General features: G+C 41.5%; 3 long non-coding RNA genes across 3 annotated transcripts in view; 2 read left to right on the forward strand and 1 right to left on the reverse strand.

Moving 5' to 3' along the window:
* Nucleotides 1-2,092: 2,092 nt before the first annotated feature.
* Nucleotides 2,093-4,969, reverse strand: LOC144365236 (uncharacterized). The gene is made up of 2 exons (XR_013423556.1): nt 4,538-4,969; nt 2,093-2,684 (listed from the first exon to the last, which is right to left on the reverse strand). It is a non-coding gene; the product is annotated as an uncharacterized LOC144365236 (long non-coding RNA).
* Nucleotides 4,970-17,054: 12,085 nt separating this feature from the next.
* LOC144365240 (uncharacterized) lies at nt 17,055-54,747 on the forward strand. The gene is made up of 3 exons (XR_013423563.1): nt 17,055-17,657; nt 24,038-27,603; nt 53,236-54,747. It is a non-coding gene; the product is annotated as an uncharacterized LOC144365240 (long non-coding RNA).
* A 16,344-nt stretch (nt 54,748-71,091) lies between these two features.
* Nucleotides 71,092-72,089, forward strand: part of LOC144365238 (uncharacterized) — an 18,152-nt gene continuing 17,154 nt past the window's right edge. Inside the window, exon 1 of the long non-coding RNA XR_013423561.1 lies at nt 71,092-71,207. This is a non-coding gene — a long non-coding RNA (uncharacterized LOC144365238). The remainder of the gene's footprint in view (nt 71,208-72,089) is intronic.

The raw sequence follows: 72,089 nt of genomic DNA on the forward strand, positions 1-72,089 counted from the left end.
TTCTATAATGACAGGATGGCAGGGCTTTGGGTATCTGTATGCAGAGCTAGAGTCTTGGATTACATGTTGGCAGGAATCACAGGGCTTCTGGAATCTATATAAAGAAGGAGAGACCTTTGTTTCTATGATGTCAGGTCATGAATGACTGCTAAGCTGTACATGGAGAGGTGTAAAATGATGCTTATAATTGAAAGGGTAAAGTTTCTAAGCTGCAAAGCCTGAGTTAAAATGTAAAGGACTAGGTATTGTAAAGTTTCTGAACTGCACACAGAACCTGAAATTCCTGAGGCAGTTAAGACAATGCCCGGTACCGCCCACTTAGTTGTTTAACAACCTGGACCCAGTGCAGTTTGGCACGTAGGCATTCAGGGCCCAAACCAATCAGTTTGAATGTATCCCCTCCTTAGGACTGACCTATCACTCCCGCCTGACCTGTTCCCGCCAATGAATGTACTAATCATGTTTGAGAGTTGTTTGATTTTCCCCGCGGTGTGTGGTGATTTGTTAAAGGAGACTGTGATGTGTGTAAAGTCCCTGCCCTCCCTAAAAAAGTGTACTTAAGCACTGCTCAACCCCTGCTCGGGGCTCTGGGCTGCTCTCCCTTTTTGAGTGAGCATGGAGCCCCAGCATGCTGGATCTGCAATAAACCCCTTTTGCTGTTGCATGAGTTGGTCTCTTGGTGGTCTCTTCCTCCGACCCTTACATAATGACAAGATACATAGGTCTGCTGAAGTCTACATTGAGAGTATAGAATTTTTGTTTCTAGACTCAGATTTTATTCACTGCAATACTTGCAGGCCTCTGAGAATTCACCTGGAGAGCCAGGAAACTGGTATTCCTTGATGACAGGACTTGTAGTGATGTTTGTCTCTATCTGTAGAGCCAAGGAACTGGGTTTTTATCATGACAAAACTCCCCAGGCTAAAGCACAGTACTTTAAGAGGCAGGGGCTTTGGGTTATATGATGGCAGGACTCTTAGGCCTGCTGAGGTCTATGTGGAGAGCCAGGGAAATTGGGTTCTGTGATGGCAGGGATGCTGGGTTCCATGCAGAGACAAAAGTGACTTTTATAATGACAGTATATACAGTGCTTCTGGGTGGGGTTTTCTTCAAAATCTAGGTGTAGTGGAGCACATCTGTAATCCCAGTGGCTCAGGAGGCAGAAGGATTACGAGTTCAAAATCAGCCTCAGCAACAGTGAGGCACCAGGCAACTCAGTGAGACTCTGTCTCTAAATAAAATACAAAAAAAAAAGGGGCTGGGGATGTGGCTCAGTGTTCAAGTGCCCCTGAATTCAACCCACATCACCAAAACAACAACAACAGACACAACAACAAAAACCCCACAGGAAACTGCAATTCTAGGATGGTAGGACTATCTGTCCTGCTAATATTTATGTGGAAAGCATTGAAGCTGAGGTTCTATTTATGGAAGAATTCCCGGTCTCCTGGAGTCTACAAGAGAGACAGGTAAGTGGGTTTCTCTGGCAGCAGTGAAGCCAGATTTGGACAGGCAGTCAGTGTAGATAGGTAATTTGAGTCAGATCAGATCTAGGAGGCCAATTTGAGTGAATATGGGCATTTGGATATTGTCCCCTGAGGGATCTTATCAAGAACCTGCCCCTGCTCCAAAGTAACCTGTCCCAGGAATTTCCCCTCCCTATAGGGAGATATAAGGTTGTTAATGTGTCCTTGGATACTGTGCCCTGCCCTTCCCCCTTCAGCCCACCAATTTCCCATCTTTTGGCCCTCCCACTGGGCATTCCTGGGCCTAGTCACTAGGCAGGAAGGAGAAAGATAAGGGGGAAAAGGCAGGAGAACAAAGGAATCCTAGGACATACAAAAAAGACAGAACACCTGGCTTCTTGGGATACCAGGATACCAGCTATGGCCCCCTTCTCCCTTGCTGGAGGAGTCTATGTTACCCCTTTTAAAATAAATCCTGGTTCCCATGCTTGCCTCAGTGTGCTTCTTTAATGTTCAAACTTCAACATGTGGGGAAGCAGGACTCTCACTGATAACCGGCTGTGTTACTGCTATTTATTTCTCTGATCATTGAAGTATAACACCGGAGAAGCATGCCGAGGAAAGTGTAGAGTGGAAAGTGGAAGGCTTTATTAAAGGATAGCAGAAAACACTTCCTCCTGGAGGAAGAAGGGAACCCAAAAGGTGGAATCCATGGAGGGGAGGGGTCTTCCATTTTTTATAGGTAAGGTCTTCTTTTATTCCCCCCCCCCATTTCTGTCCTTTGTTTCCCTTTATCCTGCCATGATAGAATGTAGGTGGGAAGGCCAAAAGGTTGGAGACAGATGACTGAAGGAGTAATCTGGGCAGGAAGGGCCTGGGGTGGTTTGATTAGCACCTCCTTGTTTGCTGGGAGCTGTTTCATTAACAGTTTCTTAGAATGGGTTCCAGTATTGGGGACATTAACATTTCAATTTACCCAAGTGCTGTTCTGGTTTTCTGAACTGCATTCTCGATAATGGTCTCCATTTTTTTTTTTTTATCTTACCACCTATGGTGGCCACTGAGTCACCAAATGTCTGTAAGTTATACTGACATCAATAGAGGCTTTATGGGGGCTGGGGATGTGGCTCAAGTGGTAGCGTGCTCGCCTGGCATGCGTGCGGCCCGGGTTCGATCCTCAGCACCACATACCAACAAAGATGTTGTGTCCGCCAAGAACTAAAAAATAAATAAAAAAAAAAAATAGAGGCTTTATGAATTGGAAAATGTGTCACTATGTTGTTTTTTATTTTCATTTTTTAGTTGTAGATGGACACAATATCATTATTTATTTACTTATTTTTATGTGCTGCTGAGATTCAAACTCAGTTCCTCATGCATGAAAAGCAAGTGATCTACTACTGAGCTACAACCCCATTCCACTATGTTGTTTTTATATTATTATTTTTGCAGTACTGGGGATTGAAACTAGGGGCTCTTGCATGTTTGGCAAGTGCTCTGCCACTAGTCAAGATCTCTATCTCGGGCTGGGGATGTGGCTCAAGCAGTAGCGCGCTCGCCTGGCATGCGTGCGGCCCAGGTTCGATCCTCAGCACCACATACCAACAAAGATGTTGTGTCTGCCGAGAGCTAAAAAATAAATATTAAAAATTCTCTCTCCCTCTCTCTCTCTCCTCTCTCACTCTCTCTTTAAAAAAAAAAAAGATCTCTATCTCTCCTTGCCCTTTATTTTATTGTTATTTTGAGACACAAGGGTTGGCTAGGTTGCCCAGGTTGGCCTTGAACTTTCCAGGACTCCTCCTGCCTCAGCTTTCCAAGTAGCTGGGATTATATGTATGCCCTACAGCACTGGCTCACCACATGTTTTTATTTATTTATTTATTTTTTACATTTTATTATTATTATTTTTTCAGTTTTAGGTTGACACAACATCTTTACATTTTTTAGGTGGTGCTGAGGATCGAATCCAGTGCCTCATGCATGCTAGGCAAGCACTCTACCATTGAGCCACAACCCCAGCCCTTCATCACATGTTTTTAAATGGAGAAAGATATGATTTAAATTTTCAAGTTACTTTAGTAGAATGCTGGAAACATTTTGTGGCAAAAAAGAAAAAACATATAATTTTCACATGGAGGGTGAGAGTAAAAAATTTGTCATAATGAGGAATTAAGAAAGTAATATAGTTCAGGGTTGAGCTCTTGAAGCTGAAGAGGTTGCTAAAGATGTTCAGGTGGAAGGTGTGGCTGTGACTGCACAGGGCTATAGGACCAGGTAAATGCTCTTTGGCGTGGAGAGGTTCAAGGATGAGTGTTAGAAAATTAACCACACTCGCATCACTCTGCAAGACAGGGGGCCTGCTTAAATTACCAAACAAAACAGGAGGCTGCTCCGGAGGCCTTTAGGGGATGATATGTGAAACCAAGTATCATATCATTACTAACACAGAACACAGACCTCCATAATTATCTCACTTCTAAATAATTTTCAAACTCATTTCTCTGTTTTAACAACGAGAATAGTAGCACAGTCAACTTCTATAAAATACCAGATGGTAATAAGTTACTAGGGAGGACTTGTACTTGGCAAACACAGGTTATTAAGTTCCTGTGACACTGAGATGCGATACTGTTACACTGGAGCCTTAACTCATGCTCAACAGTCAATGGGTTGGACTTTGCTTAAGCTCAGTGAGTGGTTTCTAGTGTGTCTCTGCTTGGGTTCACAGGAGGGCACCATCTGCAGCAAGCAGCACCACCCAAAGGAGCTGACTCCATGGTCTACCGACCCACTCAAGTCGATTCCTTTCTATGGAACCTCCCGCTGCAAGGACACCGGGCAGCCTTGGCTTTAGCTTTCCTGGGAGTCCACTTGGGTGAGAAACAGAGGCCTGGGGTCGCTCACCCGGGAACCCCAGCTCCAGCTGTGCGACTGCGCAGATCGCGACCTGGAAAGAGACCCCACCCTAGAGGCTCAGGGGGCTAGACGGAGCCCAAGCGCAATGGCAGGCAGTCGCCTGCACTGCTTCCTTCTCTCTTCCGCTGGTCCTCCCGTGCATACCATTAGCTCACCTGGACGCTACTGTGGGTCTGCTGTCCTCTGTGATTGCTTCCGCCCAGGTGAGCCCAGGCTCCCGACTTGCGGTGGCCTCGGGAGGGCGGGCGCGGCAGGCGGAATGGGGGCGTGCTGGGGGACCGCTGGGCAGTGGGGCGCGGAGGCTCCTGCCTGCTATATGGCTGCGGAGATAGCGGCGCAGGGGAGAGGAGCGCCCTGGAACGCTCGGTTCACAGCTGCCTTCGGAACTCTGACTAGGCGCCAAGGTCCTAAGGTGAAGGTCAGGTGGAGAGCGACAGCTCCCTCTGACCCCGCGGGCAATGGTCGCATCCTTAACGCAGAGGGGTCTGCAGAGCCTGCTAATTAGCTGGAGGGACTCTTGGTGGCAGAGAGCACCTCAGAGCTCGTCCTAAACTACAAAGCCAGAGTTGTCCTTGATGGGACTTAAACTCCTGGAACTTTATTGAGGAAGGACAGAAGTCACGTCCTTGGGCACATTTCTGAGATTAGCCTAGGGACCTGCATCTCCAGGCACTGGGACAGTGAGCCTGACACTCAGGGAAGCTAGGCACCCAATCTTCTTTTTCTTTTTTTTTTTCTTTGTTTCTTGTTAAAATTTTGAGTAACTATAAAAGTAACTTTAAAATTGAAAATAAGAAACCTATTTCCATGGCTTATGATTTTCAGAAAATTGTTTTAGCAGTATATTGTATTGAGGATATATAATCATATCACCCAAGTTTGCTGGGTTCCATGTGGTGATCCAGGAAACTAGGTTTCTATAGTGACAGTGCTTCTGGGCCCCTCTGAAATTCAGTGTCCGTTCTTTCAATAATGGAAGAACTTCCAGGGTTACTTGACTCTATCTGCAGTGCCAGGATTTCTATCTGGGTTTCTATAGTATGATATATGCAGTGCTGCTGAGCTCTGTGCAAACATCAGGTAGCTAGAGCCTATTGTGACACTGTGCTAGTAGACACTTGTAAAACAACAGAGAATGAAATTCTATATTAGTAGGACTCATAGGGATGCTGACTTTTATATGGAGAGAGGGACATAGGTGTCAATGATGGAGGAACTCCCAGTGCTGCTGGGCTCTCCCTGGAGTGTCAGGAAAGTGGCAGTACTCATAGTATTGTTGACCTCTGTGTGATCATCAGGGAGCTGGACTGTATGCTTACCAGATACACTGGGTTGCTGGGCTCTGCATTGATAGCCAGAGAATGGGGTTCTAGGATGGCAAGTTTTGCAATCCTGAGGATCTTTGTGTGGAGAGAGAAGAAACTGGATGTCTATGATTTCAGGATTCTCAAGTTGCTGGGATTCACATGGAAGACCCAAGGAACTGGTGTTCCATGAATTCAGGACTCTCAGATTTTCTCTGCTCCTGGAGAAGAGAAAGGGATTCTAAGATAACTGGATAGGCAGTACTTCTTGGTTCTAGGAAGAGGACCAGGGAACAGTATTTCTTTGGATGGCAGAATTCCCAGGGCAGATGAACTCTACTTAGAGAGCCATGGAAGACAGGTTCTTTAGATTTCAGGATTCATGGAGATGCTGACTGTATGAAAGGTGGGATGTTAATGGTATTTTAAGATGGCAGAATATGGGAAGCCAGGGAACTAACTTGTCTTCTGTAATTGAAAGATTACAAGGGCTAGTGTAATCTACATGTAGAATTGGGAAAATGGGATTCTATGATTGCAGAACACTTTAGGGATCCTGATCTGTATGTGCAGTGACAGGGAGCTATGTTTTTCACTAAGGGCTGGTGATCTCTGCATTCCAAGCTGGAAATGGAGTTCTATGATGGCAAGTCTCACGGTATTCTGTGTTCCTGATGGAGAGGTGGACAATGTTGATTGTAGTGATGGCAGAATGTGCAAGGATGTTCAGTTCTATGTGGAGTTCCATGAAACTAATGTTGTATGCTTGTAGGATTCATAGGGCTGCTTGGCTCTACATGGTGAACCTGGAAGTTCATTATGGCTTGATGTTCAGGACTGCAGCCTCTTCACAGATTGCCAGAGAACTGGGGATCTATTAAATCAGAACACCCAAGGCTGCTGGAGTCTGTTCGGAGATCTAAGGAACCCTAGTTCTATGATAGCAGTACACTGAAAGCTGCTGGACTGTGTATGAAGAATAAGGGAACTGGCTTTATAAGGTTGTAGAACTTGTAGAAATGCTGAGCATTTTGTGGAGAGCCAGAGAACATGGTATCTAAATTGGAAGGAAAAACAAGATTGGACTCTGTGAAAAAACAGGATATTGTTTTTCTACTGAGCTCTTTTTGGAGTTCTAGAAAGTCAGCAGTTGTAAAGCTGCAGGGCACTTTGTGAGGAGCCAGGATGTCCCGACCGGCAGGACACATCAACGTGGGCAGCGAACCTAGATGGGGAGGAATGAAGGGACAAGAGACATGAAGGGTGACAGCAAGACAGGAGTTCTGATCAAGCTGCAAACTTTTATTGTTCACACAGGGGTATTTATGTGCTGGGGATGGGGGAAGCTCTCTTATTGGCAGTTGCTGGATGTCTTCACAAGGTGAAATAACGCAGGATGTTTCAGGAAGACAGATGGCCGCAGGATGTCTCAGGGAGATAGATGGCTGCAGGGTGTCTCCCAGGCAGGATGTCTCCCAGGGGGCTGTTTCCTGTAACTGTCAGGCTATTCTTTGAAGGAGAACTCCCTTCTAGTCCCTGGCACTGTCAGGCTATTATTTGAAGGAGAACTCCCTTCTAGTCCCTGGCACCAGGAAACCAGGTACCTATTAGGGCATGATTCTGAGGTCTGCTGAGTGCTAGGTGGATACCAAGGAAAATGGAGTACTATTATGGTAGGAATCACAGAACATTTAGACAACATATGGAGAGATGGGAAACAGGGCGTCTATGATGGCACACATTGTGGTACTGCTGGTAATGGGGTTCTATGATGGCAGGGCTTGAAAGGCTAATGGACTTGATGGAGAGCCAGGGATATGTGGTTCTATTGATGGCATGATTTGTAGTTCTACTGGTCTCTATGTGTTGGAATAGTATAAAGGATTTATATGGATGACAAGCCTCATAAGCTGCAGAATTATACATGGAGTACCAGAGAAGTGGCACTTATGATGACATGATTTCCAGTGTTGCTGAGCACTGTTTGGATAGCCCAGGACTGGGATTCTAATGATGAAAGAATTATGAATTTTATGTGGAGAGTCAGGGAAGTAGATTTCAGTATTCACAGAATTGCTGGGTTCTATGTGGAGAGTGAAGAATGTGGGGTTCTATGATGGGAAACTATTCAGGACTGCTGGAATCTATGTGGTGAGACATTGAGCTATAATTCTATTGATGTCTAAGTACCAAAGGGCTGTACACAGACAGAGAGCCAGTAACTGGAATTGTATGATGTCAGGACTCATGGTTCACTAGACTCTGCTTAGCCCAAACAGTTGTGTTATTTGATGACAAGACTCACAGGGCTGGTAGACTCTATTTGAGCACAAGGGAACTGGATTTTTACAATAGCAGGATTATAAGAATGCTGGTCTCTTTGTTCAAAGCCAGGAAACAGATTCTATGATGGAAGGAATATAGGGAATTCTGACTTATTGTGGAAATACTGGAAATTGGGATTTTCTTGATGACATGACTCATTGGAACTGTTGGGCTCTTGATACTGAGACAAGAAACTTGTGTTACATTGATGGCATTATGTTTATATCTTCTGAGTTCTATGAGGTAATTCAGGGAACTGGAGCCCTATGATGGTGTGTATCATAAGGCTACTTGACTCTCCATGGTGAGTCAGGAAAATCTGGGTCGGTTATGGAAAGACTGTAGGGCTGTTGTGCTATATGTGATGAACCAGGGAAGTGAGATTCTATGATGGTGGTCACTCATGGCTTGTTGTCTCTACATGGGGTTCCAGGGAGCAGGAGTTCTCTGATGGCCGGTCAACCAGCACTGCTGTGCTCTATGTAGAGACCTAGGGACCTGATGTGCTATGATGGTGAAAAACCAGCCTCTACCTCAGAGCAAAGCCTGTCCAAGGAAGGGACTTGACCTTTGCCCTTGGAAAGACCACAGAGCACTCCTAGGCACATTCCCACCCTGCTAAGTTGTTTATCTACAAATAACAGGAGAGATCTGCTGTGCCAGATGTTCCTGACTCAGTCAGGATAGGTGGGGATCCATAGCAACCCCCTAGCAGCCAACAATCATCATGAGACAGGGAAATACCTGGGATGCCATATGACTCTCCCAGTAGTTTATGGTGGTTGATAACATGTTGGGAAACCATGTAGTTCAGCACCAACAACCCTCTTGGCTTAAACCAATCAGTTCAAACGAATCCCTCCTCTTGTAGTAACCAATCACCCCTACCCAACTTGTTCCCGCCAGTGGATGTGCTAATCATGTTTTAGAGTTGTTGTTTGATTTTCCCGTGGTGTGTGATGATTTGCTAAGAGATGCTATGATGTATGTGGGGGTCCCTGCCTTTTCCAAAGAATGTATAAAACTGCTGCAAACCCTGGGCTCAGGGCCTCTCAGCATCACCAGTTGCTGTGTGTGTGTGCGTAGGATTGAGCTAGCTCGCAATAAACACCTCTTTGCTGTTTACATTGATCTTGGACTCTGGTGGTCTTTTGGGGGTCCCGAATTTGAGCATAACAATGGTAGGACAGCCCAAACTGTTGGGTTTCATGAGGAGAGTCAAGAAACTGGCATTTTATAGTGGAAGGAGTCTCAGCATTGCTAGGTATATGTGTAGAGCCAGGAAACTGGGGTTTTAGGGGAATAAAAATTGCCAGGCTCTGTGCTCTATTTGGAGAACCAGGGAATTAAGATACTATGAAGGAAGAACACACAATGCTGATATTATGTATGTAGAGAGCAAGATTACAAAGTTTCTGTGATGGCCAGAGTCTTTATTATACTGGGGTCTACGTTGAATAGCACAGAACTGGAGTCTTTGATGACAGAACTTCCAGGTCTGTAGGGATCTTTGTGTAGTGCCTCAGAACTGATTTTTTATGAGAAGTGCATACTTGACTGCTGAACTCATTGTGTAGCAAAGGGATCTGCAGTCTGTGATGGCAGGATGTTCAGAATTGATGGCTTTGAGTGGTAAGCAATGGAATAGTGAGTCAATGATGTCTGGACTCCCAGAGCTGCTGCTTTTTTATATGGCAAACAAGGAAGCTGATGTTCTGTTGATAAGACTTGAAGTGCTCCAAGATTTATGAGAAACTTTAGGGAAGTGTGGTTCTGTGATGGTAGGACTCACAGTACTGCTGGACTCTGGTAGTAAGGGAACTGGGATTCTATTGATGACTGGACAACTAGGACTACTGTCTTCTAGATAGAAAGACATGGAACTGTTGTCTATGACAGCAGTACACACAGGGCTGCTGCAATCATCATGGAGACAGAGAAAGTTGTGTTTCCATGATATCAGAAATCCACGGGCTGTTGGTGTCCACATGGAGAGGCAGGTAACTGGCGTTGTAAGATGTCAGAATTCACTGGGTTACTGGGCTGTATGATGGCAGGATTGACAGAGCTGCTGAACTCCATGTGTAAGCAAGGGGAATTTATGGTATGCCTCACAGTACTGCTGGGATCTGCTTGGAGAGCAAGTTAACTTGGTTGTATGATGGCAGGAATTGCCAGGCTGCTGGTTTTAATATGGAGAGCAGAGAAAATGGGTTTCTCTGACAGGATTTCTGTGGCTGCTGGTGTGTATGTTCAAGGGGGAGACAATTGGGTTTCTATGATGGCAGAAATTGCAGGGCTTCTTGAATTTACATGGAAGTCACAGAAAATTGGGGTTCTGTGATGTTAGGACTTACAAACTTGCTCTGCTCTTTGTGGACAGCTAGGGAAATGGGTTCTTATGATGGCAGGATGTGAAGGACTGATGGACTACTGTAGAAAAGCCAGGCAACTTGGTTTCCATGATGGGTGGACACACAGTACTGATGGGCTGTACATCAGGAACAGGAGAATAGCATTCTATATGGTCAGGAAATCATACTGTCCAGAATGTCCATTGCTAGTATAATGCTCATGGTCTCAGAATTACCATGGCTGCTGGAATCTATTTGGAGACCCACAATGCCAGGGCTGCTTCTGTTCATGTTCAAAGCCAGGCAACTGGGATAATGATAGCAGGAAACTCAGGGCTTCTGGGCACCAATTGTATAGACAGGTGACTGGGGTTCTATTGATGGATAGATGTGCAATACTGTTGAATTCTATATCCAGAAAACTGGAGTTTTCTGATGGAAGGATTCTTAAGGCTGATCATGTCTACTGGTAGATCCAAGAAACTTGATATCTAAAATGTGAACAGTGCAGAGTTGCACATGTCCACATGGAGAGACAGGAACATACAGGATTGCTGTGTTGTATATGGAGACCCACCTAACTGGTGTTCTATGAGAGCAAAAATCATAGGGCTGCTGTGTTCCGTGAAAAGAGCTGACAGTTTCTTTCTTTCTTTCTTTTTTAATGGGGGATAAAACACCATAGCTATTATAATTTTTTACTCAGATCCACATTTTTCTTCCTGGAACTCTTTCTGAGCCTGTCCCTCATTTTAATGACTGAAACAGATGCAAAGAACACATACACATTTTGCTTTGAATATCTTCTTCCAGTTTTTTGGTGTAAAAACCTAGGAAAAGACTTGAGTATTATCATAATTCTAATAATTCTAATTTTAACTTTTTGATGAAACTGCAATTATTTCACACACAGGTTACACATTTGTCTTCACTCTTACCAATGCTTGTTATTTTAAATTATTTTGAAAATGGTTATATTAACAGGAGTGAGGAAATTTCACTGTGACTTTAACTTACATTACCATAATTAACGAGATGTTAAGCATCTTTTCATATTTGCTAGAGCAGTGTGTATTCAAGTTCTTTTTCAAGTTGAAAAGCATGTATATATATATATATATATATATATATATATACATATGTATACCCCTATTTATTTCTTTATGTGTGTTGGTGAGTCATAACAAGAAATATGGACAAGGCACAGTGTTGGATGCCAGTTAGTCTAGTGCCTTGGGGAGGGTGAGTCAGGGGGAATACAAATTCAAAGCCATCCTGAACAACTTATTGATACCCTAAAGCAACTTAGAAAGACCTTATCTAAAAATAAAATAGTTAAATAAATAAATAAATAAAGGTACGGGGATGGAGCTCAATAGTTAAGTGTTCCTGGGTTCAATCTCTGGTACCAAAAAAAAGGTCTTTGACCCAGTTTCCTGGCACTAACCTTCTGATCCTTGAATTTATGAAGCAGTGTGTCTATTTGCAGCCAGGGAGGTGAATCATGATCTATGAATTCTGGGTGGCTCTGGATGGCTGGGAGCAGTGTAACCAACTCTGTGATTAGCTCATTGGAACTTGTGCCCTCCCACAAGTTTAGGGAGGATTGAGGGTCTGAAGTTTCAGGTGATCACCATGAGAAATTATTTAATAAATCATTAAATTAAAAGCAAAAGGACAGGGACTAAGGACCTTCCATGTTGCTGAAGGTGCTGGGAGGTGGGACCTGGAGAGGGCATGAAGGGACATGCTCTTTATGACTTCTTTTCCCTGATTTTTGTCACCTGCCTGTTCAAGTTTATTATGTAAGATATGTTTGAAAGATAGGCTTTGTGGTGAATTGGCAGTACTAAGTATGCTGCTTTCTGACTCCTGTGAGCCACATCAGACAAAAAAAAAAAAAAGGTGGCCTTGAAAGCTCACATTTGTGTCCATAAACATGGGAGGTATTTACATCTTCTTGAGTCATCTTCAATTTCTTTATTCTATGTTCTATAGATTTCATTGTAGAGATCTTTCATCTCCTCAGTTAGATTTATTCCCAGGTATTTTATTTTCTTTGAGGCTATTGAGAATGGAATAATTTTCTTGTTAACTTTCTCTGTAGATTAATTATTGATGTATAGGAAAGCTACTGATTTTTTATGTTGATTCTGTAACTTGCTACTTTGACAAACTTGCTTATTAGCCCTGATAGGCTTTTGGTGGAGTTTTTTTGATATTATAAGTATAGGACCAAATCATCTGCCAACAGTGATAATTTGACTTCTTTCTTTCCTATTTTTATTTTTTTATTTTATTTTATCCCTTTATTTCCTTCTCTTGTCTAATTGTTCTTCCTAGAATTATATTAAACAGGAGTGGTGAGAGTAGATATCTTTGTCTTGTTATTGATTTTAAAGGAAATGCTTTCATGTTTCTTCTGTTTACTGTGGGGTTGGCTTTGGGTGTTTTCATATATACCCTTTAGGGTATTGAGGTAGGTTCCTTCTATCCCTAGTTTCTTCATTGCTTTTATTTTGACAATTTTGTGCTGAATTTTATCAAAGGCTTTCTCTGTGCCTATCAAGATGACTAAATGATTTTTGCCCTTAATTCTACTTATGTGATGAATTACATTTATTGATCTGTGTATATTAAACCATCCTTGCATCTCTGGTATAAAACCAAGTTGATCATGATGTATAATCTTCTTAGTATGTTGTTGAACATGATTTGCTAATATTTTATTAGGTATATTTTTAAAAAATCTAAGTTCATCAATGATAGTGGTCTGTAGTGTTCTTTACTTTATGTGTCCTTATCTGGTTTTGATATGAGAGTGACACTAGCTTCATAGAATGAATTTGGAAGTGCTCCATTCTTTTGTATTTCATGGATTAATTTGAGGAGTATTGGCTTTAGTTCTTCTTTAAAGGTCTAATAGAATTCAGCTGAGAATCCATCTGGTCCCAGGGTTTTATTTTTTGGAAGGCATTTTTTATGGTTTCTATATATCATTCCTAGTTATTGGTCTGTTTAGGTTTTCTGTGTCCTCTTGATTCAGTTTTAGCAGGTTGTATGTGTCTATTTCTTCTAGGTTTTCCAATTTATTGGAATATAAGTTTTCAATATAGTCCCTAATGTTCTGCTGAATTTCTGTAATGTCTGTGATTTCCCCTTTTTCATCTCTAATTTTATTTATGTAAGTCTTCTCTCTTTTCATTTTGGTTAGTTTGGCTAAATTCTTATCAATCTTGTTTATCTCAGAGTTAGCCACTTTATTGCACAAAGTGTGTCCACTGAAAGCCTATTTCACTGAAAGCCCATTTCTGTGCAAGGGCAAACCTGCATTTTCTTTCCCTTGGCCAGCCTTTCACATCCCCCTTTTGCAGCTGCCTGCTCTTTGCAATAGCATCCATTGGGCTTAGACACTGAACTTCTGCTGAAATCCAGAAGGCCTTGGTGGAAAACTCTTGTGTCCAAGATGAGGACAACCTGGTGTGTGTAGGACAGGGAACCTCCTGGCAGTAAGGAAGCAGGGCTTATTGACCCATGTGGAAGTGCCACAGGTCAGAGCAGTGCCCAGAGCCCAGCCAAGTGTAAGATCCCTTCTGCAGTCTTCCTTTCTGCCTTTCTCTTCTGAATTGCTTTCATGTATGCTATGTAGAAGTAACTCCCATTCCACCTGTTAATTGGTATAATTCAGACTCAAGATCAGAAAGGCAGGGCCTGGGTGTTTACTCAGTAGTTCTCAAAACTCCTTACATAGGCTCAGTCACTATTCCTAGACATAACTTTGTCCCAGCCTCAATATCATGTGTAAACACCACATCATGCCTATCAGCTTCTGGCCCCACCATAATGCAGGGCCCAGTCTTAGATGAAGGAAAAACCAAACCCACTTGCATCGGACACTGAGAAATCTCAGATCCAAAGCTTGAAAGAAAGGTTTAAGTCTTGAAAGGGGGGAATAGCAAATGAGGGCATTTAGTTTTAATTTTTAATTTTTATTTTCTTTTTATGTGGTGCTGAGGATTGAACCCAGGGCCTCACATATATGAAGCAAGCGTTCAGTCACTGAGCCACAGCGCAGCCCTGCAAGTGAGGGCATTTACTGCATGGTTCTCCAAACAATGTGGGGTACATTGAAGTATGAGCAAGTACCTATGTGGAATTACGTTATGGATGCAGAGACTTGAAGCGTGAGTACAAGCTGAATACAGAGCTATGGAGAGGGGTGGCGGTGCTAGAGCCCCAGAGTGCTTTCCAACCCTGAAAGCACCAGCTCCTCGCTGCCCATCTGGTGGGAACCAGGACAGCACTGCCACCGCCTGGTGCAGGTGGGAAACTACAGCTCAGAGTTGTTAAGTCACATAGCCAAACCATGCAGGCTTGGGCCAGGGTGCAGCGGAATTAGAACTCAAAAATCACGACCTGGAATGCAGGCCTTTCTCCCACTCCAGCGCCCTGGATTGACTTTATGGAGCCTGGAGGGCACTAGCCCTTCCCAGGTGTGGCTTCAGGGGTTCCTGGTCTCCACGCTCTGCTGCCAAAAAGATCCTCTGTTTGTGTCACCCATAGGAGGTACCTGCGGACAGAAGCCAGGTTGTAGGTTTCTGAAAGGTGCTTGGTTTATCCTGCAGTGGAAACTGTGGGCCTGGCATCAGCGCACCATGGCTCTGCCCTTTCTCTTCCAGGCTCCCCAGCCCGAGGAGGTGCTCACCTGTTCTGCTTCATTCCCACAGAGCTTCCACTAGTCCCCGGGAGGCAGGGACACTCTGCTCACCCAGAGAAGACCTGCAGGATTCCGGTGGGTTGGAGCTACAGTTGCTAACCTCAGGGCCACTATGGCTCAATGAAAATGAAGGGAAAAGTTAATTGGAACAACAGATAACACCTCTGCAGCCTCTGGACACAGAGAAAGTTGCTCAGATGGCAGAGTGTGCAAACCCCAACAACTGCTAAACCATCCTTTTAGATCAAAACATGGGATGATGGGCTCCATTTTAGCTAAAATATGCAAATGTATATTGAATAACCAGAACAGTGAATTTCAGAGGTTGTGCATCAGGACTAGGTAGTGGAATAGCTCTCTTCGCAACATTAAACAAGCTAATCAATCAACAGAGATGAAATTAAAAAGAGATGAAATTAAAAGTTGGGATGGAGGTATGAAGCTGTAGCATAATGTCCTCTAAGCTAATCAGAGGTGAGACATAGGGGCCCTAATGACAGCCACCTTCAGGTTCTCCCCTAGATGTGGTTCTGTGGGGATCCTGGAGTTTCCTCCATGTTTTTCTGTTGTTCCCCAGGAAGCACCTATCAACAAAGATGCAAGCCTGGGTTGTTGTGCTTGCATTTTTCTGAGTTTACCACCCACATCCAGAACTTTTTAATGTCTTTCCATAGGCAGCAACTGCATACTGAGCCTGAGTTTATCAGATGCATATACAGGTGTTTCTATTCAGAATTCACTTTTCCTCTGTGAGGTATGCAAAGGTAAAGGCAGTCCAGAGTAGAGACCTGGGGGAGCTCAGAGACACCAGGGCCTCCATGTCATGGATTCATAGCAGTTATGCTATTTGTTCACCCATTGAAGCACATCCTGATTGCTTAAGGTATTGGGGCATTGTGAATAGAAGTACTATATGTAACGGTGTGCTGTTATTTTGGTATACATTTTTGAGGCAGTTTTCTATATTTTTAGGACCATATGGTGACACCATGTCTAACTTTGGGGAAAATGCCCAGTTTCTTGATAGTGTTGAACTGTTTTGTGCTCTTCCATTAATGCACAAGAGTGCCTGTGGCTGTTCATCATCCTCATGGTTGATACTACACTTTCTAAATACCTTAGCAGCTCGGTAGGTGTGCAGTGCACTTGGGGTCTTAGTTTGTGCTTTCCTCATGACAGGTGATACTAAGAATCATTTCAATGCTTCTTTACCATCTCGTATCTTTCCTGTGAGTTGTCTGTTCATATCTTTACCCATTATGTGTCTTATTATTGAGTCTTACTATATTTTGTACACAAGTTTGTTTTAGACATATACTTTCCAAAGATTCCCCCAGTCTTTGATTTGTCTTTTTATTTCCTTAATATGATTTTTTTTACAGAGGAATTTAATACAGTCCACATTATCAGGTTTTTCTTTCATGTATTTCTTGTTGTTATTGTTTGTTTGTTTGTTAGCAGGGATTGAACCCAGGGTGCTTAACCACTGAGCCACATCCATAGCTTTCATGGATTTGGGGGGTGGGTTGTATTTAGAACCTCATCGTGAAACATGTGATCATGCACATCTTCTAGAGTTTTACAGTTTCCCATTTTAAATGCAAATCTATAGAGTATTTTGATAGGTTCTGGCATCCATATGTGTGGCTTCTTGAAGTGTGTGTCCTTTTGAAGTCAGTGATGTCTAGTCTAAGTTTAAAAAGAGTGTGTTGGGAATTTCTGGAATGCACTGAATCTTCAGATCAGGTTTGAGGTAGTTTCATCTTAATTATATTGAGACCTGAACAAAGACTATCTCTGTATTTATTTATATTTCATTTGATTTCTTTATAAACATTTCAAGATTTTCTGAAATATGATTGTACTTTAATACTTACATGTAAGTACTTCAAATTTGGGGTCTCTATTTTAAATATTAATTCTTTAAAATATTTCCTATTCCAGTTTATAAATTTCACTGTTTCCCCTACATGATGGCTGAAATATAGGAAATCAATGAAATTTTGTTTATGGGCCATGTACTTTGCTGTTTGCTATCTCCATCCATTCTGATCAAGACATAGGAGGTAGGCTCTATTTCTTTTCGATTTCCAAAATCATGACCTGGAATAGTCAGAACTATGAATTTAAGAGCTTCATTGTGCCTAGCACAAGGGGGTACATCTCTGAACAGTGAACACCCAGCATTCTTCACTGCCCACAGTGGCCAGGAGGGGCCACTCAGAACAACTTTCTCTGATCAACTGCTTTTGGGGGCTGTGTTCTGTGCCCTAATCAAACTTCCTTCTCCTGGGGACTCACCTGAGATATGCTACATAAGGGACTCCTAGAGGCTCTATCAAAGGTGTAGACCAGAGGTTTTTTTCTTCTTCTTCTTTTTTTTAATCCTGGGGAGACACCTGGAAAGATACCATGGACTGGGGAAGCCTGGTGGATATGTCTACGGTGAGGACCAGAGCTTCCTTCTCCTTGGCACCTACCCATGGAGGCTCCACTGTGGATTCAGGATGACTGAGGTACATGTGAGGAAAATATGAGGAAGAAGCTTCCTGAGCATTGCCTGGTTGGCTGAGAAGTAAGTTCTGCCATGTTCTTTACTTTCTCAGGTAATATTTTAGGAGAACTTATTTTACAACAGTATTTCTTACTGAGGCTTTCTTACATGCTCCTTATCATGGTATGTCAATGTATTTTGTGTTGCTTGAGTGTCTGAGGACACAAATGCCCCCTCAAGATGGTGCAGGGAGGGCCCAGTGACTGGAGTCTCATTGGGGCCTGAGGGTAAGGGCTCATGAAAATGCAGCAAGAAGCTCTCAGGAGCCTCTAGGGTGAGATATGCAAAAATTATGATGGATCACACTACCCAGATTCCTGGGTAACTGTAGAATCCTCATTGCAATTACCAGAGCCTTCTGCAGGGAGGGCAGCATGGTCAAATGACAGACTGTGCTACCCGTAATTCTTGGGGATCTGCAACTTGCAGAGACCTCTGCAGAGAGGGCTGTACTGACAAAAAATCAAACTATGCTGCCAATTACTTTTGGGTGCCTTCTCTGCCCAGGAGCCTCTGGGGGTGAGAATTATAAGGGCAGAATATCAGACTTCAATGCTCAGAATCTCTGGGGATGCCTACATACCCTGTAAGCCTGTAAGTCCCAGAGGATTTTGTGGTGATGGTTTTGTTGGTAGAGCTCACTTCCTAGAATCTCCAGGGTCCCAGGGAAAGCATGGGGTCTTCAGCTCCTGTGATCCTCAGCAGGACTGTGCAGGGCAAACACTAGACTGCATTATCCAGAACCCTCAGGGACTGCAGCTTCCAGAATCCTCTGCGGTGAGTGGGCAAACCACTGGACTGCATTACCCACAATCCTAAGGGGGAACTTTAGTTTCAGAATTTTCTGCAGTGAGTAGGAAAAACACAGGACTAAATTACCCACAAATCTCGGTGTCAGTAGCTCTCAGGATCCTCTGTTGTGAGGACTGTTGGACTGAGAGCTTAACTACAGTATCCAGAATCCTTGGTGGGGTGTGTTGCCCGATAGTATGCAGCCTGCAACTCCCCGAGGCCTCCCAAGTGAGAGCTGTGCATTATGCAGGTCAGACTACACTACCTACAATTCCTGGGGACACACTGTTGAATGTGCTGCCTATAATTCCAGGAGGCTTCCACAGTGAGGTCTTCAGTACCAAGAGAAGCATGTGGCCTTCAGTTCTCATGACCCTTGCAGTAGGGGCATGTAGGCAAAACACTGGACTACCTTTTCCAGAATCCTCAGCGGGATCACAGTTCCCAGGATCTGCAATAGTGAGGACTGCAGGGTAGGGAGTTGAACTACACTACCTAGAATTCTTGGAGGTGCCCTGTGTCCATGTGGCCTGGAACTCTCAGAGGCTTCCACAGTGAGGGCTATGGAGGTAGAGGGAAAGACTATACTACCCAGAATCCCTGGGGGCCTGCAACTCCCAGACACCTTCCTTTTGAGTACCACAGGGGCAAACTTTGTATTGCACTACACAGACTCCTCAGGGGTGTCTAGGTAGGCTTGTGCTACACAGATCCCAGAGCCATGATGGGGTTGAAGTCCACTTAGGTAGGATGGATTGCACTACTCAGAATAATCATGGCCCACAGCTCTCAGTGACCTCTGCGGTCAGAGCTAACTGAGTAGAACTGACTACAATACTCAGAATTCCTGGAGGCTCTGAGCTCTAAGTAGTCACTGTACAGTTGAACATAACACCAGGCTATAATACCCATGATCCTTGGGGGCTTGCAGCTCCCAGAATCCACTGTAGTGATGCTGCATGGGCAGAACACCAGAATACACTGTATAGAATCCCTAGGGATGCCTGAGTGACTGTGTAGCCTGCAATTTCTAGAGACCTCTGCAATTGGGGCTGCATTGTAGAAGACTGGATTACACTACCCAGAATCCTGGGTGGGGGTATGAGGTTGAATGTGCTACTTGAAGCCCCCATAAACCTCTGAAGTGAGGGCTGAGTGGGCAGAATGCCAGGCTACACTGTTCAGAATCACCAGGGGTGCCTGAGTAGCCTGCACCTCACAGAGACCTCTGCAGCTGGCTGCAATGTGGAATACAAGACTGCACTACCCAGAATCCTGATGGTATGAGGGTGAATGTTGCAACCCCTAGGCTTCTGGGGTGAGGGCTGCATTGGTAGAACACCAGAGTCCACTGCCAGGGTTCTCCAGGGTGTCTGGGCCAGCACATGGCACACAGCTTCCATGGTCCTGAAGGGCAAAGACTGTGTGAGCAGAACACCAGACTACACTGCCCAGAAACCCCGAGAACCCTGAATCTGTGTAGCCTGCAGCTCCCAGAGGCATCCATGGTGCGAGCTGGACAGGCAAGACAGACAGAATAATCTAGAATGCTCATAGGCTACTGGGAATTTGGTCTGAGCTCAGGTTCTTCTAACCTCCTACAGTGGTCACCCTGGGCTGGGAATTAACAGATTTTCTTAAAACCCCTGATTCTGAATTGGAGCAGTCCCTGGCTAAGTCACTCTGTCTCAAAGACTACATGTCCCAGAAGCCTCTGAGGTGGTCTGTTTCTGGCCTCTGCCCTTGGGCTGAGGGTCTAGACTCCCTGTAGCTGCCTCCCTTTGTGCCTCTGCCTGCCTGTCTCAGGCTGCTGTAACACTTGGCCTGGTGGAGTGCAGCCAGGGTGTCTCCTGGACTCCATTTCTCCTTTTCTGAGATTCCACTCCTCAGGTGCCACAGCCAGACCTAATTAGAACAGTGGGAACATATTTTATTCATTAACTGCTGAGGGTGGAAGAAGGTGCTTACATTCACCAGGGAGCCAGGAGAGGCCCCGCCTCTGAGCTGGGAGGAGCTCCTGCACAGCGCATGGCCAAAGGGGCGTGGTCAGTAAGGGGCAGGGCCTTGCCACCATCTTTAATGCTCCCTCCTTGAGAGTGAGGAGCTGACTTCTCCCTCAGGACCAACCCGAGAGAGCCCTAGTCCTCAGAGTGTTGGGTCACTCCATGGGGAGTGGAAGAGCTTCCTTCTAAGGGCAGATTGAGAGAGACACCCAGGTTGCGGACTTTCGTGGGTCATGCCTCCAGGGGCTCACGGAGCTCCCTTCTCCTCAGAGCAGCCTCAGTGTTGATTCTTGGCTTAGGGACTTTCATGAGTCACGTCTCTAGGGATGCCTGGGGTTTCCTTCTCCTCAGCAGCCTGAGAGAGACACTTGGTGTGGGGACCCTTGTGGGTCATATCTCTAGGGGTGCCTGGGGTTCCCTTTAACTCAGAGTGGCCTGAGGGAGATGCCTGGTGCGGGCACCCTCTTGGGTCATGTCTCTATGGATGCCCCGGGTTCTGTTCTCCTCAGAGCAGCCTGACGTAGGGGCACTGGGGGGCTCCCTCATCCTTACAGCAGCCCGAGGGAGATGCCAGGCCTGGGGAGCCTCGTGGGTCATGTCTCTAATTAGACTGGGGGTTCCCTTCTCCTCAGAGCTGCCTGGGACAAACGCCAGGGTAGCTGTGCATGGCGGAAGGGGGCGTGGCCAACCAGGGGCGGGGCCTCAACCCCATCTTTAAGGCCGCCTCCTTGAGAGTGAGGGACTGGCTTCCCCCTCAGGACCAATCCAGGAGAGCCCCAGTCCTTGGAGTGTTGGGTCTCTCCACAGGGAGGGCCAGAGCTCCCTTGTCGGAGCAGATTGAGTTCCCAGGTTGGGGACTCTCATGGGTCATTCCTCCAGGGACTCACGGAACTCCCTTCTCTTCAGAGCAGTCTCAGTGGACTCTTGGCTTAGGTACTTTTGTGAGTCATGTCTCTAGGGATGCCTGGGGTTCCATTCTCCTCAGAGCAGCCTGAAGGAGACACTTGTTTTGGGGACCCTCGTGGGTCACATTCTAGGGACACTGCGGGACAACCTCATCCTTACTACAGCCTGAGGGATATGCCAGGCCTGGGGAGCCTCCTGGGTCACGTCTCTAAGTAGCCCTGGGTTCCCTTCTCCTCAGAGCTGCCTGGGGCGGTTGCCAGGGTTGCTGTGCTTGGCCAAAGGAGGCAAAGTCAATCAGGGGTGGGGCCTCGCCGCCATCTTTAATGCCGCCTTTTTGAAAGTGAGGAGCCTGCTTCCCCCTCGGGACCAACCCTGGAGAGCCCCATTCCTGGGAGTGTTGTGTCACTCCACATGGAGGGGCAGAGCTCCCTTCTCAGAGCAGATTGAGAGAGACCCAGGTTGGGGACTCTCGTGGGTCATGCCTCCAGGGGCTCACAGAGCTCCCTTCTCCTCAGAGCAGCCTCAGCATGGACTCTTGGCTTAGGGACTTTTGTGAGTCATGTCTTAGGGATGCCTGGGGCTTCCTTCTCCTCACATTGGCCTGAGGGAGATGCCAGATGTGGGGAGCCTTGGGGGTCGCAACTCTATGTAGGCCCTGGGTTTTCTTCTCAGAGTGGCCTGAGGGAGATGCCTGGTGTGTGGACTCTCTGGTTTGTGTCTCTTTGGATGCCTGGGGTTCCCTTCTCCTCTGAGTAGCCTGGGGGAGATGCCTGGCTTGGGGACCCTCATGGGTCATGTCTCTAGGGACACCTGTGATTCCCTTTTCCTCAGAGCAGCCTCAGAGAGATGGCTCAGAAGCTTCTGGCAGCTCTGGCAGCCGGTGAGGAGATGGTGGGAAACATGAGGAGCAAACCCTGTCCTGGACCTGAGAGCTGAGGGCAGCCTTGGCTGTCAGCCCCACTCTTTCCTTCACAGTTTTATCCTGGCTCCCTGTGCAGCAGTTACCCTTCCTTAGGCTGTGACCCTCATCATCTTAACATAGTGACTTAGGGTGGTTTCTAGGGAACCTGTCAGGGAGGAAGGAGGAATGTGTAGGGAGAGAGGAATGTACAGCCTAAGTGAAGGGGACCCCAGTCCACTTCGTTGTTTTCCTTAGTGTTTAAGTGGTTTGCTTTTTCTTGCAATGTTAACATAGTAGAAAAAAATATTGAAAAGTACATATGTTAACAGCCCACTATGTTATTTTTTTTTAAAAATTAATTTTTATTTTTGAGTACTGAGGATTGAACTCAGAACTTATCTTTTTTTTTTTTTTGTTGTTGTTGCATGTGACCACTGAGCCATATCTCCAGCCCTATTTTGTATTATAGAGACAGGGTTTTACTGAGGTGCTTCATGCCTTGCTTTTGCTGAGGCTGGTTTTGAAGTTGAGATCCTTCTGCCTCAGCCTTTTGAGCTGCTTAAGTTTATTTTTTTTTAAAGAGAGAGTGAGAGAGAGAGAGAGAGAGAGAGAGAGAGAGAGAGAGAGAGAGAGAGAGAGAGAGAGAATTTTTAATGTTTTTTATTGTTTAGTTCTCGGCGGACACAACATCTTTGTTGGTATGTGGTGCTGAGGATCGAACCCGGGCCGCACGCATGTCAGGCGAGCGCGCTACTGCTTGAGCCACATCCCCAGCCTCCTGCTTAAGTTTAAATATATTACTTTTAACAAAGCCAGAATTTATTAAAAATACATCTCATGTTTTTTTGTGGAATCAAACTCATGAACCACATTTTTCTTTTTTTTAAATCTCTGCTTAGTTTTTTTTTTTCAAGTTTTTTTAGTTGTAGAAGGGCACAATATATTTATTTTATTTATTTCTTTTTATGTGGTGGTGAGGATCAAAACCAGTGCCTCACACATGCTAGGCCAGCGCTCTACTGCTGAGCTACCACAGCACACGTTTTTCTTTTGGTGGAGAGTTTAATTAGCAAGAAGCCACCCCTCCAGGACCCTTTTGCTAAGGCCTTCCCCTCCAGACCCTGCCTCTCCTCTAGGCTCCACCTATATTTTATGACCCTGCTTGTCCTCCTGATTCACCCTTTCCCCTACTTCCTACCCTGCCTCTCCTCTAGGTCCTACTCATGTTCCAGGGCCTGTCCCTTCCTCAGGTCCCACACCTCTGTGAAGCCCTGCCCCCTTGTGACTCATTCTCCCCCTCCTTCAGACCCTGTCTCTCCTCCAGATCTTTCCCTTCTTCCTGTCCTGCCCCTCCTCCAGACCTCACCCCTCCTCTTTCAAATTTTTTGTTTGTTGCACGTGGACACAATGCCTTTATTTTGTTTATTTATTTGTATGTGGTGCTTAGGTTTGAACCCAGTGCCTCACACATGCTAGGCAAGTGCTCTACCACTGAGCCATAACCCCAGCCCAACACTCCTCTTTAAACCTGCTTTTTCTCCAGACCTCACTTATCTTAAAGCCCCCCTCTCCTGACCTTCCATCCCCCTCCTCCAGACTCTGCCCCTGCTAGTCTAGGATGAGCAGCTCCCTGCCTGCTGTGCTAATTGGCATTATATTTGTAATGGTGCACAAATAACATCTTTTGTATAAACACTGACATCCTGCATTGGATGAATTATCTTGACTAGTATCAAAATTTGACATACCATGAAATAAATTTAGAAAAGTCACCTTTCTCTCTCTTTTATTCTCTATAGATCATGAACATTTGAAATAAAATCAGAATTTGTTAAAGGGCAGATGACAGCCAGCCTTGAGCCCTGATGATCCCAGGATCCCATCCAGTGGGAGAACTCTAAGTATCAGTCCAAGCTTTTCTATGCTAATTGATTCATTTATTTTTCTTATTTTAGAGTTATTTTGCTATGTAATTCCCCATGGCCTTTGGTTCTGTGTAATAGGTTTTTGCTGTTCAATTTTTAATTAATATTCTTTCAATTTTCTACAGAATTTTAAAAATTTTTTTTAGTTGTCAGTGGATCTTTTTATTTTATTTATTTATTTTGTTTATTTATTTGTGGTGCTGAGGATTGAACCCAGGGCCTAATACATGCCAGGCAAATGTTCTGCCTTTTTGCCACAACTCTAGTCCTGTATAGGATTTTTAATTCTGTGAACTTCTATTTTTTAATTCATTTTCTATTTGATTACACCAATAAGGAATATTTTAAAAATTTAGTTTACTTTGTTTTTGATTGAGACAATTGTTTTGTTTGAGAGAATTGTCTTGTTTGGAAATGCTCATAATCAAATGATTTTAATTAATTTCGATTTATTAAGACATGTTTGAGACTGGATGTGCAGCTCAGTGGCAGAGCACTAGCCTGGCATGTGAGAGGCCATGGAGTCCATCCCAGCACCACACACACACAGAATATGTCTTTGAGAGGACTCAAGCATGAGAGGTATAGTTTCAAAAGATCACTATTGGGGCTGGGGTTGTAACTCAGCAGTAGAGCACTCGACTAGCACGTGCGAGGCCATGGGTTTGATCCTTGGCACCACATAAAAATAAGTAAATAAAACAAAGGTATTGTGTTGAACTACAACTAAAAGTAAAGAAAAAATTCTAAAAAAGATCATGTATTTACACATGTACACATATTCCAAAGTGCCTCTTCCAAATTCATATGAAATTATTCTCAGAAAATTTCAAATCAGTTTTAAAAGAGAAGAGGGATGATGATATTTTTAATGTTAACTATTGATATTTCATGATATTTAAAACCACTATAGATGAAATCTCCTGAGATTTTTTGTAATTCAGATACATTTACTCAAAATAAGCTTTTAAAAAACATATTTTTTTTTCTTTTCAAATTTAGAAAGCATTTTCATATGTCCTATTAAAGTTCTATATTCATCAGAAAGTTCTCTTATTCCTTGCATACAAAGGGATGGGCCTTCTAATGAGCATGATACTTTATGTTGTCAGGAATTCTTGTGGGAGAACTCTTTAAGTGTTTTGCCTCTGTCCAAAATATCATTTAAAATGTATCAATTTGCTTTTGATTTCAGAAATTTATCTTTCTTTTGAAATTATGTATTTATTAGTATTTAGGGTTATCCATGTAGGAAATGCCATGATTACATTTTATCCTAATGTTGGTGCCCCTATGTGCTTATAAGGTGGCTTTCAGAATGCAGGTGAGTATCTCTCTCATATTTGTTGGATTCATTAGAAAAGTACATGCACTTTTGATCATATTTAAATGGTTACATTTGAATTATTAGAAGCAGAAATCAGACATGTTAGTATTGTGAGCTGAACAAAGTGCAGGTTTACTTTAATCATTTTGAGGAGGCTGACATAATGGCTTCTGCCTTGTTCTATACCTGCCATAGTTGTCAGATGTCTCGCTTGGAGAATTTTTTTTTTTTGACACTGGGGATTAAACCCAGGTCCTTGCTTGTGCTATGCAAGCCCTGAACTACATATGTCCCCAGTCTTTGTTATAATTTCATTTTGAGACAGGGTCTAGCTGAATTGCTAATGTCAGCCTCAAATTTCTGATTCTTCTGCTTTATCCTCCCAAATAGCTGAGATGACAGGCATGAGTCAAAGTGCCTGGCTTGTCCTGGAGGATTTTGATGTCAGTATCATATGTTTCCAATGTGTTAATAATTTCCTAAGCTAGATTATGTTCATATCATATGTTTCTTATCAATATTCAATAAAGCCTTTTTGTTGTCTTTTGATGGTATGCTTAATGTGAACATAGTTTATGATGTGACACCATTGTTTATGGTGATCTAGCTATGCAATACACTGTAAGGAGAGTATTTTGATTCTGAGAGTCTCAAGTGTTTTAGGTCCAACATGTTTCCTTAAGAGGAGTGATTATTCATTTTCTATTTGATTACAAAAATAAGACAAATTTATTTTTTGTGTGGTTCTGGAGGTTGGTCCTAGGGACTCCTGCATGCTAGGAAATCTTTCTACATCCCCAGGTCCATAGATCCTTTAGTTGTCATTAGCTTCATGATGAGCTAGTGACAATAAAATTACTTAGAAGTTCAAATAGAGTTAGACTCATACAAGAGTGTGGGCATCCATAGCTCCTTGTGATTTCTAAAAGGTAAAGTGTTTTCTCACAACACAGCAGCATCTAATATAATTTCTGGACCAAGCTGACACCTCTGCTTCTCTTGGCTCACCACTTCCTGCAGAGTTCTTGGAGGAGATGAATATTTCTTTGACTATTTGTCTCAGTCACAAATATTTGATTATATTGCTGCTAAAAAGGTATGCATAGAAATAAAATAGAGACAAGGATTCTTTGGGATAAATGATTCAGACACAGTGAGTCAATTTGCATTAGGACTTTTTTATATAAAGTCATTGTTTCAGGAAAGTTAAACCAGGAGTTGAAATCGAATCTCTAAAATGTCATTTTTTTTCTCCTCTATTGATCAAGTTTTAAGAAGGCAAACCTAGAACCTGGTGATAGCATAAAAATATAAGGAGTTTACTTACGTTATTACTTCAACATGAAATATGTAAAAGAAGCACATACTTTGAATTTTATATTAGTTTGAACTATTTGATTTTTGTGTTATGAAGGTTTATAATAAAATACAGAACTAGCTAAGAGTGTCAGTTACCAGTAATTAACTGTATGAATAATTAAACAAGTAAGTGTTTGAGAAAATATAACCATGTCCTAAGGTTTACTTTAGAGTAGTTTAATGTTTTTTTTGTTTTTGTTTTTGTTTTTTTTTTGGTGGGGAGGTACTGGGGATTGAATCCAGGGACACTTAATCATTGAGCCACATCCCCAGCCCTTTTTTATATTTTATTTAGAGGAAGGTTCTCACAGAGTTACTTAAGGCCTCACTAAGTTTCTGAGGCTGGCTTTGAACTCGAAATCCTCCTGCCTCAGCCTCCCAAGATGCTGAGATTACAGGCATGTGCCACCATGCCAGGCTTAGTTTTATCTTTATACAGAGATTGAAAATAAAGTTCAGAGATTTCCCAGGTAGCCTCAATCTGGTTTCTTCCCTTGTTATGACTTAGGTGAGCTGTCTCTAAAGTGTTAACATCTTAGACCATTTGTCATGAAGAAAAAATAATGGTATGTTAACATTAACTGAAGTCACATATTCTTTGGATTCTCAGTTCTGTGTCTTCCTGTTCTAGGATCCCAACTAGGAGCCAACATGACATCCAGTCATCATGTCTCCATAGACTTCTCTTGGGGTGACAGTTTCTATGAACTTTCTTGTTCTGATGACCTTGAGAGCATTGAGGACGACTTGTCAGGTATTTTTATAATTTTTTTTGAATTTTCCTTTTTTCATATTTAAACTGGGGCTGTGGGTCTGGGGGAGGCAGGTCACAGAGGTGAAGAGCTGCTCTGTCATCTCTTGTCCTTATTGTCATATTAGTATTGACTGTGCTCACCTGGCTGAGGCAGTGCCTTTCAGGTTTCCTTGTGTTTCTCATATTTAGCCTGGGGCTATTGGATTGGGGGAAGCTGGACACTGAGATGAAAAGCAGCTCTATCATCTCATGCCCTCAAGGTGAAATGTTATTATTGATTGTGCTCACCTGCTTGAGGAAGGGCCTTTCAGGTTTCTTAGTATGAAGTTACTCTTTTTTTGCATGTCCACATTGTCTGTTCTTCTGGAGGAAGTTGTAATGCAGAGCCCATGCTCAGGGATCAGAGAGTTAGCTCTACCTCCTTGATGACTGTGTCTCTCTCAATTATATGGAATTCTTCTGGACAAGAGGTTTCTACTCAACCTCATTTGTTTGTGTATTCAGTCATTTATATGTATCAGTCATCTGGATAGTTTGATTAAGCTGTTTTTTGTTCTTCCCCCCTTTTTAAATACTACTTTGCAGCTCAATTTATCCCTACTTTAACCATTAGGAATTCTTTCCATTGGAGATCTTTCCGTTATTTCCTGTTGTCCTTTAACATATTTTCTGTTTTTGTCCCAAAGTTTTTTCTTTCTGATATTTAAATTACCCTGACTTATATATTTACTGTGTTACTCTTAGTATCATTTCTTCAAAGAGTCATGGCTCCTTTGATTGGAGAGTGATATTAAAATCTTTCATCTGGCAGGGGCTGGGGTTGTGGCTCAGTGGCAGTGTACTCATCTGGCATGTGTGAGGCACTGGATTCAATCCTTAGCACCACATAAAAATAAACAAATAAAACATAGGTCTTTAAACAAGTGTATAAAAAATATTTCATCTTGCATCTTGATCCACACAACTGACAATGCAAAGAAGTTTATGTGTATTCTAATTTTTTCATACCCCCTAGTTATAACTATGTTTATGTGGAACCATCTGTGAATGTATTAAGCAAAATGTGAGTTTATACTGATCTGCAGTCAATGGATTCTGACCCATTATGACATAGATCCCTCTGCCTTCACCCCTTGTTTATCATAACTTCTCACCCCATCAGTGGGAAATCTAGCTCCCAGTTTCTGCCATATAATTAATTCATTGTTCCATTATGAGCAATGAATTCATCATTGCTCCAGATTATGGGCTGTGACATAATAAGAAATACACATTCAGCCTCTGCACCCAGTTCCTGGTGAAGCACTCCTAAAATCTTTATATTTGCTGAGTGACAGAGGTGTTAGGAGCATTTTTTTGTCCTAATATTGATTCTTTTACCTTGGTTATTTGCACAGAGCTCCTAAATCCTGCAGAATCTCCTGGGGGCCTAGGAGGGGCTTGTACTTTAATAAGGACTTTTGGTGGGCTCTAGGGAAGCTTCAGGAAGGAGGATGGTCATGAGAAAAACCACAGGAAGGGTGGTGCACCACAATTGCATGTAGATGGAGAGTCCTGTGCTGGGAGGCACCTGGGCCTCATCCTGCACAACTCTTCCTCTATAATTTTGTCTTTTCTAGAATGTCATAAAAGGTAAACCATACAGCATGTAGCCTCTTCAGCCTGGCTTATTTCACTTAGTGTACCAGGTAGAATTTATCTATTTCTCTGTGTAGGGTGGTAGTTCATTCCTTTATATTCTGTGTTGGTTATGCATTCAGGTATGGGAGGACATTTTTTTTAATTTTAATAATTATTTTTTAGTTTTTGGTGGACACAACATCTTTGTATGTGGTGCTGAGGATCGAACCCGGGCCGCATATATGCCAGGTGAGCATGCTACCGCTTGAGCCACATCCCCAGCCCTGGGAGGACATTCTTATTTATGATCTGATCAGCATCATAGAGCTTCCATGCATAATTACATGCTAGTTTTGTTTTGAAATACCTTTTCAAAGAATTTCTCTAGATGAGGATAATTTATAGGGACACTGTTGGGTCATAGATTGGACTTTTTTGCTTTGGGAAGAACTGGCACATCATCTTCCAAAGTGGCCATGCCACATGTTCTCCTAGTAATGCCTGAGACTGCTGGTATCTCACATCCTGCAGCTGTTGGTGCACTGCTGTTTCTTAGAGTTCAGCAGTTCTAATAGCTGTGCCATACTACCTCACTATAGTTTTAATTTATGATTCCCTGATGATATGGGATGCTGAACATAATTTTGTATAACTATTTGCCATGTTTTATAGAGTAGGAAAAAATTGTGTGTGTGTGTGTGTGTGTGTGTGTGTGTGTGTGTGTGTGTGTAGTGCTGGGGATTGAACCTCAGGCCTCACATAAACTAGGCAAGTGCTCTACCACTGAGATATAGCTCATCCTTTAAAAAATTTCCTAGGCTGGGCTATGTTTGCAATCTTCCTGCCCCAGCCTTTTGAGTAATTGGGATTGTTGGCCTGCAACAGTGCACTTCATAAAAATTTATTTTTTAGTTTTCAGTGGGCACAACATCTTTATTTATTTATTTATTTATTTTTATTTATTTTTATGTGGTGCTGAGGATCAAACCCAGCACCCCAGTGCATGCCAGGTGAGTGTGCTAAGGCTTGAGCCACATCCCCAGCCCCAAAACAACAACAATATTTCTTACTGAGGCTTTGGCTGCTCATTATCATGGTATGTCAATGTATTTTGTGTGGCTTGAGTGTTCAAGGACACAAATGCCCACTCAAAGTGGTGCAGGGAGGGACCAGTGCCTGGAGTCTCACTGGGGCCTAAGAATAAGGGCTCATGAAAATGCAGTAAGTAGCTCTCAAGAGCCTCTAGGGTAAGAGATGTAAAGATTATGATGGATTGCACTACCCTGAATCCTGGGTAACTACAGAATCCTTATTGCAGTTACCAGAGCCTTTTGAAGTGAGGGCAGCATGGGTCAAATGACAAACTGTACTACCCATAATTCTTGGGGACCTGCAGCTTGCTGAGACCTCTGCAGAGAGGGCTGTACTGACAAAAAATCAAACTATGCTGCCAATTACTTTTGGGTGCCTGCTCTGCCCAGGTGCCTCTGGGGGTGAGAATTGTAAGGGCAGAATACCAGACTTCAATGCTCAGAATCTCTGGGGATGCCTACATACCCTGTAACCCTGTAAGTCCCAGATGATTTGGTGGTGATGGTTTTGTTGGTAGTGCTCCCTTCCTAGAATCTCCAGGGTCCCAGGGAAAGCATGGGGTCTTCAGCTCCTATGATCCTTAGCAGGAATGTGCAGGGATTAGAGACTGCAGCTTCCAGAAGAATCCTCTGTTTTGAGTGGGCAAACCACTGAACTGCATTACCCTCAATCCTAAGGGGGAACTTTAGTTTCAGAATTTTCTGCAGTGAGTAGGAAAAACACAGGACTAAATTACCCACAAATTTCGGTGCCAGCAGCTCTCAGGATCCTCTGTTGTGAGGACTGTTGGACTGAGAACTAACTACAGTATCCAGAATCCTTGGTGGGGTGTGTTGCCAAGGTGAGTATGCAGCCTGCAACTTCCAGAGGCCTCCCAAGTTAGAGTTCTGCATTATGCAGGTCAGACTACACTACTTACAATTCCTGGGGACACACTGGTGAGTGTGCTGCCTGCAATTCCAGGAGGCTTCCACAGTGAGATCTTCAGTACCAAGGCAAGCATGTGGCCTTCAGTTTTCATGGCCCTTGCAGGAGGGGCATGTAGGCAAAACAGTGGAATACCTTATCCAGAATCATCAGGGGGAATTGCAATTCCCAGGATCTGCAATAATGAGGGCTTCAGGGTAGGGAGCTGAACTATACTACCTAGAATTCTTGGAGGTGCCCCGTGTCCATGTGGCCTAGAACTCTCAGAGGCTTCCACAGTGAGGGCTATGGAGGTAGAGGGCAAGACTATACTATCCAGAATCCCTGGGGGCCTGCAACTCCCAGACACCTTCCTTTTGAATACTGCCAGGGCAAACTTTGTATTGCACTACACAGACTCCTCAGGGGTGTCTAGGTAGGCTTATGCTACACAGATCCCAGAGCCATGATGGGGGTGAAGTCCACTTAGGTAGGATGGATTGCACCACCCAGAATAATCAATGGCCCACAGGTCTTAATGACCTCTGTGGTCAGAGCTGACTGAGTAGAACTGAGTATAATACTCAGAATTCCCTGAGGCTCTGAGCTCTAAGTAGTCACTGTACAGTTGAACATAGCACCAGACTATAATACCCATGATCCTTGGGGGCTTGCAGCTTCCAGAATCCACTGTAGTGATGCTGCATGGGCAGAACACCAGAATACACTGTCTAGAATCCCTAGGGACGCCTGGGTGACTGTGTAGCCTGCAATTTCTAGAGACCTCTGCAGTGGGGGCTGCATTGTAGAATACCAGATTACAGTACCCAGAATCCTGGGTGGCGGTATGAGGTTGAATGTGCTACTTGAAGCCCCCATAGACTTCTGGAGTGAGGGCTGAGTGTGCAGAATTCTAGGATACACTGTTCAGAATCACTAGGGGTGCCTGAGTAGCCTGCACCTCACAGAGACCTCTGCAGCTGGGCTGCAATGTGGAATACAAGACTGCACTACCCAGAATCCTGGTGGTATGAGGGTGGATGTGCTACTTGCAACCCCTAGGCTTCTGGGGTGAGGAATGCATGCGTAGGACATCAGAGTCCACTGCCAGGGTTCTCCAGGGAGTCTGGGCCAGCACATGGCACACAGCTTCTATGGTCCTGAAGGGCAAAGACTGTGTGAGCAGAGCACCAGACTACACTATCCAGAAACCCCAAGAACCCCGAATCTGTGTAGCCTGAAGCTCCCAGAGGCATCCATGGTGAGAGCTCGACAGGCAGGACAGACTGAATGATCTAGAATGCAATCATAGGCTACTGGGAATTTGGTCTGAGCTCAGGTTCTTCTATCCTCCTACAGTGATCACCCTGGGCTGGGAATTAACAGATTTTCTTAAAACCCCTGATTTTGAATTGGAGCAGTCCCTGGCTAAGTCACTCTATCTCAAAGACTACATGTCCCAGAAGACTCTGAGGTGGTCTGTTTCTGGCCTCTGCCCTTGGGTTGAGGGTCTAAACTCCCTGAAGGTACCTCCCTCTGTGCCTCTGCCTGCCTGTCTCAGGCTGCTGCAGCACTTTGCCTGGTGGAGTGCAGTGAGGGGGTCTCCTGGACTCCAATTCTTCTTTTCTGAGATTCCACTCCTCAGGTGCCACAGCCAGACCTAGTTAGAGCAGTGGGAATATATTTTATTCAGTAACTGCTGAGGGTGGAAGAAGGTGCTGACATTCACCAGGGAGCCAGGAAAGGCCCCGCCTCTGAGCTGGGAGGAGCTCCTGCACAGCGCATGGCCAAAGAGGCGTGGTCAGTAAGGGGCAGGGCCTTGCCGCCATCTTTAATGCTGCCTCCTTGAGAGTGAGGAGCTGACTTCCCCCTCAGGACCAACCCAGGTGAGCCCCAGTCCTCAGAGTGTTGGGTCACTCCACAGGGAGTGGAAGAGCTCCCTTCTCAGGGCAGATTGAGAGAGAGACCCAGGTTGTGGACTCTTGTGGTTCATGCCTCCAGGGGCTCATGGAGCTCCCTTCTCCTCAGAGCAGCCTCAGCATTGATTCTTGGCTTAGGGACTTTCGTGAGTTGTGTCTCTAGGGATGCCTGGGGTTTCCTTCTCCTCAGCAGCCTGAGAGAGACACTGGGTGTGGGGACCCTCGTGGGCCACATCTCTAGAGGTGCCTGGGGCTCCCTTCAACTCAGAGTGGCCTGAGGGAGACGCCTGGTGCTGGCACCCTCTTGGGTCATGTCTCTAGGGACGCCCAGGGTTCTGTTCTCCTCAGAGCAGCCTGAGGTAGATGCCTGGTGTGAGGACCATTTTGGGTCACATTCTAGGGACACTGGGGGGCTCCCTCATCCTTACAGCAGCCTGAGGGAGATGCCAGGCCTGGGGAGCCTCGTGAGTCAGGTCTCTAAGTAGCCCTGGGTTCCCTTCTCCTCAGAGCTGCCTGGGGTTTTGCCAGGGTTGCTGTGTGTGGCCGAAGGGGGTGTGGCCAACCAGGGGCGGGGCCTCACTGCCATCTTTAAGGCTGCCTACTTGAGAGTGGGGAGCTGGCTTCCCCCTCAGGACCAATCCAGGAGAGCCCCAGTCCTCGGAGTGTTGGGTCACTCCACAGGGAGGGGCAGAGCTCCCTTCTCAGAGCAGATTGAGAGAGACACCCAGGTTGGGAACTCTCATGGGTCATGCCTGCAGGGACTCATGGAACTCCCTTCTCCTCTGAGTAGTCTCAGTGGACTCTTTGCTTAGGGACTTTTGTGAGTCATGTCTCTAGGGATGCCTGGGGTTCCATTCTCCTCAGAGCAGCCTGAGGGAGACGCCTGGGGACCCTCATGGGTCACATTCTAGGGACACTGCGGGGCAGCCTCATCCTTACAGCAGCCTGAGGGATATGCCAGGCCTGGGCCGCCTTGTGGGTCACGTCTCTAAGTAGCCCTGGGTTCCCTTCTCCTCAAAGCTGCCTGGGGCAGTTGCCAGGGTTGCTGTGCTTGGCCAAATGGGGCGTGGTCAATCAGGGGTGGGGCCTCACCGCCATCTTTAATGCCGCCTTTTTGAAAGTGAGGAGCCTGCTTCCCCCTCAGGACCAACCTGGGAGAGCCCCTTTCCTGGGAGTGTTGGATCACTCCACATGAAAGGGCAGAACTCCCTTCTCAGAGCAGATTGAGAGAGACCCAGGTTGGGGATTCTCGTGGGTCATGCCTCCAGGGGCTCACAGAGCTCCCTTCTCCTCAGAGCAGCCTCAGCATGGACTCTTGGCTTAGGGACTTTTGTGAGTCATGTCTTAGGGATGCCTGGGGCTCCCTTCTCCTCACATTGGCCTGAGGGAGATGCCAGATGTGGGGAGCCTTGTGGGTCGCAACTCTATGTAGGCCCTGGGTTTTCTTCTCCTCAGAGTGGCCTCAGGGAGATGCCTGGTGTGTGGACCCTCTGGTTTATGTCTCTTTGGATGCCTGGGGTTCCCTTCTCCTCTGAGTAGCCTGGGAGAGATGCCTGGCTTGGGGACCCTCATGGGTTATATTTTTAGGGAAGCCTGGAGTTTTTTGCTCAGAGCAGCTTGAGGAGAGGCGTAGCATGGGGACCCTCATGGGTCATGTCTCTAGGGACACCTGTGATTCCCTTTTCCTCAGAACAGCCTCAGAGAGATGGCTCAGAAGCTTCTGGCAGCCCTGGCAGCCGGTGAGGGGATGGTGGGAAGCATGAGGAGCAAACCCTGTCCTGGACCTGAGAGCTGAGGGCAGCCTTGGCTGTCAGCCCCAGTCTGTCCTTCACAATTTCATCCTGGCTCCCTGTGCAGCAGTGACCCTTCCTTAGGCTGTGACCCTCATCATCTTAATATAGTGACCCAGGGTGGTTTCTAGGGAACCTAGCAGGGAGGAAGGGGGAATGTGTAGGAAGGGAGGAATGTACAGCCTAAGTGAAGGGGACTCCAGTCCACTTCGTTGTTTTTCTTAGTGTTTAAGTGGTTTGCTTTTTCTTGCAGTGTTAAAATAGTAGAAAAAAATTGAAAAGTACGTATCTTAACAGCCCACTATGTTATTTTTAAAAAATTTTTTATGGGCTGGGGATGTAGCTCAAGCGGTAGCGCACTGGCCTGGCATGCGTGCGGCCCGGGTTCGATCCTCAGCACCACATACAAACAAAGGTGTTGTGTCCGCTGAAAACTACAAAATAAATATTAAAAAATTCTCTCTCTCTCTCTCTCTCTCTCTCTCTCTCTCATCTCATCTCTCTCTCTCTTAAAAAATTTTTAATTTTTATTTTTGTGTACTGGGGATTGAACTCAATACTTATCTTTTTGTTGTTGTTGTTGTTGTTGTTGTTGCTGAGCCATATCTCCAGCCCTATTTTGTATTATAGAGACAGGGTTTTACTGAGGTGCTTCATGCCTTGCTTTTGCTGAGGCTGGTTTTGAAGTTGAGATTATTCTACCTCAGCCTTTTGAGCCGCTTGAGTTTAAATATATTACTTCTAACAAAGCCAGAATTTATTAAAAATATATCTCATGTTTTTTGTGGAACCAAACTCATGAACCACATTTTTCTTTTTCTTTAATCTCTGCTTAGTTTTTTTTTTCATTTTTTTTTAGTTGTAGAAGGGCACAGTATATTTATTTTTATGTGGTGGTGAGGATCAAAAACAGTGCCTCACACATGCTAGGCAAGTGCTCTACCATTGAGCTACCACAGCCACACGTTTTTCTTTTGGTGGAGAGTTTAATTAGCAAGAAGCCACCCCTCCAGGACCCTCTTGCTAAGGCCTTCCCTTTCAGACCCTGCCTCTCCTCTAGGCCCCACCTATATTCTATGGCCCTGCTTGTCCTCCTGAACCACTCTTTCCCCTCCTTCCTACCCTGCCTCTCCTGGAGGTCCTACTCATGTTCCAGGGCCTGTCCCTTCCTCAGGTCCCACTCCTCTGTGAAGACCTGCCCCCTTGTGACTCATTTCCCCCCTCCTTCAGACCCTTTTTCTCCTCCAGATCTTTCCCTTCTTCCTGTCCTGCCCCTCCTGCAGACCTCACCCCTCCTCTTTAAATTTTTTTTTGTTGCACATGGATACAATGCCTTTATTATGTTTGTTTATTTTTATGTGGTGCTTAGGTTTGAACCCAGTGCCTCACACATGCTAGGCAAGTGCTCTACCACTGAGCCATAACCCCAGCCCAACCCTCCTCCTCTTTAAGACCTTGACTCTTCTCCAGACCCCACTTATCTTCCAGGCCCCCCCTCCTCCTGACCTTCTGTCCCCCTCCTCCAGACTCTGCCCCTGCTAGTCTAGGATGAGCAGCTCCCTGCCTGCTGTGCTAATTGGCATTATATTTGTAATGGTGCACAAATAACATCTTTTGTATAAACACTGACATCCTGCATTGGATGAATTATCTTGACTAGTATCAAAATTTGACATACCATAAAATAAATTTAGAAAAGTCACCTTTCTCTCTCTTTTATTCTCTATAGATCATGAACATTTGATATAAAATCAGAATTTGTTAAAGGGCAGATGACAGCCAGCCTTGAGCCCTGATGATCCCAGGATCCCATCCAGTGGGAGAACTCTAAGTATCAGTCCAAGCTTTTCTATGCTAATTGATTCATTTATTTTTCTTATTTTAGAGTTATTTTGCTATGTAATTCCCCATGGCCTTTGGTTCTGTGTAATAGGTTTTTGCTGTTCAATTTTTAATTAATATTCTTTCAGTTTTCTACAGAATTTTTTAAAATATTTTTTTAGTTGTCAGTGGATCTTTTTATTTTATTTATTTATTTTGTTTATTTATATGTGGTGCTGACGATTGAATCCAGGGCCTAACACATGCCAGGCAAATGTTCTGCCTTTGCGCCACAACTCTAGCCCTGTATAGGATTTTTAATTCTGTGAACTTCTATTTTTTATTTATTTTCTATTTGATTACACCAATAAGGAATATTTTTAAAATTTATTTTAGCTTACTTTGTTTTTGATTGAGAGAATTGTTTTGTATGAGAGAATTGTTTTGTTTGGAAAGGCTCATAATCAAATGATTTTAATTAATTTCGATTTATTAAGACATGTTTGAGACTGGGTGTGCAGCTCAGTGGCAGAGCACTTGCCTGGCATGTGAGAGGCCATGGAGTGCATCCCAGCACCACACACACACAGAATATGTCTTTGACAGGACTCAAGCATGAGAGATATAGTTTCAAAAGATCATGTATTGGGGCTGGGGTTGTGATTCAGCAGTAGAGCACTCGACTGGTACGTGTGAGGCCATGGGTTTAATCCTCGGCACCACATAAAAATATGTAAATAAAATAAAGGTATTGTGTTGAACTACAACTAAAAATAAAGAAAAAATTTTAAAAAAAGATCATGTATTTACACATATACATATATACCAAAGTGCCTCTTCCAAATTCATATGAAATTATTCTGAGAAAATTTCAAATCAGTTTTAAAAGAGAAGAGGGATGATGACATTTCAAATTTAGAAAGCATTTCCATATGTCCTATTAAAGTTCTATATTCATTAGAAAGTTATCTTATTCCTTGCATACAAAGGGATGGGCTTTCTAATGAGCACGATACTTTATGTTGTCAAAAATTCTTGTGGGAGACCTCTTTTAAGTGTTTGCCTCTGTTCAAAATATCATTTAAAAATGTATCAATTTGCTTTTGATTTCAGAAATTTGACTTTCTTTTGAAATTATGTATTTATTAGTATTTAGGGTTATTTCATGTAGTAAATGCCATGATTACATTTTATCCTAATGTTGGTGCCCCTATGTGCTTATAAAGTGGCTTTCAGAATGCAGTTGAGTATTTCTCTCATATTTGTTGGATTCATTAGAAAAGTACATGCACTTTTGATCATATTTAAATGGTTGCATTGAAATTATTAGGCACCTGGGCATAATCCTGCACAACTCTTCCTCTGTAATTTTGTCTTTTCTAGAATATCATGAAAGATAAACTATACAGTATGTAGCCTCTTCAGCCTGGCTTATTTCACTTAGTGTACCAGGTAGAATTTATCTATTTCTCTGTAGGTTCATTCCTTTATATTCTGTGTTGGTTATGCATTTAGGTATGGGAGGACATTTTTTATTTAAATTTTAATATTTATTTTTTAGTTTTCGGCAGACACAATATCTTTGTTTGTATGTGGTGCTGAGGATCAAATCCGGGCCGCATGTATGCCAGGCGAGTACGCTACCGCTTGAGCCACATCCCCAGCCCTGGGAGGACATTCTTATTTATGATCTGATCAGCATCATAGAGCTGCTATTCATAATTACATACTAGTTTTGTTTTGACATACTTTTTCAAAGAATTTCTCTAAAAGAAGATGATTTATAGGGACACTGTTGGGTTGTAGATTGGACTTTTTGCTTTGTGAAGAACTGGCACATCATCTTCCAAAATGGCCATGCCACATGTTCTCCTAGTAATGCCTGAGACTGCTGGTATCTCACATCCTGCAGCTGTTGGTGCACTGCTGTTTCCTCAATTCTCAGCACTGCATATAAATAAATAAAAGTCCATTGATTACTAAAAATTTTTTTTAAATGAGCAATTGAGTTGTGTGTCTTTGGAGTGAGACCTCTGAAACCATGAGCAGCAAATAAGCTTTTCCTTTTTAAAATTTTTCTTTTCAGATCTTTTGGTCACAGTGGTGAAAAAGCTGACTAATTCAGTGAGTGGGTTTTTGCTATGAATAATCTATATGATTCAGTAGTCTTTGGAGATGGTTTGTTGGGAGAGGAAGTTTGAAATATTTAGAGATAAAGCTGGAAAAGGTTTAGTAAGTTGCAGGTGGAGCTTAATGAGGGATTCTGGTGGGTTCTCAGAAGTCTAAAATGCCAATAGGATTGTAAAAAACAAAGAATGGAGTTGTAAGGTTTCAGAGGAAGAGGACTCTATTGAAATACGACTAGAGGGCATTCATATTACATTCTTGCTAGGAAGTTGTCTACATTTTGCCCGTGTCCTGAGACATTCTATGAGGTGATGAGCTAATTAATCTGGCAAAGAAAATTTCAAGGCAACACAGCATTCAGGTAGTGAGATGAATATTGCTGGTGACCTTTAGTCAAATTTACTGTGGATCAGATCAGAAAGCAGAGCAGAAAGATTTTAACAATTTTCACTTTGCCCAGAAAAATGTAAAACTGGGGTGAAGGAAGTTGTTATTGTTCAGTACATTAGCACTGCAGAGATGCTAAATTACTTTACCCAGACACAATATAAAAGATGGCTTGTGGGCATCTTAGGAATTGAAAAGATCTCACCTATCTCTGGCCCAAGGTTATAAAAGTAAAAATTCTTTGAGACCATTTGTGCACCTGCTTGAATAAAGGGGTTGGGAAGTTGTTTCACCATGCTAAGCACTCAGAGGATACTACAGCCATAGTCATAGAAATCTTGCCTACTGGTTGAGATGGTAAAAGAACTTGGCATCAACCAAGTTGCTTTTTCTATTATCTTTTTTTTTTTTTTTTGATTGGGGGACATTGGAGTTAGGGAGTTATGGAGGCTTTCACTGAGATTTCAAAGGAAAACCAGGGAGGCCAGAAAAATGGTTAGTTGCTGTGGGTAGCCTCTGAGAGTGTGATGTATGAAGTGAGAAGGCAGCTGGAACTGTAGTGGAGACCTCCAAGATTAAGAGATTCCAGTACCATGGAGAGTCTGCCAAGGAAAGCTGTGGGAATCAAACAGATGTATAAGCTGAGAGAGTCTTGTGGGTTGCAACCAGCAAAGCCATAGGGCAGAGCTGCACAAGCCCTTTTGGAGAGAACATCACCAGGCCATGTGCCTCAGATGCTGGTTTTGGAACTATAGGTTTTGTGTGCCCAATTGAGTGTTAGTGTTTGTTTGGTCCCACTGGTACCAGTCTTGGATATCAAGAACACGTCCTTGTTTCCCTGATGTTGAAGATTAAACACCCATGAAATACTTAGGTAAGCATAGAAACCAAGTTTTATTTAAGAAAGAAATGAAGATAGACTTCTCCAAAGAGAAGGGAGCTCAGAATTGAATGTCTGTGAGGATGGGTGTGTCTTGCTCTTTTATATACCCCAGACTCCCTACATATGTGCCTAAGGGCAGGAAGAAGCAGGAATATGACCTATCTGGTCCCCCCAGGCTAGGCAGGGTTGCACCCAGATTGCTTTTTTGGCAAAGAAAGCATGTGGGGAGTCAGTACAGTGGGCTTATTTTATATAATTATTCTCTTAACCTTATGTTTCCACCATCCTCATCTATCTCTCCTTGACATCACCCCTTCTTTAAAAGACCCTGTGCTGTTATTTGTTGATTTTTATGTAACTTGCTTTTGCTTTTTATGGGAGCTCATTGCCCCGACCGGCAGGACACATCAACGTGGGCAGCGAACCTAGATGGGGAGGAATGAAGGGACAAGAGACACGAAGGGTGACAGCAAGACAAAAGTTCTGATCAAGCTGCAAACTTTTATTGTTCACACAGGGGTATTTATGGGCTGGGGATGGGGGGAGCTCTCTTATCAGCAGTTGCTAGAAGTCTTCACAAGGCGAGATAGCGCAGGATGTCTCAGGGAGACAGATGGCCGCAGGATGTCTCAGGGAGATGGATGGCTGCAGGGTGTCTCCCAGGCGAGATGTCTCCTAGGGGGCTGTTTCTTGTAACTGTCAGGCTATTCTTTGAAGGAGAACTCCCTTTTGGTCCCTGGCACTGTCAGGCTATTCTTTGAAGGAGAACTCCCTTTTGGTCCCTGGCAGCTCATTGCAGAGAATTTGTCTTGAATCTCAGAAGAGACTTTGGACTTGGCCTTTTGAGTATGCTGGACTCTTGGGCTGGGATGTAGCTCAGTGGCAAAGTATCTGCCTTGCATCCACAAAGCCCTGGGTTTGACCCCTGGTAATAAAAGGAGAGAGAGAGAGAGAGAGAGAGAGAGAGAGAGAGAGAGAGAGAGAGAGAGAAGGGAGGGAGGGAGGGGAGGGAGGGAGAGAATGAGAATATGAGAATATATTGTTTTTTGGAAATGGACTCAAATATTTTGCATTGTGAGTGGACCTGAGCTTTTCTGGGCCAGGGTCAGAATACTATGGTTTAGATATGAAAACTCATGTGGGAGAAAATGCAAGAAAGTTTTCAGGTGAAATGATTGGATAGTGACAGCCTTAAACTGATCAACATGTTAATTCACCCATAAGAAAAACTTAATAATTGTAGGTAGGTAAAGTGTGGTTGGAGGAACACTGGAGGTATTCCTTTGGGAATATATTTTTTCCCTGGTCTCTCTTTCCTGTTTCCTGTTTGGCATGTCCTGACCCGCTCTCCTCCTCCACACCCTTGGGTGAGGTGATGGTGTTCTGTCTCACTTCAGGCCCAGAGACATGAATCCACTTTCTGTGAATGGAGACTTTGGAAACTGTGAGTGCCAAATAAAAATTTTTATTCTCTAAAATTGTTCTTGTTCCAAATTTTAGACACAGTGACAAAAAAAAAAGCTTACTAAAACAATACTGCCTAGAAATAATATAATAGTGGCCCTTTGACTTTTTATGCTAATGTAATATTCATAAATAGCATCTAGAATTAATTTAATAGCTACCATATAACCTTTAATGGTATTATTATATCAATACTGTAGTATCCAAAACTAATATAAGCCTGCACTCTGGTCTTTAATACTGTTTCCACAAGTCAGTTCTTATCCTCAATGTCAATCCTATAATGAGTGTACAGTTTTGAGAAAAAGGAAAAAGAAGGTTTATTGCTTTGATAGCAAAGGAGAAACACAGGGGACTCCTGTCCCAAAGTCTATGATTCTGCCCATCAGGAACAGAGGCCTTTTAAAGAGATTATTCAAAAGCTACATTGCATGTGTTCTCTGTCTGGAATTGTAATTTACTTGTTAATTTCAGAGATAGTAATTTCTGAGATCTTCTTGTACCATCCCCAAATTCTGTATGACTTAATTCCTAAGGTGGATGTGTACTTAAGGACAGAGAAATCTTCCTAAATGGGAAAGGTAATCCTGTTTCTCCTGAGATTAGGGAGGGGAGAGATTAGGGAGGAGCAGAGAGAGAAATAAAGAAATATATATATATCAAGTGCTCTACCATTGAGCCACAACCTCAGCCCCAAGAAATATGTCCTTTTAAAAAATAAGTTGGTAGGGGAGGTGGTAGTTTTGGCTCAGTGCTAGAATACTTTCCTAACACATAAAATAAATAAGATAATAGGTATTGTATCCATCTACAACCCAAACCAAAAGAATTTAAAAAAAACCAACTGCTTTCAATTTCAATATTCTACTATATTAGTCATTTATTTTAAAAAAATCAATAAAAATATTCTACTATATTAAAAGATAGTTACAGTGGATGAAGGGAAAGCAAGGAACAAGAGATAGGTAATCGAGAAATGAAAGATGAAGACCAGGCAGAGATACATTCCAGAGTTTGTCAGAGCTGACAAATAATGGCCATATGTCTGTAGGAAAGAGGCAAAACAGGCTTGAATTCTGGGATTTTTATAGGGCAGGTACAGGATTCAGAGCCCGGAGGATTCTAATACTAAAGGTTAAGGTTTGGGTTGGTATGGGGGAGTGATGAGCCTTTCTCAGAAAGGGTCTTGCATGGGAAAGTGAAACTTTTTCCTTAAAATGGCAGCTGTCATTTAAGATATCCATCCAGATGCTAAGCAAGGACCTTATAGTGGCAGAGCAGAAAGGGCTATATTCAAAGTATAAAGTGGACCACTGTAATAATACTACTATAATATCCATAGTACAGCAACTAAAACTCATATAGTAGCTGTCATGTTGCCTTTAATATTAATGTAATATCATAATGTGGTCACAGGGCAGCTTTTATATTGGTTTTATAGGCCACTGCATGGATATTAATATTAAAGGCCAAAAGGCAGTGATCATATCAGTTTGGTATGCCATAGTGTGCATGTAATATTAGTGTTAAAACTGAAATAAGAGCTGCCTTGTGCCCTTTTAATACTAATATGTCATCTATACTATGGAATTGTAACTGATATAATAGCTCCTCTGTGAACTTTATAACTAATATGATATCCATATTATGGCATCTAAAACTGATATATTAGCTGAAATGTGGAATTTAATGTTAATATTATATCCATCCTGTAAACCTAAAAGTAATATAATAACAGCCCTGTAGCCTTTAATATTAATACAATATTCATATTATAGCATCTAAAACTAATATAGCTACCCTGTGGCTCTTAGTATTAATAGTATATCTATATTATAACATCTAAAACTAATATATGTGCCCAGTGCTCTTAGTACTAATATGATATTTATTAAATAACATCTAAAAAACTGATGTAATATATCTTGTGGCTTTAAAAATTTTTTTTTAGTTATAGATGGACCCAATGCCTTCATTTTATTTGTTTGTTTTTTTATGTGATGCTGAGGTTCAAACCCAGTGCCTCACATAGGCAAGTGTTCTACTACCGAGTCACAACAACAGCCCCTCTTGCGGCTTTTAATAATAATATGATATCCATATCTAGCATCTAAAAGCAATATACTATCTTTCATGTGGCCTTAAATATTAATATACTATTCATGCTATGATATTTATAACTAATATAGTAGCTGCCCTTGGTCTTTAATAGTAGTATAATATTCATATAGTGACCTATAAACCCAATATAATAGCTGCCCTGTGACTTTAAAAAAATTTTTGTGTTAGTTGTTTTTATTTACTTTTGTAGATGGACACAATACCTTTATTTTATCTGTTTATTTTTATGTGGTGTCGAGGATCGAACCCAGTGCCTCACATGTGCTAGGCAAGCACTGTACCACTGAGCTACAACCACAGCCCTGTCCTGTGGCTTTAATACTTTTAATGTAGCATCAAAAATTGAGAAATTACCTCCTTGTGACTTTTAATATTAATATAATATCCTTACTATAGCAACTGAAACTGATAGCACAGCTGCCCTGTGTCCTTTAATACTAGTATACATTCTATAACACTTAAAAGTGACATAATATTTGCTTTGTGGCCTATAATATTAATATGATATCTATAAGAGCTTTTAAAACTGATATAAGAGCTGTCCTATGTGGTGTTTAATGATGATAGTATTTTAAAGCTGATATCATATCTTTCCTATTCCCTTTAATCTTGACAACTTATCCATATTAATATATTTAACACTGACAAAATGACTGTACTATGGCATTTTTTACATCTTTTTTTTTTAGTTTTGATGGACCTTTTAAAATTTCATTTATTTATATGCAATGCTGAGATTTGAACCTAGTGCCTCTCACATGCTAGCCAAGTGCTCTACCACGAAGCTACAACCGCAGCCCATACTGTGGCCTTTAATACAAATATAATGTGCATATTATAGCATGTAAAACTGATAGAATAGCTGCCTGTTGCCTTTAACATTAATAGCTATATAATGTGTATAAAACTAATAGTTTCCCATGACTTACATATTATCCATATAATAGCGTCAAAAATTGATATTAGTTGCCCTGGGATTTAATATTATAGCCTCAATGTAGCCTCTCTAACTAATGTAATAGCTTCCCTATGGCCTTATATAATCATTCTCCTGTGGCTTTTAATATTAATACAATATTCATATTATAGCATCTAATACTAATATAATAGCTGGCAATGTGCCTAAGGTATTAATATGATATCCACATATAGCATCTAAAACTATTAAAATAGCTGCATTTTTTGTCCCTCATACTTATAAGAGATCCATAGTATAGAATCTAAAATTAATAGAGTAGCTGCTCTGTGGCCTTAAACACCAATATGACATCTATTTGTAGCATCCAAAAGTGACATAATAGCTTCCCTTTGGCTTTATTTTTAATAAGATATCCATACAATAGCATTAAAAACTAAAATAATATCTTACCTTGTAGCCTTAATATTAATATGATATGCATACTATGGCATTAAAAATTAATATATAGGTACCATGTGGCTTTTAATATTAAAATGCTGTCTATTTTACAGCATCTAAAATGAATACTATAAACACACACACACACACACACACACACACAAACTATAGCTTCTAAAACCGACAAGGTGGTTGCTCTGTGGCCTTTAATATTAATATGATACCCATAAAGTAGCATCTAAAAGTATTATGATAGCTTCCCTGTAGGGTTTAATATTAGTATTATATCAATAATAATAATATAATATTCTGTATTATACTATATAGTATAATATAGAATATTATAATAATATAATATTCTATATTGTACTATATTATACTATATATTATAATAATAATATAATATATAATAATATAATATAATATTCTATATTATTTAATTTATCTTTTTTTTGGACCAGTAATTGAACCCAGAGGTACTTAACCACTGAGTCACAACCTCAGCCTTTTAAAATATTTTATTTAGAGACATGATGTCACAGAGTTGCTTAGGGCCTTGCTAAATTGCTGAGGCTGACTTTGAACTTGCAATCTTCTTGCCTCAGCCTCCTAAACTGCTGGGATTAGAGTCAGGCACCACCCTGCAGTTGACTCTTGACTAGGACAGGACCTCCTGGGAAGGGGTACCTGTGCAGTGTCCAGAGGTCATCTGGATGGAGGCAGGAAGCCCCTCCTTATTTTCTGTGCTCAGCCCCTATGGGGAAAGGTGTCTACTCTCAGTAAACTGACCACCAGCCCCTTTATTTTCCACCTATCTGACTTTGTCTTGGATTACCCCAAGCTTGTTCTATACTCACTCTCTCAAAGGGCTAGCCAGGCCCGGTGGGCATAGGTGAGACACCATGGCCAAGTGGAGTATCATCTTCTGTACACTCCTGAGGGACTCTCCCTGCTGAGATTAAAAGAGATATTTTGACTGTTCCAAGGTTTGGATGGCAAGAGGGGAGCTGACAGAGAATATGAGGGGTGGTTTGTTCAGCCCTGGACTTTCTGGGATCCAGGGCTTTGGGGACATAAAATATGGGTGGAAAATATTCAAACCATAGCACCATCCTTTTAGATCAAAACATGGGATGATGGGCTCTATTTTAGCTAAAATATGCAAACATATGTTGAATAACCAGAACAGTGAATTTCAGAGGTTGTGCATCAGGACTAGGTAGTGGCACAGCTCTCTCTACAACACTAAACAAGCTAATCAATCAACAGAATCCAAGCTCAGGATGCATTTGCTACCAGTGGAAAAGAGATAAAATTAAAAATTGGGATGGGGATATGGAGCTATAGCATAATGTCCTCTAAGCTAATCAGAGGTGGGTCATATGGACCCTAATGGCAGCCACCTCCAGGTTCTCCCCTAGATGTGGTTCTTTGGGGATCCTGGAGTTGCCTCCATGTTTGTCTGTTTTATCCCTGGTAGCTCCTATGGATGGACAAAGATGCAGGCCTGGGTTGTTGTGCTTGCATTTTTTTTCTGAGTTTACCACCCACATCCATAACTTTGAAATCTCTTTCCATAGGCAGCAACTGCATACTGAGCCTGAGTTTATCAGTTGCATATACAGGTTTTTCTATTCAGAATTCACTTTTCCCTCTGTGAGGTATGCAAAGGTAAGGGCAGTCCAGGTTCCAGACCAGAGTAGAGACCTAGGGGAGCTCAGAGACATCAGGGCCTCCATGGCATAGATTCATAGCAGTTATGCTATTTGTTCACCCATTGAAGCATATCCTGATTGCTTAAGGTATTGGGACATAGTGAATAGAACTACTATATGTAATTGCCTGCTGTTATCTAGATATATATTTTTGAGGCAGTTGCCTATCTTTTTTGGACCATGTGGTGACACCATGTCTAACTTTGAGGAAAATGGCCATTTTTTTTGATAGTGGTGAGCTGTTGTGTGTTGTACCATCAATGCATAAGAGTTATTGTGGCTGCTCATCATCCTCATGGTTGATACTGCACTTAGTAAAGACCTTTAGCAGCTTAGTAGTTGTGCAGTGCACCTTGGGGTCTTAGTTTGTGCTTTCCTCATGACAGTTGATACTAAGAGTCATTTCTATGCTTCTTTGTCATCTTGTATCTTTCTTGTGCATTGTCTGTTCTGATCTTTACCAATTATGTTGTGTTAATGTTGAGTGTGTTCTATATTTTGTACACAAGTTTGTTTTAGACATATACTTTTCAACGTTTTTCCCAGTATTTGACTTGTCTTTTTATTTCATTAATATGATTTTTTTTAACAGAGCAGTTTAATACATTCTACATTATCAGGTTTTTCTTTCATGTATTTTTTGTTGTTATTATTTGTTTGTTTGGTAGCAAGGATTGAACCCAGGGGTGCTTAACCACTGAGCCACATCCCCAGCTTTCATGGATTTTTTTTGGGGGGGGGGCTGTATTTAGAACCTTATCATGAAACATGTGGTCATGCACATCTTCTAGAGTTTTACAGTTTCCCATTTTAAATGCAAGTCTAGAGAGTATTTTGATAGGTTCCAGCATGCGTATGTGTGGCTTCTTGAAGTGTGTCCTTTTGCAGTCAGTGCTGTCTAGTCTAGGTTTAAAAACAGCTTTTTGGGAATTTCTGGAATGCACTGAATCTTCAGATCAGGTTTGAGATAATTTCATCTTAATTATATTGAGACCTGAACAAAGTATATCTGTATTTATTTATATTTCATTTGATTTCTTTCTAAACAATTCAAGAATTTCTGAAAGAATGATTGTACTTTAAGACTTACATGAAAGTACTTCAAATTTGTGGTCTCTATTTGAAATATTAATGGTTTTAAAATTTTTCTTATTCCAGTTTATAAATTTCACTGTTTCTTCTACATGATTGCTGAAATCAATGGAATTTTGTCTATGGGCTATGTATTTTGCTGCTTGCTATCTCCATTCATTCTGATCAAGACATCGGATGATAGGCTCTATTTCTTTTTGATTTCTAAAATTATGACCTGGGATAGTCAGAAGTATGAATTTTAGAGCTTCACTGTGCCTAGCACAAGGTGGTGCAGCTCTGAACAGTGAACACCCAGCATCCAGCACTGTCTACAGTGGCTTCTCTGATCAATTGTTTTTGGGTGCTGTGTTCTGTGCTCTAATCAAACTTTCTTCTCATGGGGACCCACCTGAGAGATGCCACATCTAGGGACTCCTATGGGCTCTATCTAAGGCGTAGACCAATTTTATTTTATTTTTTTAAATCCTGGGGACACACCTAGAAAGATACCATGGCCTGGGGATGCCTGGTGGATATATCTAAGGTGAAGTCAAGAGCTTCCTTATCATTGGCACCTACCCATGGAGACTATGGATTCAGGATGACTGAGGTCCATGTGAGGAAAACATGAGGAAGAATCTTCCTGTGCACTGCCTTGTGTGCTGAGAAGTAAGTTCTGCCATGTTCTTAACTTTCTCAGGTAATATTTTAGCAGAACTTATTTTACAACAGTATTTCTTTTTTTAATATTTATTATTTAGTTTTTGGTGGGCATAACATCTTTATTTATTTTTATGTGGTGCTGAGGATCAAACCCAGCACCCCAGTGCATGCCAGGCGAGTGCGCTACTGCTTGAGCCACATCCCCAGCCCCACAACAACAACAGAGTTTCTTACTGAGGCTTTGGCTGCTCATTATCATGATATGTCAATGTATTTTGTGTGGCTTAAGTGTATAAGGACACAAATGTTCCCTCAAGGTGGTGCAGGGAGGGCCCAGTGCCTGGAGTCTCACTGGGGCCTGAGGGTAAGGGCTCATGAAAATGTAGTAAGAAACTCTCAGGAGCCTCTAGGGTGAGAGATGTAAAGATTATGATGGATTGCACTACCCTGAATCCTGGGTAACTACAGAATCCTCATTGCAGTAACCGGAGCCTTCTGAAGTGAGGGCAGTATAGGTCAAATGACAGCCTGTACTATTCATAATTCTTGGGGACCTGCAGCTTGCTGAGACTTCTACAGAGAAGGCTGAATTAACAAAATATCAAAGTATGCTACCAATTACTTTTGGGTGCCTGCTCTGCACAAGAGCCTCTGGGGTGAGAATTGCAAGGGCAGAATACCAGACTTCAATGCTCAGAACTTCTGGGGATGCCTATATACCCTGACCCTGTAAGTCCCATAGGTTTCTGTGGTGACAGTTGTATTGTTAGAGCACACTACCTAGAATCTCCAGGGTACCAGGGAAAGCATGGGGTCTTCAGCTCCTGTGATTCTCAGCAGGACTGTGCAGGCAAACCCTAGACTGCATTATCCAGAATTGTCAGGACTGCAGCTCCCAGAATCCTCTGTGGTGAGTGGGCAAAGTATTGAACTGCATTACTCATAATCCTAAGTGGGAATTTGAGTTTCAGAATTTTCTGCAGTGAGTAGGAAAAACACAGGACTATATTACCCACAAATCTCGGTGCCAGTGGCTCTCAGGATCCTCTGTTGTAAGGACTATTGGACTGAGAGCTTAACTAAAATATCCAGAATACTTGGTGAGGTGTGTTGCCCAGGTGAGTATGAAGCCTGCAACTCCCACAGGCCTCCCAAGTGAGAGCTGTGCATTATGCAGGTCAGACTACACTACCTACAATTCCTGGGGACACACTGGTGAGTGTGCTGCCTGCAATTCCAGGAGGCTTCCACAGTGAGGTCTTCAGTACCAAGGGAAGCATGTGGCCTTCAGTTCTCATGGCCCTTGCAGTAGGGGCATGTAGGCAAAACACTGGACTACCTTATCCAGAATCCTCAGTGGGGGATCACATTTCCCAGGATCTGCAATAGTGAGGACTGCAGGGTAGGGAGCTGAACTATACTACCTAGAATTCTTTGAGGTACCCATGTCCATGTGGCCTGGACCTCTCAGAGGCTTCCACAGTGAGGGCTATGGAGGCAGAAGGCAAGACTATGCTACCCAGAATCCCTGGGGGCCTGCAGCTCCCAGACATCTACCTTTTGAGTACTGCTGGATCAAGCTTTGTATTGCACCACACAGACTTCCAGGGTTGTCTAGGCAGGCTTGTGCTACACAGATCTAAGAGCTTTGATGGTGAAGTCCACTTAGGTAGGATGGACTGCACATTCCAGAATAATCAATGGCCCACAGGTCTCAGAGACCTCTGTGATCAGGGCTGACTGAGTAGAAATGACTACAATACTCAGAATTCCCTGAGGGCTCTGAGCTCTAAGTAGTCACTGTACAGTTGAACATAGTACCATGATCTTTGGGGGCTTGCATCTGCCAGTATTCACTGCAGTGATGGCTGCATTGGCAGAACACCAGACTAAACTGTCCATAATCCCTAGGGATGCCTGAATGACTGTGTAGCCTACAATTTCTAGAGACTGCTGCAGGGGATGGGGGCTTCATTGTAGAAGAGTGGATTACACTGCCCAGAATTCTGGGTGGGTGTATGAGGGTGAATGTGCTACTTGAAGCCCCCATGGACTTCTGGAGTTAAGGTTGAATGTTCAGAATGCCAGACTACACTGTTCAGAATCACTAGGGGTGCCTGAGTAGCCTTCAGCTCACAGAGACCTCTGCAGCTGAGCTGCATTGTAGAATACAAGACTCCACTACCCAGAATCCTGGGAGTATGAGGGTAAATGTGCTACTTGTAGCCTCTGGCTTCTGTGGTGAGGGCTGCATGGGTAGAAAACCAGAGTTCACTGTCAGGGTCCTCCAGGGTGCTTGCACCAGCACTTGGCACACAGCTTCCATGGTCCTGAAGGGCAAAGACGGTGTGGGCAGAGCACCAGACTACACTGTCTAGAATCCCTGAGAACCCTGAATCTGTGTAGCCTGCAGCTCCCTGAGGCATCTATGGTGATAGCTGGACAGACAGGACAGACTGAATGACCTAGAATGATCTCAGAGGATACTGGAAATTTGGTCTGAGCTCAGGTTCTTCTACCCTCCTACAGTGGTCACCCTGGGCTGGGAATTAACAGATTTTTCTTAAAATTCCTGATTCTAAAATGGGGCCGACCCTGGCTAAGTCACTCTGTCTCAAAGACTACATGTCCCGGAAGCCTTTGAGGTGGTCTCTGCCGTTGGGCGCCTGAGTGAGTGTCTAGACTCTCTGTGGAAGCCTCCCTCTGTGCCTCTGCCCACCTGTCTCAGGCTGCTGCAGCCCTTGGCCTGGTGGAGTGCAGGGAGGGGGTCTCCTGGACTCCATTTCTCCTCTCCTGAGATTCCACTACTCATGGTGCCACAGCCAGACCTAGTTACAGCAGGGGGAATAGATTTTATTCAGTGGAAGAAGGCACTGACATTCACCAGGGAGTTGGAAGAGGCCCCGCCTCTGAGTCATGAGCAGCTCCCTCCTGGAGCACGTGCACATGGCCAAAGGGGTGTGGTCAAGAAGGGGCAGGGCCTAGCCGCCATCTTTAATGCTTCCTCCCTGAGAGCGAGGAGAGCTGGCTTCCCACTCAGGATCAACCAGGGATAGCCCCAGTTCACTGGAGTGTTGGGTCACTCCACAGAGAGGGGCAGAGCTCCATTCTCAGAGCAGATTGAGAAAGACACCCAGGTTGGGGACCCTCGTGGGTCATGCCTCCCCGGACTCCCGGAACTATCTTCTCCTCAGAGCAGCCTCAGCGGACTCTTGGCTTAGAGGCTTCGTGAGTCTTGGCTCTAGGAATGCCTGGGGTTTCTTTGTCCTCAGTGCAGCCTGAGGGGGACACCCGTCTTGGGGACCCTCATGTGGCATGTTTCTAGGGTTTCCAGGATTTCCTGAGGGAGATGCCAGGGTTGGGGACCCTCACAGGTCATGTCTCTAAGTAGGCCTGGGGTTCCCTTCTCCTCAGAGAGGTCTGGAGGAGACACCAGTGTGGGGACTCTCTTGGGTCACATCTCTAGTGACACCCGGGGTTCCCCTCTCTTCAGAGTTGTCTGAGGAAGACTCCTGGTGTGGGGAGCCTTTTGGGTTGTGTCTCTAGGGACACCTGGGGTGTCAGCAGACTGAGGGAGATGCCTGGTGTGGGGCAACCCTATTTTGCATTATAGATAGGGTTTCACTGAGTTGTTTAGTGCCTTGCTTTTGTCGAGAATGGTTTTGAACTCAAGATCCTTATGCCTCATCCTTCTGAGCCGCTTAGGTTTAAATATATTACTTCAAACAAAGCCAGAATTCATTAAAAATACATCCCCTGTATTTTTAATAATGAACCACCTTTTTTTCTGTAATCTTTGCTTAGTTTTGTTCAATTTTTTTTAATTGTAGAAGGGCACAATGCATTTATTTTATTTATTTTTATGTGGTGTTGAGGATCACACCCAGTGCCTCACACATGCTAGGCAAGCATTCTACCACTGAGCTACCACTGCCACACATTTTTCTTTTGGTGGAGAGTTTAATTAGTAAGAAACCATCCCTCCAGAACCCTCTTGCTAAGGCCTCCCCCTCCAGACCCTGCCTCTTCTCCAGACCCCACCCATATTCTTTCGCCCTGCCTGTCCTCCTGAACCACCTTCCCCCTCCTTCCTACCCTGTCTCTCTACATCCTACTCATGTTCTAGGGCCTGTCCCTCAGGTCTCACCCAGCTGCCAGGACCTGCACCCTTGTGGCTCATTATATTTCTCCTTCAGACCCTGTTTCTCCTCCAGATCTTTCCCTTCTTCCTGTCCTGCCCCTCCTCCAGACCTCACCCTCCTCTTTTTAATTTTTTTTTATTGCATGTGGACACAATGCCTTTATTTTGTTTATGTATTTTTATGTGGTGCTAAGGTTTGAACCTATTGCCCCACACATTCTAGGCAAGCCCTCTACCATGGAGCCATAAATCCAGCCCAATCCTCCTCTTTAAGACCCTGCCTCTTCTCCAGACCCCACCCATCTTCCAGGCTCCCTCCTCCTTCTGACATTCCCTCCACCTCCTCCAGACTCTGTCTCTGCTAGTCTAGGATGAGCAGCTCCCTTGCTACTGTGCTAATTGGCCATATATTTGTCATGGTGCACAAATAATGTCCGTTGTGTAAACACTGACATCCTGCATTGGATGAATTATCGTGACTGTATCAGAATTCGATATACCATAAAATAACTTTAGAAAAGTCATCTTTCTCTCTTTTTATTTTCTCTATAGATCATGAAATAAAATCAGAATTTGTTAAAGGGCAGATGACAGTCAGCCTTGAGCCCTGATGATCCCAGGATCCCATCCAGTGGGGGAACTCTAAGTACCAGTCCAAGGTTTTGTATGCTAATTGATTCATTTTCTTATTTTAGAGTTATTTTGTAATATAATTCCCCATGGCCTCCAGGTCTCCAGTTCTGTGCATTAGGTTTTTTCAATTCAATTTTTGATTAATATTCTTTCAGTTTTCTTCAGAATTTTTAAAATATTTTTTTTTTTAGTTGTCAGTGGATCTTTTTATTTTATTTATTTATTTTGTTTATTTATTTGTGGTGCTGAGGATTGAACCCAGGGCCTGACACATGCCAGGTAAATGCTCTGCCTTTGCACCACATTCTAGACCTTTATAGAATTTTTAATTCTGTGGACTTCTATTTTTTTATAAGGAATATTTTAAAAATTACTTTTAGCTTACTTTGTTTTTGATTGAGAGAATTGGCTTTTTTGAGAGAATTTTATTGTTTGAAAATGCTCATAATCAAATGATTTTAATTATTTTTCACTTATTAAGTTATCTTTGGAGACAGGATGTGCAGCTCAGTAGCAGAGCACTTGCCTGGCATGTGAGAGGCCATAGAGTCCATCCCAGCACTACACACACAGATGTCTTTGACAGGACTCAAGTATGAGAGGTATGGTTTAAAAAGAGCATGTATTGGGGCTTGGGTTGTGGCTTAGCAGTAGAGTACTTGACTAGCATGTGTGAGGCCCTGGGTTTGATCCTGGACACCACATAAAAATAAGTAAATAAAACAAAGGTATTGTGTCCAACTACAACTAAAAATAAAGATTTTTTTAAAAGGTCATGTATTTCCACATACATACATATGCCACAGTGCCTCTTCCAAATTCATATTAAATTATTCTAAGAAAATTTCTAATCAGTTTTAAAAGTGAAGAGGGATGATATTTTTAATGTCAACTATTGATATTTCATGATATTTAAAACCACTATAGATGAAATTTTCTGAGATACAAATCATTACAAAATGTAAGAGACAAGTCAGTAGCTGCTTTTTTTGCAATTCAGATATATTTACTAAAAATAAGCTTTTTTTAAAAAAAGATTTTTTCTTCTTTAAAATTTAGAAAGCATTTCCATTTGTCCTATTAAAGTTCTACATTCATCAGAAAGTTCTCTTATTCCTTGCATACAAAGGGATGGGCCTTCTAATGAGCATGATACTTTATGTTGTCAGGAATTCTTGTGAGAGAACTCTTTGTTTTGCCTCTGTTCAAAATCTTATTTAAAAATGTATCAGTTTGCTTTTGATTTCAGAAATTTGACTTTCTTTTGAAATAATGTATTTATTAGTATTTAGAGTTATTACATGTGGGAAATGCCATGATTACATTTTATCCTAATGTTATCCTAATGTTGTGTTAAGAATTTCCTAAGCTAGGTTATGTTCATTTTTCTTATTAACAGTCAATAAAGCCTTTTTTGTTGTTTTGATGGTATGCTTAATGTGAACATGCTTTATGATGTGACACCACTGTTCATGATGGTCTAGGTATGCAATACACTATAAGGATAGTATTTTGATTCTGAGAGTCTCAAGTGTTTTAAGTCCAACAAGTTTCCTTACGAGGAATGATTATTCATTTTCTATTTGATTACACAAATAAGATACAAATTCTTTTTTTTTCCTTTTGTGGTTCTGGGGGTTGGTCCTAGGGCCTCCTGCATGGTAGGAAATCTTTCTACCACTTAGCTACATCCCCAGCCCCATAGATCCTTTAGTTGTCATTAGCTTCATGATGAGCTACTTACAATAAAATTACTTAGAATTTAAACTAGATTTAGACTCATGCAAGAGTTTGGGCATCCATAGCTCCTTGTGATTTCTAAAAGGTAGAGTTTCCCACAACACAGCAGCATCTAATATCACTCCTGTACTGATCTGACACCTCTGCTTCTCTTGGCTCACCACTTCCTGTCGAGGTCTTGGAGGAAATGGATGTTCTTTGACTATTTGTCCCACTGACAAATATTTGATTGTATTGCTGCTAAAAGGTATGCATAGAAATAGAATAGAGACAAGGTTTCTTTGGGATAAGTGATTCAGTCACAGTGAGTCAGTTTGCAATTAGAATATTTTTTTTATAAAGTCACTGTTTCAGGAAAGTTAAACCATGAGTTGAAATAAAATCTCCAAAATGTCATTGTTTTTTCCTCTGTAGTGATCACATTTTAAGAAGGAAAACCTAGAACCTAGTGATAGCATAAAAATATAATAAGTTAACATATGTTATTACTTCAACATGAAATATGTAAAAGAGGCATATACTTTGAATTAAAAAATTTTTTTTAGTTGTAGTTGGACAAAATGCCTTCATTTTCATTTATTTATTTTTATGTGGTGCTGAGGCTCAAACCTAGCACTTCACACATGCTAGGTGAGTTCTCTGTCACTGAGCTACAACCCCAGCCCACATACTTTGAATTTTATATTTCTTTGAACTATTTGATTTTTGTGTTATAAATGTTCATAATAAAATACAGAACTAGCTAAGAGTGTCAGTTACTAGTAATACCTGTATGAATAATTAAACAAGTAGGTGTTTGAGAAAATATAACCATGTCCTAAGGTTTTACTTTAGAGTAGTTTATTCTTTTTTAGGGTAGGGTACTGGGTATTGAATCCATGGGTGCTAACCCTAATCCTTTGGCTTTTAATATTAATATTTATCATACTTTGCATCAAAAAGTGATATAATAACTGCCCTGTGGACTTTAATTCAAGTATAAAATCAATACTATAAAATTTAAGTGATATAAATGCTACCTTGTGACTTTAAATACTTACATGATATCCAACTATTATACAATTGATAAAATAGCTTCCCTGTGGCAATTCATACTAATGTAATACCCTTATTCTAGAATCTAAAGCTAAAAAAAAGCAGGAAAGTGACATTTAACATCAGTACTATAACATGACAAACTAGTGTAATAGATTCCCTGTGGAATTTAATACTAATATAATATTCTAATACACTATGTAAAATAAATATGATAGCTCTACTGTAGCTTTTAATACTGATGTTATATCCATTCTATAGTATTTTATACTAATATATTAGCTGTCCCGTGAACTTCATGCCAACATGATATCCATATTGTAGCATCTAATGCTAATATAATAATATCTTCCCTGTGACCTTTAATATTTACTCATACTATTGATATTATAATGTAATATCCAGATTATAGCATCTAAGACTAATATACTATCAGCCCAGTGAATTCCAGTAATAGTAAAATCTCCACAGAGAAGCACATACACTTAATATAAGAGCTGTTTTGTGTCTTTTCATGATCATATGATATCTATAATATGCAATCTAAAAGTAACAGTATCTGACTTTGGTTTTTAATATTAATGTAATATGCATACTATAGCATCCTAAAGTACTATAGTAGCTGCCCTGTGGTCTTTAATACTTTTATAATGTCCATATTATAGCACATAAATACAATCTAATATCTGAATTTTGGTCCTTACTAATATCCATATTATAGCATCTAAAAGTAATAAAATATGTGCCCTATGGGCTATAAATGTCATATGATAGCCATACCAAAGCATCTAATACTAATATAATGGCTGCCCTGTAGCCTTTGACTTTAGTATAATATCAAAATTTTGTCCTCTGAAACTAACAAAATAGCTGTCCTGTAGCCTTTTAATACTAATTTTATCCATATGTAGCATCATTATAGTATCCATGTAGCCTTTTATTCTAATATTATATTCATACTGTAGACTCTAAAATGAATAAAATAGCTTCCTTTTTGCCTTCAAGAGTAATATGATATGCACTATGGTACCTAGAAAATATTATAATAGCTTTCCTGTGGTCTTGAATACTAATAATATCCATGCTATAGTACCTAAGACTAATAGGTGCCTGTTGTGTTTAATATTAAAGATCTCCATACTATACCTTCCAAAACCTAATATTATAGCTGCACTGTGACCTGTAATATTAACATAATATCCATACTGTAGCATCTAAAAATAACATAATAGCTGCCTGGTAGCCTTTAATATTGAGATAAAAACTGTGCCCTCTGAAATTAAAGTAATAGCTTCAAGTGATGTTTTAATACTGAGAGTGCATGCATACTATAGCACCAAAAACTGATAATATAGCAGCGTTGTAGAATTTCGTAGTAGTATAATAATTATAACAGAATATAAAACTTTAATATTAATAAAATTTCTATACTGTTGATCTAATTCTGATGAAATGGCTGCATGTAATCTACAATAGCCATACAATATCCATACCAAAGCTTCTAAAACTAGAATAATAGTGCCCTGTGGCCTTTAATGCTAATAGGTATTCATACTACAGTATTTAAAGCTGATACAATAGCTGAATTGTGGTCTTCCATATCAATGCAATGTCAATATTATAGCATATTGAACTAATTTAGTAGCTTCCCTATGACATTTATAAGCCAATATAATATCTAACTTGTTCACTTTAATACTAACATATTTGTATTATAACCTCTGAAACTGATATAATAGCTAATTTATCATCTAAAAGTAATATAGTAGCTGTCCTGTAACTTTAAAACTATTACAATTTTTATGGTATAGCATCAAAATTGATATAATAGCTTCCCAGTGGCTTTTATATTAATATGATATCTGTGCTACAGTATATCCAATACTAATAAAATAGTGGCACTGTGGCTTTAAATACCAATATGATATCCATGCTACTGCAACTCAAGCTAACATAATAGATGATTTATGTCTTTTAATCTTACTATAATATCCCTATAATAGCATATATTACATAACAGATGATTTCTGGCTTTAAATATTAATATTATATCCATAATATAGCATCTTCAATTAATATTTCATATGTCCTGTGTCCTTAGGACACATATTATATCCATAGTGTTGGATTTAAAACTAGTATAATAGATACCTTGTGGACTTTAATACTAATATGATATCCATACTGTAGCTCCTAAACTTAATATAGTAGCTGCCTGGGCCCTTTAATATGATATGTAATATGATAAACATATTGTGCTCTTTAAAACTAAAGTAATAACTGTTCTGTGGCCTTTAGTGCTGATATAATATACCATGAAAAACTAATGTAATAACTTCCTTGTGTCCTTTAATATTGATAGTATAGCATCCAAAATTAATATGATAGCTGTCCTCTAGACTTTAATATCATAATATTCATACTGTGACCTCTAAATTTAATATAATAGCTGTCTTGTGGCCTTTATTACTGGTTTGTTATTCATACTATAGCATGGAAACCTGATTAAATAACTGTTCTGTGGCCTTTAATATTAATAGGATTTCACATTATAGCAAAAAATGATATCAGAGGTCTTTATTACTAATAGATGCAAACTATAATATCTAAAACAAGTAAGTAGCTGTGCAATAGAATTTAATACTAAGTGACATCCATGATAAAGCATGTTAAACTAATAGCTCCCCTGTAGCTTTTGATACTAATATTATAGCCTCCAAAACTGATGTAATACATGTCCCGTGGCCTTTAATATTAATGTTATATCATTTCTATAACCTGTGAAGCTAATTTAATAAGTTTCTTATGAAATTTAATATTCATTTAATATCCATATTATAAATCTAAAACTGATAAATATGTGCTTCATATAAAAATGGTAAATAGGTCCTATAGTATTAATATGATATTGTATCACCTTAAACTAATATAATATCAGCTTTGTGGCCATAAAACTAATATGATATTTATAGGATAGTATTAAAATCAATATACTGCCATGTTGACTTTAATGCTAACATGATATTCATACTTGAGTATCTAATAGTACATAATTATTGACCTGGAGTGTTTAATTCTAATATGATATTTATATTGGAACATCTAAAACTGATGCAATAGTTGTCCTGTGGCTTTTGATATTTATATGATATCCATCCTATAGTATCCAAAGCTAATGAAATATATTAGCTACCTGTGGCCTTTAATATTAATATAATATCCATACTGCAGCATTTAAAATAATAGATGCACTGTGGCCTTAATACCAAATAATTGGTTTGGATATGCTCATGTGTGAGACAATGTAAGGAAGTTTAAAGGTGAAATGATGGGTTATGAGAGCCTTAACCCAAATTAGTAATCCTCTGACAGGAATTAACTGAGTGGTAACTGCAGGCTGATAGTGTGTAGCTGGAGGAGGTGGGTCATTGAGGCTGTGCCTTTGGGGTACATATTTGGTGAGCTGAGCTTAGGTTCTCTGCTTCCTGATCACCACTTTCCTTCACCACACTCTTCTGCCTCACCTTAAGCCCCAAGGAATAGAGTTGGCCATCTATTGGCTGAGATCTCTGAAACTGTGAGCCCCTAAATGAACTTTTCCTCCTTTAAAATTGTTCTTGTCAGGTCCTTTGGTCAAAGCAGCAAAAAAGATGACGGAAATAATAATATACAGGTCATAGATCTAAAATAAATACAATAGTTGCCCTGATGCCTTTAATGCTAATATGATATTAAGAGTGTAACATGTAAAACTGATATATAATATTTTTCTGTGACATTTAATGTTAATATAATATTCATGCCATAATATCCAAAAGTAACATTATAGCCTCCCCATAGCCCGTTATACTAAAGTAATATCCATATTATAGCATTTCAAGCTAATATAATATTTTCCCTGTTGCCCTTAAAGCTAATGTAATACATACTATTGCATCTAAAATTGATATAATAGCTTCTCTGTATCCTTTAATATCAATAGACATCCTTATTATAGCATCTTAACTTGATATAATAGTTGCTTTTTGGCATTAATATTTATATGATACCCATAATATAATCTAAAACTGATAAAATATTAGCCCTGTGGCCCTTATAGGTAATATACCCAAACTATATCTCCTAAAACTAATATAATTGCTAGACTGTGGCATTTAACATTAATATTTTATCCATATTATGCCCTCTAAAACTAATGAAATAGCCCTCTTGTCATTTTTTAAGTAAAATATCCATATGATAGCAATAAACCCTATAATGTAGAATATCCATATGGTAGCATATAAAGTTAACATAATAGCTGACCTCTGACATTTGGCTAGGAATGTGGCTCGAGCGGTAATGCGCTGACCTGGCATGCACTGGGTTTGATCCTCAGCACCACATAAAATAAAATAAAGATGTTGTGTCCACCGAAAACTGAAAAAGAAATATTTAAAAAATTCTTTCTCTCTCTTCTCTCTTCTCTCTCTCTCTCTCTCTCTCTCTCTCTCTCTCTCTCTCTCTCTGTCTCTCTCTCTCTCTGTCTCTCTCTCTCTCTCTTTAAAAAAATAGTAATCTCTTATCCAAAGTATAGTACCTAACCTAATATAATTCCTTATGCTAATAGGATAGTCATCGCATAGCATATAAAACTAATATAATAACTGAACTTTGGAGCTTTAATATTAATGTCATATGTATTCTACAACATCTCAAAGTACTGAAAGAGCATCCCTGTGCATCCTGTGTATTTTCCATTAATATTTTATCCATACTGTGGCCTGTTAATGGAATATTATAGCTCTTTGTGGCTGTTCATATTAATATCCATTCAATAGCATCTAATGCTAATATAATAGATGCCCTATGGCCTTTAATACTAATTCAGTATCAATACTGTGACCCCTAATACTAAAATAATAATTCTCCTGTGGCCTTTTAATATTACATAATATTCATTTATAGCAATTATATGGATATAATTCCTGCCCTATGGCCTTTAGTAATAATATGATATCCATATCTATAGAATCTGAACTAATATAATTGTTCTCTTAAGACTTTTAATTCCTATATTTTTTTTACCATAGCATCTCAATCTAGTATAACATCTCTGTAGCTTTTCATGCTAATGTAATATTCTTACAATTACATCTAAAAGTGATATAATAGCTACCATGTGGTCTTTAATACTGATGTTATATTCATGTTAGATCATTAAAAACTGATAGAGTAGCTTCCCTGTGGCTTTATTAGTAATACGACATTCTTATTACAGCATCTAAAATTGATATAATAGCTGCCTTTAATATTAATATGATATCCATAATAGTGTCCAAAGCTGATATATCTGCAATGTGCATTTCCTAGCTAATATGACATCCTTATTAAAGCATTTAAAAACATATGACATCCTTACTAAAGCATTTAAAAACATTATAAGCCAGGCACAGTGGCACATGCCTGTAATCCCAGTGGTTTGGGAGGCTGAGACGGGAGAATTGTGAGTTCAAAGCCAGCCTCAGCCACTGTGAGGCATTAAGCAACTCACTGAGACCCTGTCTCTAAACAAACTAAAAAATAGGGCTAATGATGTTGCTCAGTGGTCAAGTGCCCCTGAGTTCAATCCCTGATTGATTGATAGATAAATAAATAAATAAAACATAATAGCTGCATAATGTTATTTAATACTATTTTTATATCTATACTATACTATTGAAAATGAATATTATAGCTTCTCTGTGGCCTTTTGTATTAATGTAACCATAGCATTGCATTGAAAACTGATATAATAGCAGCCCTGTGTCTTTTAATTCTATCATGATATACATGTGGCATCTAAAACTGATACAAGAGCTGTCTTATTGCCTTTAATACTAATATAATATCCATATTGTAGCATCTGAAAATAATTTTAAAAACTACACAGTGGTGTTTTATGCTAATATGATATCCCTAGTGTAGAATCCTTACTAAAACAATAGGTGCCTTATAGCCTCTAATAATATTATTATATTCATAGTATGCCTTCTGAAATTGATTTAATAACTGCATTGTCACTTTTAATATTTCTATGATATTCATACTATTGATCTGAAAGTAATATCTATTCTGTGGCCTTTGATGCTAATATGATATCATACTGTGGCATTCAAACCTAATATACTGGCAGTCCATTGTTGATTAAAATTAATATATTATTCACATTATATAATCTAAAGCTAAAGCAATTGTACTTACCTTTGTAGTATTATGATATTCATATCATATTGCTGCCCTGTGGTTTTTAATACTATTATAATACCCATATTATAGCATCTAAAGCTAATATAATAGCTCTACTGTGGCCTTTAATATTACTGTGATATCCTAGTATAGCATCTAAAACTAAATACAAGTACCTTTTTGCCTTAATTGTTTTAACATTAATATTGTAGCATCATGTTTTTTTATATTAATGTAATATTCATATTTAACATAAAAAATTAATAGCTTCCCTGAGGCCTTTAATACTAATATATGTACTATTGCATCTAAAAATAATGAAATTAATCAAATACGTGTCCTAGTGCCCTTTATATTAATATGATGTTGATATTATACCATGTAAGAATGACATAATAACTTCCCTATGGTCTTTAATAATAATGTGATATTCAGGGGCTGGGGTTGTAGGTTAGTAGTAGAGTGTTTGCCTAGCATGTGTGAGGTGCTGGATTCATTCCTCAACACCACATATAAATAAATAAATAAATAAATAAATAAATATGCACCAAAACCTAAAAAATATTAAAAAAATAATAATGTGATATCCATACTATAGCATGTAAAACAAATGTAATAGCTGTCTTGTCCTTAATATACTGTCTGTATTATAGATTCTAAAATTTATATGATAGATGCCCTGTGGTCTTTAATATAAATGAACTATTCATACTATACCATATTAATGTATATAATATATGTCCTATGGCCTTTAATACTAATGTGATCACCACATTTTGCATCTATTACAAATGTAGTAGCTGCCACATGGCCTTTAATAGTAATATGATATCTGTAGGAGCTGGATTTATACCTCAGTGGTAGAGCATTTGCCTTGCACATGTGAGGCACTGGGTTTGATTCTCAGCACCACATAAGATAATAAAATAAAAAAAAGATATTGTGTCCATCTTAAAAAAAGAACACCTTTTAATTTGTTCAGAGTCAAATTAAATGTGTGAGTCAAACTGGAGCTTAGGAAGGCGTGATTGTTAAAACATCATGATCACTAAAGAGTTGCTAAATACTTTGCCCAGAGACAATAGGAAAGAAGACTTGAGTGCATCTCAGGAATTGGCAAAACCACCCCAGTTTCAGGCTGAAAGATTTAATTTTTCTTTCTTTTTTGTGCCAGAAATTGAATCCAGAGGTACTTAACCACTGAGTCACATCCTCAGCCTTTTAAAATATTTTATTTAGAGACAGGATCTCACTGAGTTGCTCAGGGCCTTGCTAAATTGCTGAGGCTGACTTTGAACTTGCAATCTCAGCCTCCTAAGCTGCTGGGATTAGAATCAGGCACCACCCTGCAGCTGACCCTTGACTAGGACAGGACCTCCTGGGAAGGGGTACCTGCGCAGTATCCAGAGGTCATCTGGATGGAGGCAGGAAGCCCCTCCTTATTTTCTGTGCTCAGCCCCTATGGGGAAAGGTGTCTACTCTCAGTATACTGACTGCCAGTCCCCCTTCCCTTCCACCTATCTGACTTTGTCTTGGATTACCCCAAGCTTGTTCTATACTCACTCTCTCAAAGGGCTAGCCAGGCCCAGTGGGCATAGGTGAGACACCATGGCCAAGTGGAGTATCATCTTCTGTACACTCCTGAGGGACTCTCCCTGCTGAGATTAAAAGAGATATTTTGACTGTTCCAAGGTTTGGATGGCAAGAGGGGAGCTGACAGAGAATATGAGGGGTGGTTTGTTCAGCCCTGGACTTTCTGGGATCCAGGGCTTTGGGGACATAAAATATGGGTGGAAAATATTCAAACCATAGCACCATCCTTTTAGATCAAAACATGGGATGATGGGCTCTATTTTAGCTAAAATATGCAAACATATGTTGAATAACCAGAACAGTGAATTTCAGAGGTTGTGCATCAGGACTAGGTAGTGGCACAGCTCTCTCTACAACACTAAACAAGCTAATCAATCAACAGAATCCAAGCTCAGGATGCATTTGCTACCAGTGGAAAAGAGATGAAATTAAAAGTTGGGATGGGGGTATGAAGCTGTATCATAATGTCCTCTAAGCTAATCAGAGGTGGGTCATAGGGACCCTAATGGCAGTCACCTCCAGGTTCTCCCCTAGATGTGGTTCTTTGGGGATCCTGGAGTTGCCTCCATGTTTGTCTGTTGTATCCCTGGTAGCTCCTATGGATGGACAAAGATGCAGGCCTGGGTTGTTGTGCTTGCATTTTTCTGAGTTTACCACTTTGAAATCTCTTTCCATAGGCAGCAACTGCCTGAGTTTATCAGCTGCGTATACAGGTTTTTCTATTCAGAATTCACTTTTCCCTCTGTGAGGTATGCAAAGGTAAGGGCAGTCCAGGTTCCAGACCAGAGTAGAAACCTGGGGGAGCTCAGAGACTCAAGGGCCTCCATGGCATAGATTCATAGCAGTTATACTGTTTGTTTACCCATTGAAGCACATCCTGATTGCTTAAGCTATTGGGGCATTGTGTATAGAACTATGATATGTAATTGCATGCTGTTATCTAGATATACATTTTTTTAGAGAGAGAGAGAGAGAGAGAGCGAGAGCGAGCGAGCGAGATAATTTTTTAATATTTATTTTTTACTTTTTGGCGGACACAACATCTTTGTTTGTATGTGGTGCTGAGGATCGAACCCAGGCTGCACGCATACCAGGTGAGCCACATCCCCAGCCCTATATATACATTTTTGAGGAAGTTTTCTATATTTTTAGGATTGTGTGGTGACACCATGTCTAACTTTAGGGAAAATGCCTAGTTTTTTTTGATAGTGTTGAACTGTTGTGTGCTCTTACAGCAATGCATAAGAGTGCCTGTGGCTGCTCATCATCCTCATGGTTGACACTACACTTAGTAAAGACCATAGTAGCTCGGTAGGTGTGCAGTGCTCCTTGGGGTCTTAGTTTGTGCTTTCCTCATGACAGGTGATACTAAGAATCATTTCTATGCTTCTTTGCCATGTCATATATTTCTTGTGAGTTGTCTGTTCATGTCTTTACCAATTATGTTGTCTTATTGTTGAATATCTCACTATATTTTTTATACAAGTTTGTTTTAGACATATATCTTCCAAATATTCCCCCAGTGTTTGACTTGTTTTCTCATTTTCTTTATATAATTTTTTTTTACAGAGAAATTTACTACAGTCCACATAAGGTTTTCTTTCATGGATTTCTTGTTATTGTTTGTTTGCTTGGTAGCTGGTATTGAACCCAGAGGAGCTTAAATACTGAGCCAGATCCCCAGCTTTTATGGATTTTTTTTTGCGGGGGCTACATATAAAACCTTATCATGAAACATGTGGTCATGCACATTTTCTGGAGTTTTACAGTTTCCCATTTTAAACTCAAGTCTAGGGAGTATTTTGTTAGGTTCTCGCATCCTTATGTGTGGCTTCTTGAAGTGTGTTCTTTTGCGATCAGTGCTGTCTAGTCTAGGTTTATAAAGAGCTTCTTGGGAATTTCTAGAATGCACTGAATCTTCAGATCAGGTTTGAGATAATTTCATCTTAATTATATTATTGAGACCTGAGCAAAGACTATGTCTGCATTTATTTATATTTCATTTGATATCTTTATAAACATTTCAAGATTTTCTGAAAGTAGGGTTGTACTTTAAGGCTTACATGTAAGTACTTCAAATTTGGGGTCTCTATTTTAAATATTAATGCTTTAAAATGTTTCTTATTCCAGTTTATAAATTTCACTGTTTCCCCTACATGATGGCTGAAATATAGGAAATCAATGAAATATTTGTCTATGGGTCATGTACTTTGCTGCTTGCTATCTCCATCCATTCTGATCAAGACATAGGATGCTGGGCTCTATTTCTTTTTGATTTCAAAAATCATGACCTGGAATAGTCAGAACTATGAATTTCAAAGCTTCACTGTGCCTAGCACAAGGGGGTGTAGCTCTGAACAGTGAACACCCAGCACCCAGCTTCCTGCACTGCCCAGAACAACCTTCTCTGATCAACTGCTTTTGGGGGCTGTGTTCTGTGCTCTAATCAAACTTCCTTCTCCTGGGGACCCATATAAGAGATGCCACATCTAGAGACTCCTAGGGGCTTTATCTAAGGTGTAGAACAGAATTTTTTTTTTTATCCTGGGAACACACCTAGAAAGATACCATGGACTGGGGATGCCTGGTGGATATGTCTATGGTGAGGACCAAAGCTTCCTTCTCCCTGACACCTACCTATGGAGACTCCACTGTGGATTCAGGATGTCTGAGGTCCATGTGAGGAAAATATGAGGAAGAAGCTTCTTGTGTACTGCCTGATATGCTGAGAAGGAGGTTCTGCCATGTTCTTTACTTTCTCAGGTAATATTTTAGCAGAACTTATTTTACAACAGTATTTCTTACTGAGGCTTTGGCTGCTCATTATCATGGTATATCAATGTATTTTGTGTGGCTTGAGTGTCTGAGGACACAAATGCCCCCTCAAGATGGTGCAGGGAGGGCCCAGTGCCTGGAGTCTCATTGGGGCCTGAGGGTAAGGGCTCATGAACATGCAGTAAGAAGCTCTCAGGAGTCTCTAGGGTGAGAGATGCAAAGATTATGATGGATTGTACTACCTGAATCCTGGGTAACTGCAGAATCTTCATTGCAGTTACCAGAGCCTTCTGCAGTGAGGTCAAATGACAGACTGTGCTACCCATAATTCTTGGGGACCTGCAACTTGCAGAGACCTCTGCAGAGAGGGGTGTACTGACAAAAATTAAACTATACTACCAGTTACTTTTGGGTGGCTGCTCTGCCCAGCACCTTCTGGGGTGAGAATTGTAAGGGCAGAATGCCAGACTTCAATGCTCAGAGTCTCTGGGGATGCCTACATACCCTGTAACCCTGTAAGTCCCAGAGATTTCTGTGGTGACAGTTGTATTGTTAGAGCACACTACCTAGAATATCTAGGGTACCAGGGAAATCATGGGGTCTTCACCTTCTGTGATCCTCAGCAGGACGGTGCAGGCAAACCCTAGACTGCATTATCTAGAACCATGAGGGACTGCAGCTCCCAGAATCCTTTGTGGTGAGTGTTCAAACCATTAAACTGCATTACCGACAATCCTAAGGGGGAATTTGAGTTTCAGAATTTTCTGCAGTGAGTAGGAAAAACACAGGACTATATTACCCACAAATCTCAGTGCCAGCAGCTGTCAGGATCCTCTGTTGTGAGGACTGTTGGACTGAGAACTTAACTACAGTATCCAGAATCCTTGTTGGGGTGTGTTGCCCAGGTGAGTATGCAGCCTGTAACTCCCAGAGGCCTCCCAAGTGAGACCTGTGCATTATGCAGGTCAGACTACAATACCTACGATTCCTGGGGACACACTAGTCCTACAATTCCAGGAGGCTTCCACAGTGAGGTCTTTAGTACCAAGGCAAGCATGTGGCCTTCAGTTCTCATAGCCCTTGTAGTAGGGGCATGTAGGCAAAAAATTCCCCCCTTATTCAGAATCCTCAGGGGGGAATCACAGTTTCAGTATCTGTAATAGTGTGGGCTACAGGGTAGGGAGCTGAACTACACTACCTAGAATTCTTGGAGGTGCCTGTGTCCATGTGGCCTGGAACTCTCAGAGGCTTCCACAGTGAGGGCTATGGAGGCAGAAGACAGGACTATGCTACCCAGAATCTCTGGAGGCCTGTAGCTCCCAGACACCTACCTTTTGAATACTGCTGGGGAAAGCTTTGTATTGCACTACACAGACTCCCAGGGGTGTCTAGGCAGTCTTCTGCTACACAGATCCCAGAGCTTTGATGGTAAAGTCTACTTAGGTAGGATGGACTGAACAACCCAGAATAATCAATGGCCCACAGCTCTCAGAGACCTCTGTGATCAGGGCTGACTGAGTAGAACTGACTACAATACTCAGAATTCCTGGGGGCTCTGAGCTCTAAGTAGTCACTGTAGAGTTGAACATAGTACCAGGCTATAATATCCATGATCCTTGGGGGCTTGCAGCTCCCAGAATCCACTGTAGTGATGGCTGCATTGGCAGAACACCAGTCTACACTGTCCAAAATACCTAGGGATGCCTGAGTGACTGTGTGGCCTGAGATTTCTAGAGACCTCTGTCGGAGTGGGGGCTGCATTATAGAGACTGTATTACACTGCCCAGAATTTTGTGTGGGTGTATGAGGGTGAATTTGCTACTTGAAGCCCCCATAGGCTTCTGGAGTGAGGGATGAATGCCCAGAATGCCAGACTACACTGTTCAGAATCACTAGGGATGCCTGAGTAGCCTGCAGCTCACAGAGACCTTGCAGCTGGGCTGCATTGTAGAATACAAGACTGCACTACCCAGAATCCTGAGGGTATGAGGATAAATGTGCTACTTGTAGTGTCTAGGCTTTTGGGGTGAGGGCTGCATGGGTAGAACACCAGAATCCACTTTGAGGGTCCTCCAGGGTGCCTGGGCCAGCACATGGCATACAGCTTCCATCATCTTGAAGGGCAAAGACTGTGTGAGCAGAGCACCAGACTACACTGTCTAGAATCCCTGGGAACCCTGAATCTGTGTATCCTGCAGCTCCAAGAGGCATCCATGGTGAGAGCTGGACAGGCAGGACAGACTGAATGATCTAGAATGATCTCAGAGGCTACTGGGAATTTGGTCTGAGTTCAGGTTCTTCTGCCCTCCTACAGTGGGTCATGCCTCCAGGGACTCCTGGAGCTCCCTTCTCAGAGCAGCCTCAGGGGACTCTTGGCTTAGAGACTTCGTGAGTCAAGGCTGTAGGAATGCCTAGGGTCCCTTTGTCCTCAGAACAGCCTGATGGGGACGCATATCTTGGGGACCCTCATGTGGCATGTTTCTAGGGTTTCCAGGGTTTCCTGAGGGAGATGCCAGGATTGGGGATCCTCACAGGTCATGTCTCTAAGTAGGCCCAGGGTTCCCTTCTCAGAGCAGTCTGGAGGAGACACCAGTGTGGGGACTCTCTTGGGTCACGTCTCTAGGGACGCCCGGGGTTCTTTTCTCTTCAGAGTGGTCTGAGGAAGACTCCTGGTCTGGGGAGCCTCATGGGTCGTGTCTCTAGGGACTTCCGGGGTTCCGTTCTCCTCAGAGCAACCTGAAGGAGATGCCTGGTGTTGGAGATGCCTATTTTGTATTATAGAGCCAGGGTTTCACTGAGTTGCTTCATGCCTTGCTTTTGCTGAGAGTGGTTTTGAACTCAAGATCCTTCTGCCTTAGCCTTTTGGGCTGCTTAAGTTTAAATATATTACTTCTAACAAAGCCAGAATTTTTAAAAAATACATCCCCTGTATTTTTAATAACGAACCACATTTTTTTCTTTAATGTTTGCTTAGTGTAGTTTAAAAATTTTTTTTAGTTGTAGAAGGGCACAATACATTTATTTTATTTATTTTCATGTGGTGCTGAGGATCAAACCCAGTGCCTCACACATGCTAGGCAAGCACTCTACCACTGAGCTACCACTGCCACACATTTTTCTTTTGGTGCAAAGTTTAATTAGCAAGAAGCCACCCCTCCATGACCCTCTTGCTAAGGCCTCCCCCTTCAGACCCTGGCTCTTCTCCAGACCCCACACATATTCTTTCGCCCTGCCTGTCCTCCTGAACCACCTTCCCCCTCCTTCCTACCCTGCCTCTCCTCTAGGTCCTACTCATGTTCTATGGCCTGTCCCTCCCTCAGGTGTCATCCATCTGCCAAGCCCTGCCCCCTTGTCACTCATTCTCCCTCTCCTTCAGACCCTTTTTCTCCTCCAGATTCTTTCCCTTCTTCCTGACCTGCTCCTCTTGCAGACCTCACCTTCCTCTCTCTCTTTTTTTCATTTTTGTTTTACACACAGACACAATGCCTTTATTTTGTTTATTTATTTTTATGTGGTGCTAAAACTTGAACCCAGTGCCTCACACATGCTCGGCAAGTGCTCTACCAGGGAGCCATAACTCCAGCCGAATCCTCCTCCTCTTTAAGACCCTGCCTCTTCTCCAAACCCCATCCATCTTCCAGGCCCCCTCCTCCTCCTGACCTTCCCTCCACCTCTTCCATACTCTGTTCCTGCTAGTCTAGGATGAGCAACTCCCTGGCTGATATGCTAATTGGCAGTATATTTGTAATGGTGCACAAATAGCGACCGTTGTATAAACACTAACATCCTGCATTGGATGAATTATCTTGACTGTATCAGAATTCAATATACCATAAAAAAACTTTAGAAAAATCACCTTTCTCTATAGATTGTGAACATTTGAAATAAAATCAGAATTTGTTAAAGGGCAGATGACAGCCTTGAGTTCTGATGATCCCAGGATCCCATCCAGTGGGAGGACTCTAAGTACCAGTCCAAGGTTTTGTATGCTAATTGATTCATTTTCTTATTTTAGAGTTATTTTATAAAGTAATTCCCTATATCCTTCAGGTCTCCAGTTCTGGGCAGTAGGTTTTTCCAATTGAATTTTTGATTAATATTCTTTCAGTTTTCTACAGAATTTTTAAAATTTTTTTTAGTTGTCAGTGGATCTTTTTATTTTGTTTATTTATATGTGGTGCTGAGGATTGAACCCAGGGCCTAACACATGCCAGACAAATGATCTGCCTTTGCATCACAAATCTAGCCTTTTATAGAATTTTTAATTCTGTGAACTTCTATTTTTTAATAAGGAATATTTTAAAAATTACTTTTAGCTTACTTTGTTTTTGATTGAGAGAATTGTTTTGTTTGAGAGAATTATATTGTTTGAAAATGCTCATAATCAAATGATTTTATTTAATTTCCACTTATTAAGGTATTTTTGGAGACTGAATGTGCAGCTCAGTGGCAAAGCACTTGCCTGGCATGTGAGAGGCCATGGAGTCCATCCCAGCACCATATACACAGAAGATATCTTTGACAGGACTCAAGCATGAGAGGTATGCTTTAAAAAGAGCATATATTGGGGCTGGGGTTGTGGCTCAGTAGTAGAGCAGTCACCTACCACATGTGAGGACCTGGGTTGGATCCTTGGCACCACATAAAAATCAGTAAATAAAACAAAGGTATTGTGTCCAACTACAACTAAAAATAAAAATCTTTTAACAAAGGTCATGTGTGTGTGTATATATACACACACACACACACATACCACAGTGCCTCTTCCAAATACATATGAAATTATTCTAAGAAAATTTCAAATCAGTTTTAAAAGAGAAGAGGGATGATGATATTTTTAATGTCAACTATTGATATTTCATGATATTTAAAACCACTATAGATGAAATTTCCAGAGATGCAAATCATTACAAAATGTAAGAGACAAGTCAATAGCTGCTTTTTTGTAATTCAGATACATTTACTAAAAATAAGGTTTTTTTAAAAAAGGATATTTTTTCTTTTTTAAAATGTGAAAAGCATGTCTATATGTCCTATTAAAGTTCTATATTCATCAGAAAGTTCTCTTATTCCTTGCATACAAAGGAATGGGCCTTCTAATGAGCATGATACTTTATGTTGTCAGGAATTCTTGTGGGAGAACTCTTTAAGTGTTTTGCCTCTGTTCAAAATATTATTCAAAAATGTATCAATTTGCTTTTGATTTCAGAAATTTGACTTTCTTTAGAAATTATATATTTATTAGTATTTAGGGTTATTTCATGTGTGAAATGCCATGATTACATTTTATCCTAATGTTATCCTAATGTTGTGTTAAGAATTTTCTAAGCTAGATTATGTTCATTTTTCTTATCAACAGTCAATAAAGCCTTTTTTGTTGTTTTGATGGTATTCTTAATGTGAACATGCTTTATGATGTGACA

The sequence above is a fragment of the Ictidomys tridecemlineatus genome, chromosome 6 (genome assembly GCF_052094955.1).
Source record: "Ictidomys tridecemlineatus isolate mIctTri1 chromosome 6, mIctTri1.hap1, whole genome shotgun sequence".
Taxonomy (NCBI): Eukaryota; Metazoa; Chordata; class Mammalia; order Rodentia; family Sciuridae; genus Ictidomys; species Ictidomys tridecemlineatus.